This window comes from Vicia villosa, linkage group LG6, assembly GCF_029867415.1.
Source record: "Vicia villosa cultivar HV-30 ecotype Madison, WI linkage group LG6, Vvil1.0, whole genome shotgun sequence".
In the NCBI taxonomy this organism is placed as follows: Eukaryota; Viridiplantae; Streptophyta; class Magnoliopsida; order Fabales; family Fabaceae; genus Vicia; species Vicia villosa.
The window spans coordinates 166,330,602-166,402,690 of NC_081185.1; the positions used below are offsets into that span (position 1 = coordinate 166,330,602).

Below are 72,089 nucleotides of genomic sequence, written 5' to 3' on the forward strand. Positions count from 1 at the left end.
TATTTGTTTATCTCATCTCTCATTTTAAAATGCTCCTACTTAATAAGTTATATATATATATATATATATATATATATATATATATATATATATATATATATATATATATATATATATATATATATATATATATATATATATATATATATATATATATATGGGACGACTCAAGTGAGAACACTTGGTTATTATGAGAAATGAGAACAATGAATCACGACCATTAAATTTTGATTTTGTTGATTTTAATGGACTGGATTGGTTTCTCTTTCTAGGATCCTTAATATTTATTTTAAATCAACATAGAAAGAGAAACCAATCCAGTCCATTAAAATCAACAAAATCAAAATTTAATGATCGTAATTCATTGTTCTCATTTCTCATAACAACCAAGTGTTCTCACTTGAGTCGTCCCTATATATATATATATATATATATATATATATATATATATATATATATATATATATATATGGGGACGACTCAAGTGAGAACACTTGGTTGTTATGAGAAATGAGAACAATAAATCACGACCATTAAATTGTTGATTTTAATGAACTGGATTGATTTTTCTTCCAAAGATCCTTAATATTTATTTTAAATCAATATAGAAAGAGAAACCAATCCAATTCATTAAAATCAACAAATCAAAATTTAATGGCTGTGATTTATTGTTCTCATTTCTCATAATAACCAAGTGTTCCCACTTGAGTCGTCCCATATATATATATATATATATATATATATATATATATATATATATATATATATATATATATATAAGCGGAAAAATATGCACGTGAATATTTTTTTTAAATATATGTAACATATTATTTTTTCTAAAATAAATTATATATGCAAATTATATTAAACATTATTTTTAAATTTAATTTTAAAAAAAATTAATGAAGCATGCATTTAATCTTCTTGTTTTTCAAATCGACCGGTATTCTAAAACATCTAATTCACTGATTTGCATGTTTTGACCAATTTTGGTCGTTTCCAAATTGTTCAATAGCACATCTATTGAAGCAATTAGGGGTGGACAAAGAAACACCACCCGACCGTCTCCGACCGAATCCGAAGATATTTTGACTCAATGGATCGGTTCGGTTCGGTTGAACGGATAGTCGGTTACTTGTTAGGGTCTAGCCGGTTTATTTTGGTCGGTTTCAGTTTTTATTTTTGGGCCCGTTGGAATCCGAAACCGACCGAGTCCATGAACATATGTCTTAAAAGTATGGCTCAATCCATTATGAAACCCTAGTATAAACAGAGTAGTCCTCTTACTCTCTTTGTTAATGCGCCGTTCCCCTCTTTTCTTCTCCCATCTCAAACCTCGCCACCTCCATATTACCTCCATATTACCTCTTTGTGTCTCATCCCCTCTCTTTGTCTTTCACATCACCATCATTTATGTTCATCATCGTCGCTCTCATCATGGTCTCTCACATCACCATGCATCTAAATCATCATCAATCTGTTCATCATTTTTCTATCTTGTCATGATAATTTATGGTTTGTAGTTAGAGTTTGGGATTTTTAAAAAGGATTTAGATTTGCTGAACTTCTAAATGATTTATAACTTTTTTATTTCTGATTAGGGTTAAGGGTCAGTGGAATAGTTTATGGTTTAGCGAAAAAAGTTTGGGATTAGGGTTAAAATAGATTTGTATCTTGTGTTTATATTTTATTTTTTTTGTCTTGTGTATTACTTGATCTTATGTTTTTGAGTTCGATTTTTATCTTCGTTAATATTTGTTTTGATGATTTGCAGGTAGATAGTGAAATCTAATGAAATCAGATTTTCCTCTCCTTAGAACTCTATATTTGAATCTATCTGATCCTTTGATTTTTTGACTTTGCAGGGCTACATCAACCAAGTGTTGGTAGGTGACAAGGTCTGATATGATAAACTACCTAGTTAAGCATTTCTTTCTTAATTTTTCTGATATATTGCTAGCTATTGTTGTTGGCAAATTGCTAAAGTGTCATAATCTGTTTTACTGACTATGAACTTCATGTGTCAATGCTGGCTCTTGATGAATACCTAATGCTTGCTGACTATTAATGTTAATATTTGGTGTTATGTTATTATTTGGTGTAGTACTGTAATTATTATTATTATTTATCTAATACTTTAACTCCATTCTAAAATGCAGTTTTGTGTGGTGTTTTTCTTTAACTCAGTGTTTTGGACTATACTGTTTGTTGCAATTTCCTCCATTATTGATTGTGTTGGATCAAATTATAAAATGTTAAAACTCAGATTTTTCTTAACTAGTTCACCTTTTTTTAGTTTACAGATTCACCTCTCCAACAATGATAAAATTATATATATTTTTCTCTTCTACGTAGGTTGACAAGTCTATTGTTGTATATGCTAAACAACATATACTCAGGTAATTTTCCTTGAGGTTTTGATGGAGGTTTTCATCAAATTATTGTCAAAACTAAGTTTTGAATTTAAAGTGAAATTTATGTTTTTATTATATCATTAGGGATTTATAATTTTTTAAAATTTTTGAAGTATGTTGAACTGTTAGATTTCAGGTGTTGAACTGACTTGAAGATACAAGAAGAGGTGGTTCTACTTGGATCAAAGTAAATCTCACAAAAGGTTAGATTTTGTTGATTTTTAGGTTCATAATGGTTGTTATTTAGGTTTTTTTCTATATAAGTTATTTAGGTTGTTTACTAATTTGCATAATCTTTTTGCAGCTTGAAAGATCACTAAAGTTTCCAGAAATTATATGCTCCTAATGACAAAGATATGGCTTAATACTTAAGGCCAGGTTGTATTTTTTTTTTTGGAAATAAGGAATATATTAATATTACCAAAAAACAGTTACAAAACATGCGACCCATAGGGTCCAGCAAATGGGAACAAACCCACTCAATACATCAGTAGGTATCCAAGCTTTTCTCTAAGCTTTGGACTAGCCCAAGCTCTATTGACAATATTTTCTATAATAGGGGTAACTATATCACTATCTATAGTATCTTTCCTATACACTCTTCTATTTCTCTTCATCCATATGGCATATATACATTCAGCCAAAGCTATCTTATAGAAATCCTTTCTCCAGTTCCTACTCTTGCACAGTTTTATCGACCAATTCTTCACTTGCATCCATCCCTTAGCTTGATTCTCAATGTGAAGCCATCTCATGATCTTATTCCAAATGCTCCTAGTTTCACTGCATTCAAAAAACATATGCTGCAAAGTTTCATTTTCCAGACAGAATTCACATTTAGTATCACTAATCATGCCAAACCTAACCAATCTATCTTTTGTAGCAAGTCTACCATGGCAGGCTAGCCACAAGATAATCTTTGCTCGGGGTCTAGCTTGATTCCCCATAATCAGCCCTTTCCAATCCATATCTTCAGATTGATCCAGCAAACTAGTATACATTTTCTTCATCTGAAACTGCTGGCTCTGTCTCATATGATTCCATGGAATAGAATTCTTTTACTTGGTCCCTTACCTGCAACATCACTTTAAACATCCAAGAGAAAGAATCTTTACTTTGCATCTCCATGATTGAGTCATTCTTCACATAGTAAGTGTGAATCCACCTCACCCACATGCTATCCTCTTTCCTGCAAAGATTCCAAAGAAGTTTTGTCATACAAGCTTTATTCCAAACAACCATGTTGATGATATTTAACCCCCCTTTCTGTTTCATTTGGCAAACCTTATCCCAAGCAATCGGGGACTTCTTAGCATAACTGTCTTTTCCAGTCCAGAAAAAGATTCGACACATAGTATCAATCTTCTTCAGCACTCCTTTTGGGAGAGGGATGCATTGCATCCAGTAGTTTGCAATACCAAAGATTGTACTTTGAATCAACTGCACTCTCCCAGCATAGTTGAGGAGATGTGAGCTCCAATGCCTCATACGATCCCCAATTTTATCACACAATTCAAGACAATGTTGGCTACTAAGTTTCCTACTCATCAAAGGTATACCAAGATACCTAAATGGCAGGATACCAGTGCTAAAGCCAGTGACCTCTCCAATGCATTGCTGCTCTGCAATATCCAGACCTCCATAATAAGCTTTGCACTTTGCTGGATTAACCCTCAGCCCAGTTGACATTGAAAAGCTATTAAAGACATCCATCATCAATTGAACAGATTTGGTCTCCCCCTTAGAGAAGAGCAAAAGATCATCAGCAAAGCTAAGATCAATCAGGTCAATATCTTTACACTTGCTATGATACTTAAAATCAGTATGTTTCAGTTTATCCATCTTCCTGTGCAAGTATTCCATGACTATAACAAACAACAAGGGGGAGATTGGATCCCCTTGTCTCAGCCCTTTAGCAGCATTCAGTTTGCTAGTTCTCTTGCCATTTATGCTAAATTGATATGTCACAGTGGTAACAGCTTTCATTATCCATCCAATAAAACTTCTAGGGAACCCTATCTCAATCAGGATATGTTCAAGAGCCATCCAATTCACAGAATCATATGCCTTCTTTATATCCATCTGCAGCATGCTCCTTGGTGTCCCCCCTTTTCTACTGTACCCTCTAATGAGCTCATATGCAACCAGAACATGATCATGGATTTTCTTCCCTGGGATGAATGCAGCCTGGTTCCTGCTAATGATTGTATGCAGAACACCACTAATCCTTCTAGCCATAATCTTAGAAATCAGTTTGTATATTGTTGAGCAGCAAGATATGGGCCTAAAGTCCTTCAACATACAAGCCTGGTTATGCTTAGGGATTAGAGTGACTAGAGTTGAATTGATCCTAGGATCCATCTTCCCTTCATTAAAAAACAATCTCACAGTCTTCATCACATCATCTTTCACAGTTCTCCAAGAGTGCTTGAAGAATTTTGCTCCAAAACCATCAGTCCCTGGGGCTTTTAAGTCTCCAAGACTCTTTAGGGCTGATTCTACTTCTTGTTCAGTGACTGGCCTGATAAGCTCTCTCCTTTGATCCCTGTTCAGTTGAGTACCATTCCTCATAGCCACAACATCAATCCCTTCCAGATCTTTGTCATCAGTCCCCAGCAGCCTGCCATAAAAATCCAGGATTTCTCTTTCTATATCATCCTGTTCAACCAACTCAGTACCATCTTCTTTACATAACTTTTTATCATTTTCTGCTTATTTTTACTTTTCAGAGCAGCATAGAAAAAGGAATTATTCCCATCTCCAAGCCTTATCCACTCAATCTTTGCCCTTTGTCTAAGAATTTTCTCCTCAGTTTCTATAAGATTTAGAACCTCCTCAGTACAAGCTTTCTCTTTCAAAATCAAAACTGGATTCATTTTATCCTGCCTCAACTCAATTTGGGCCTTAGCAAGATTCTCTCTACCTTCCTCTATCTGCCTCTTTATCCCAATCAATGGCTTGCTCAAGTTTCTAATGACATGTTGCACTCTCATCAATTTATTCCACAACTGATTTTGGGGGGCTCCTTTCACATGCTTCTTCCAGCTCTTATCAACAGCCTCATGGTAGCCATTTCTATCAATAACAGCATTTATGAACTTGAAATGACTCTTCCTCTTTATCCTCTCTTCATCACTTTTAATGCATAATAGAGCATGGTCAGAAACTCCAGGCTCCATCACATACACAGTCTTGTCATTGTTTTGTTGTATCCAGTCCAAGTTACCAAGAACCCTATCAATGCAAGAGTATATAGGATCCTGAGAGTGTTTGTTAAACCAAGTAAATTTCTCCCCTTTCCTATCAATCTCAAACAGGCCAGCATCAGTCATCATATCCCTTAGCTCACAGAATTCTGCCTCTCTCACCTCTTTCCCTCCAATTCTATCATGCACTCCTAATACATTGTTAAAGTCACCAAGTATACTCCAAGATCCAGACAGGCTATCACCAATCCTACCAATATCTCTCCATAGACTTTTCCTCATTACCAGCTTATTCGAGGCATACACAGCAGTAATCCAGTTCACAAAGTCCCCCTTAGTATTATGCACACTACAATGTATCATTTGATCAGTTTGGATACATTCCTTGAGTTGTACTCTACTGTCATCCCAAAGAATCCAAATCCTGCCATTACTGTGGCTCTCATAGTTATCAATATAACTCCAATTATTACCAAACCATCTCCTACATTCCTTAGCTTTGTCTTTTTTCACACGAGTTTCTAGTAATATAGCAATTTCAGGTTGCAAATTAAAGAGACGGGAGCTAATCTCCTTTACTTTTGCAATCTTATTTAACCCCCTAACATTCCAAAATATAATCATTTATCAATAAGAGGATTCACTGGTGGCCCTCTCCACTCTCCTAAAGTATCAAATCCATTCTGACTAAAAATATGTTTTAGACTATCATCCATCAATGTATATCATCATTCAAATAGATTATTTTAATAGAATTTAATATGCAGTAAAAATTTTTATACCATCAATGTATCATCATTCAAATAGAGAAATTAATTAATATGCAGTAAAAATTTTTATACCATCAATGTATCATCATCATTCAAATAGATTATTTTAATAGAATTTAAAATAAAAATTAAATAATTTTAATAAATTAACGGTTGAAATTTATTGAGAATTATATCGTCAATGTATTTCAATTAAATTCTATCTAATGCTTAATGTTTCAGTCTTATGCATACTTAATGGATATTAAAGTGTAAAAGTAAATATTTAATTATAAATTACTCATGTATTGTTTATTTTAATAAATAATTATTTTAATTTATATTTTAATTTATTAATTTATTTTTTGAGTTTTTAATAGTAAATACCCCACTTGACATTGACATGAATTCAATTGCCATCCTTTTAGAAAGTTGCAAAATCCTTTTAAACATCTAAAATAGAGTTTCATTGTGAATGTTTAAAGTTAATAGTTTCATTTTAGTTGAATATGTCAAAATAAATTATATATTATAGAAACAATTTCATTTTCTCCAAAAAAAATCGAACAAAAGATACATTGAAAACTAAACCGATGCATGACGAATCTACCTTTAACCTTAATTGAAGAAATATGTTCAAATAAACAAGTGATTGAATACAAAAGAAGAATCTGCATCACATGGCTTTGGTTAGAGAAGAGAACCATAGCGCATATATATATATATATATATATATATATATATATATATATATATATATATATATATATATATATATATATATATATATATATATATATATATATATATATATATATATATATATATATATATATATATATATATATATATATATATATATATATATATATATATATATATATATATATATGTATTTCAATTAAATTCTATCTAATGCTTAATGTTTCAGTCTTATGCATACTTAATGGATATTAAAGTGTAAAAGTAAATATTTAATTATAAATTACTCATGTATTGTTTATTTTAATAAATAATTATTTTAATTTATATTTTAATTTATTAATTTATTTTTTGAGTTTTTAATAGTAAATACCCCACTTGACATTGACATGAATTCAATTGCCATCCTTTTAGAAAGTTGCAAAATCCTTTTAAACATCTAAAATAGAGTTTCATTGTGAATGTTTAAAGTTAATAGTTTCATTTTAGTTGAATATGTCAAAATAAATTATATATTATAGAAACAATTTCATTTTCTCCAAAAAAAATCGAACAAAAGATACATTGAAAACTAAACCGATGCATGACGAATCTACCTTTAACCTTAATTGAAGAAATATGTTCAAATAAACAAGTGATTGAATACAAAAGAAGAATCTGCATCACATGGCTTTGGTTAGAGAAGAGAACCATAGCGCATATATATATATATATATATATATATATATATATATATATATATATATATATATATATATATATATATATATATATATATATATATATATATATATATATATAAAATAAGAGTAGAGGTTGCTTTCCAGCATATGCGATACTTTTTTCTTTTTATAAGCAACAAAACAACGAGTTAACTTACTAAAGTTTTTTGCCGTGCAATTCGGGTCCTACATACATTTCCTGACCTAATCAAAAGACACAAATTCTTTTCAAAAAGTTACATTCAGAGTTTGTTCTATGATGCATAAGTGAAGTGGATGTACAACGTATAAGGTTATTTTCAACATTGGATTGATAAATTTCACCATCAGATCATGTGATATACTACGAGATTCAATGGTAGAAAAAAAAAGAATTCTTTCTCTCTTTTGGTACTAAAGAGGATCTTCAGCTCATTACGATTATCAAAGGATGACTATCGGTTCGTATTGCTCAAACAAATGTGGTTTAAGTTAGCTAGTTAATCTACACAATGTTCATGTCAAGAAGAGCCGAATCAAATAATTGCAAAATGAATTCAAAACGTATTGTTCAATGTTGCTCATAAGGTCCAAGACGAAAGGCTTAGTAGCAAAGTGAAGGTAGCAAGCGCGAAGAACACATGTTCCCTCGTTCTCACCCAAAGTAGATAACTCTGCCCTCTGATACATCATCCGATGTCTAGATCAATCAGACGGTTGTTCGCACATCGAGTTATATCTCTCGCAGGTGGTTTGAACGGCCTCCAATATATAAAAGGAAAAACATGTCATTTTTAGGTATTTAAATTCATTCACATTCTCATGCTCTTACTAAGTTGGGTATTTGAGTGCTAACCTTGCAGGTCAGTCCCTTCTCCTTCGCACTGGAAGCTCAACTCCATCGTAGTAACACTCAACCTTGAAAATAAATTATGGAATCTTAAAAAGTAGTATACACTCAACCTTGATCAGGGAACCTGTTGACTGCCTACTTCTTAGACAATCATGGTCATGAATTCTTCCACACACGATTATGGACTACATACATGTTACCATCCACATTTTTCTTAAGGGAAAGCCACATAATAAGTGGGGATCATGCCTAAATGACATATTTCAGGGCGGGCGCCTGATGATGGCTGGTCCCATATCTATATTGTTGGTTTTTACAAATAAGATAGAATACAAAAAATAAACAGAACTATATATTTACTTCAATATCAGATGAAACAAAAAAATATAAAGTTGAAAGACAAAGAAATGTAAAATTACGATGAGTGAATGCGAGTTAAACGACCAAAGGAAAGTCACAATTAAACAAAGATGGTAACATTGAGCTAAACGATGGTGAAAAAAATATAAATTGAACGACGGTGACTAATATTTAGGTGAATAGTGACCACCCAAATTGTGTTTAGGTAAAAAAATAAATAAATTGTGTGATTATCTTTGAAAGAAACAATGTGATGATGATGAAGTGTGACTGAAGTAAAATATACCTATGACGCCGTAAGTGATAAAATTTAAAATTTTAATTGACATGATATATTTTAACAAAATTGATTATTTCAAAAACTAGCCCTGGTTTTTTAGTTCAAATAGTTTGAAACTGTTCAATTTAATTTTTCCAATATTATATTGGATTTTTCTGACAATGGTTTAGTAAATATAATCAAATCAAATTCATTTTTGGTTTACAGTCCAACTGGTTCAACTGTATTGTCCAGTTTAATTTTTAAAGGAAAAATATCTATTTTGGTCCCATATATATTAATTTTGGGGTTCATTTTGATTTCTTAATTTTAAAAAGTTTTATATTAGTCCTTTATATCTTTAAAATGTATCATTTTAATTTTTTTCATCATATTAGATATTGATTTAGCGATCGATTTTTGAGTTTTTTCGTCGCTAATTAGACAAAAAGAACCAATATGATATATTTGGAAGAGTTAAGAGATTAATATGGAGCTTTTAAAATTAAAGGAGCAATTATGTTAACATTCGAGACAAAAAAGTTATTTTGCCATTTTTAAAATATTAATAAAAATATTTAATTGATAAATGAAGAACATGACATTTATAAATCATGAAGAGATAAAATCATTTCCTATATGATTCATTCAATCCATTTACAGGGTGGAAAGTATGGAAAAATTTATTAAGTTTGTTTATGTTCTATTCATATATTTTTCTCTTCTTATTTTTACACCCATCGTCAATGGTAAGCCATTTTTGTTCATTTAAGAAAAAGAACCGAGTACCACATGGATATATACTAAGCAAATAACCACATGACCTCTAGTGAAACAGGCAAAATTCTTTACTATTTTACACAACATTTTTTCTTATTTTAGTAACATTCTTTTTTATTTTCTTTTTCTTTAATACAGGGGGAGCAATTAAGTGTGAAACTGTTGCTGATTGTCCAAATAATTTGTGTGCGCGTGGTTTAACACAGAAGTGTTATTTTAAACGTTGTATATGTGTTTGAATAACTACTCGTATGATATGAGTGATAAACCAATAAAGTATAAAAAATTAATATTGTGTTAGAATATTCAATGAGTTGGCCCCTAATAATTTAATTTAATTTAATTTTAGATATCTTGCTTTGAATTTGTACTTTGAGGTTATATTAATAATGTGAATTGGCATAAAAATATAATACAGATTTTTTTTTGTCTCTCATAATTTTTTATCATATTGAAAACTTGAGTTTCAAATCAAGTGATTACAATGGATCCTGTACATACTTCTCCCATTTCTAACTCGATGGTTTATTCAAACTCCAAATGATGATGGACACCTTATTTCCGAGGTGGGTTTTTTTGGGGTTTTGATGGGCCACACTATAGAGTAAGATTGTCCACACTATAGAGTAAGTGATTTATTTTGTTAATTTGATTAATCATTAATTTGATTTTTATAGAATTTCGACCACCGAATAATTTTTAAACTTGGTTTTGTTTTGCTGGTTATATTTTTTTTAGAAATTCAACAAGGATTTACTCTTTTGGATGTGATGTAGAATACATTCTCATGCTCTTACTAAGTTCGGCATTTGAGTGCTAACCTAGCAGGTCAGCCCCTTCTCCGTCGCACTAGAAGCTCAACTCCACCGTAGTAAAACATCACCTCCTCCTTCACAGAAAGATCTTGTTCCTAAATAGAACACGAACGCCGCCTATGGAAAACTATCTCTGATTTACTCGAATTTATATGAAAAACTACATTTTTCGTCGAAGATCTAAATCTTTGATTTTCATCAGCTGAATCATTGATCCATTCTCCCGTTATTTTGATATCAACTTTCTAAGATTATGTCAACATCAAGAAACACTCGATTTGCAAAAGATGATGCAACCATAGCTCAATCACTTCCTCTAGAAGTTGAAGATCCAGTCATAGTGACCTCTTCATCTTATCCAATGCTGGAAGATCTGATTCCCTCAAGAGTCCTCTAGAAAACAATCCAAGGAAAGCCATCAAATCACAGTCCCTTCCAACCCCTAGCACTTGGACATGAGGCATTTCCCGATCTTCAACTATTGTAAGTCAGTCTAGGCGTGTAAGGAGCACCTGATTTATTGAATAACATGTACAACTTGATCGATCAACAAAATTCGCAAGTCTTGGTTGATAGGATCTTGAGAGTTAAAGAGAACTTATGATTTTCTCCTCCAAGAAACAGTAACATACATGGGACGACCTCTTACGCCCAATCGACCACCATTATAGAGTCGAATAAGCTCCATAGTTCCCACACATACACTGGATTGGGAGGTATCCTCTAGTGATTATGATGGAAGAAGTGGAAATCACGTACTAACTAAGGTTCACCATTTTCAAAAAAGAGAAAAAGCTTAATGGAGACACTCTGGCTCCAGAGAGAAAAAGAAACTTGCTATATGCGCAGGTGTTGACAATAAAGTTCCAAGATTTCTATAGAAGCATCTGAAGCTTCCTGCTACAAACCATACCATCCATAATGCTTTCACTCCCACTTGTATAGGGTTTTGAGGATCGACTCTCAATCAACTGGTCATCCATGAAAGATTGATGGCTTAGACTTCAAAAGAGACATCCTTATCATCAAAATGTTATGTCTTTAGCACTTGTTAATTTCATTTGATCAAGTTCATTTTAAGATCATGTGGCTTGATTCATCAAGAAACTTCATAGGTTCATGTGTTTAATTCCATGCTTTGTTCACTAAGTTTCATCAAGTGTGCTTCAAGAAAATATCATTTCAAGGTCTTATATATCTCCTCACGCCTTATAATGCAAGAAAAGTTCAAGAGATTCAAAGTTGATTCAAGAAGTTTGACCTAATTTGGCAAGTATTTGATTCTATGATCACAAGAGCATAACTCTATCAATTTTCATCATCTTAAGTTGATTCTTTTTGGTATGCAATCTTCTAATAATTTTCACCAACTTCTCTTCACATGATTAGATCCAATTGTGTAAAGAAAATCATCAAAAGTTGAGAAACATTACAAGTTACCTTGTGTTTGGGGGTAATAAGGGTTTGGCAACTTTAAAGGATCATAACTTGGTCAATTTTTATCTCCTCAAGCTCATTTTTTCTACAATAATCTTGAGGATGTCTACTACAACTTTGTTTCAAGGTGCAAAATGAGAAAATGATTGGAAGATCATTTAAGATTTGAAAAGATTATAGGTCATCTATGAGATTTTCAAGTAAGTTTCATCAACTTCCAAAGGCCATAACTCTCTCAATTTTTATGATTTTTGAATGGTCTCAATTCCACAATTCTCTTTGAAGAGTCTAATTCAGTTCGTCTTCAAAGACCATGATTGTGGATGGTTGGAGCTAGGAAGGGATACTTTGGTGACTTTCAATGTGGTGGTATAATGGGAGGTGTGGCCCAAGTCAATTTTACCAGGGACCCATGATGGATAACACTATACATGCTTAAAAAAAATTACAAATGTTTGACCTCCCAGGATGGTACGGGTGCCCAATGGATTGATAGTTTGTGGTGGTTAGAGAAAGCTCACGGTGGTGAGAAGCTCTGTTTTGGAGGTATTTTCTGTGGGGTTAGAGCAAGCTCACGAGGGTGAGAAGCTCCGTTAATGGGGTATTTTCAGTGAATAATAGATTGCCTTTCTCAAAGCTTAGGTTGATATATATATATATATATATATATATATATATATATATATATATATATATATATATATATATATATATATATATATATATATATATATATATATATATGCTTATGGGTATGGATTTATGGAATCTTAAAAAGTAGTATACACTCAACCTTGATCAGGGAACCTGTTGACTGCCTACTTCTTAGACAATCATGGTCATGAATTCTTCCACACACGATTATGGACTACATACATGTTACCATCCACGTTTTTCTTAAGGGAAAGCCACATAATAAGTGGGGATCATGCCTAAATGACATATTTCAGGGCGGGAGCCTGATGATGGCTGGTCCCATATCTATATTGTTGGTTTTTACAAATAAGATAGAATACAAAAAATAAACAGAACAATATATTTACTTCAATATCAGATGAAACAAAAAAATAAAAAAATATAAAGTTGAAAGACAAAGAAATGTAAAATTACGATGAGTGAATGCGAGTTAAACAACCAAAGGAAAGTCACAATTAAACAACTATGGTAACATTAAGCTAAACGATGGTGAAAAAAATATAAATTGAACGATGGTGACTAATATTTAGGTGAATAGTGACCACCCAAATTGTGTTTAGGTCAAAAAGAAAATAAATTGTGTGATTATCTTTGAAAGAAACAATGTGATGATGATGAAGTGTGACTGAAGTAAAATATACCTATGGCGCCGTAAGTGATAAAATTTAAAATTTTAATTGACATGATATATTTTAACAAAATTGATTATTTCAAAAAATTGACATGATATATTTTAACAAAATTGATTATTTCAAAAACTAGCCCTGGTTTTTTAGTTCAAATAGTTTGAAACTGTTCAATTTAATTTTTCCAATATTATATTGGATTTTTCTGACAATGGTTTAGTAAATATAATCAAATCAAATTCATTTTTGGTTTACAGTCCAACTGGTTCAACTGTATTGTCCAGTTTAATTTTTAAAGGAAAAATATCTATTTTGGTCCCATATATATTAATTTTGGGGTTCATTTTGATTTCTTAATTTTAAAAAGTTTTATATTAGTCCTTTATATCTTTAAAATGTATCATTTTAATTTTTTTCATCATATTAGATATTGATTTAGCGATCGATTTTTGAGTTTTTTCGTCGCTAATTAGACAAAAAGAACCAATATGATATATTTGGAAGAGTTAAGAGATTAATATGGAGCTTTTAAAATTAAAGGAGCAATTATGTTAACATTCGAGACAAAAAAGTTATTTTGCCATTTTTAAAATATTAATAAAAATATTTAATTGATAAATGAAGAACATGACATTTATAAATCATGAAGAGATAAAATCATTTCCTATATGATTCATTCAATCCATTTACAGGGTGGAAAGTATGGAAAAATTTATTAAGTTTGTTTATGTTCTATTCATATATTTTTCTCTTCTTATTTTTACACCCATCGTCAATGGTAAGCCATTTTTGTTCATTTAAGAAAAAGAACCGAGTACCACATGGATATATACTAAGCAAATAACCACATGACCTCTAGTGAAACAGGCAAAATTCTTTACTATTTTACACAACATTTTTTCTTATTTTAGTAACATTCTTTTTTATTTTCTTTTTCTTTAATACAGGGGGAGCAATTAAGTGTGAAACTGTTGCTGATTGTCCAAATAATTTGTGTGCGCGTGGTTTAACACAGAAGTGTTATTTTAAACGTTGTATATGTGTTTGAATAACTACTCGTATGATATGAGTGATAAACCAATAAAGTATAAAAAATTAATATTGTGTTAGAATATTCAATGAGTTGGCCCCTAATAATTTAATTTAATTTAATTTTAGATATCTTGCTTTGAATTTGTACTTTGAGGTTATATTAATAATGTGAATTGGCATAAAAATATAATACAGATTTTTTTTTGTCTCTCATAATTTTTTATCATATTGAAAACTTGAGTTTCAAATCAAGTGATTACAATGGATCCTGTACATACTTCTCCCATTTCTAACTCGATGGTTTATTCAAACTCCAAATGATGATGGACACCTTATTTCCGAGGTGGGTTTTTTTGGGGTTTTGATGGGCCACACTATAGAGTAAGATTGTCCACACTATAGAGTAAGTGATTTATTTTGTTAATTTGATTAATCATTAATTTGATTTTTATAGAATTTCGACCACCGAATAATTTTTAAACTTGGTTTTGTTTTGCTGGTTATATTTTTTTTAGAAATTCAACAAGGATTTACTCTTTTGGATGTGATGTAGAATACATTCTCATGCTCTTACTAAGTTCGGCATTTGAGTGCTAACCTAGCAGGTCAGCCCCTTCTCCGTCGCACTAGAAGCTCAACTCCACCGTAGTAAAACATCACCTCCTCCTTCACAGAAAGATCTTGTTCCTAAATAGAACACGAACGCCGCCTATGGAAAACTATCTCTGATTTACTCGAATTTATATGAAAAACTACATTTTTCGTCGAAGATCTAAATCTTTGATTTTCATCAGCTGAATCATTGATCCATTCTCCCGTTATTTTGATATCAACTTTCTAAGATTATGTCAACATCAAGAAACACTCGATTTGCAAAAGATGATGCAACCATAGCTCAATCACTTCCTCTAGAAGTTGAAGATCCAGTCATAGTGACCTCTTCATCTTATCCAATGCTGGAAGATCTGATTCCCTCAAGAGTCCTCTAGAAAACAATCCAAGGAAAGCCATCAAATCACAGTCCCTTCCAACCCCTAGCACTTGGACATGAGGCATTTCCCGATCTTCAACTATTGTAAGTTAGTCTAGGTGTGTAAGGAACACCTGATTTATTGAATAACATGCACAACTTGATCCATCAACAAAATTCGCAAGTCTTGGCTGATAGGATCTTGAGGGTTGAAGAGAACTTGCGATTTTCTCCTCCAAGAAATAGTAGCGTACGTGGGGCGGCCTCTTACACCCAGTCGACCACCATTCTAAAGCCGATCCCGACTAGAACGCTTACATTACATGAATAAGCTCCACAGTTCCCACACATACACCGGATTGGGAGGTATCCTTCAGTGATTCTGAGGGAAGAAGTGGAAATCATGTACTAACTAAGGTTCACCATTTTCGAAGAAGAGAAAAGCTTAATGGAGACACCCTGGCTCCAGAGAGAAAAAGAATCTTGCTATATGCGCATGTGTTGACATTAAAGTTCCAAGATTCCTATAGAAGCATCTGAAGCTGCCTATTACAAACCATACCATCCATAATTCTTCCACTCCCACTTGAATAAGGAGTAGTGTCATACCCTAATTTTCGGCCATAAGATCCCCCAATCATTTTGCATTCCTACCACATATCAAGACCACAATCTTGAGCTGGATCTTTAGTTTGATGCTCATCTTGCCTTTAGGGAAATCACCAAGCACCCATGTTTGTTTAGTTTGTGAATATTTCTTTGTTATATTATACTAATCAAAATACAAAAAATATATCTCGTGTCTTTCATTACTTTGTGCATTGTAGGTGTTGAAGCAAGGACATTCATCTCCTCACCTAAACTAAGTTCTTGAGGATCGACTCTCAATCAACTGGTTATCCATGGAAGCTTGATGGATTAGACTTAAAAAGATACATCCTTATCATGAAAATGTTATGTCCATGATTTCTTCAATAAGTTTCATTTTATCAAGTTCATCTCAAGATCATGTGGCTTGATTTTCATCAAGAAACTCCATAGATTCATGTGTTTAATTCCATGCTTCCTTCAATAAGTTTCATCAAGCTACGAGCCTCATCATCAAGTGTGCTTTTAGAAAATATCATTTCAAGGTCTTATATATCTCCTCGTGCCTTATAACTCTCTTAATTTTCATCATCTTAAGTTGATTCTTTTTTATATGGACTCTTCTCATCGTTTCCAACAATTTCTCTTCACATGATAAGATCCAACTGTATAAAGAAAATCATCAAAAGTTGAGAAACATTACAAGTTACCTCGTGTTTGGGCGAATAATGGTTTGTCAACTTTAAAGGATCATAACTTGGTCAATTTTTATCTCCTTGAGCTCATTATTTTTCTACAATAATCTTGAGGATGTCTACTACAACTTTGTTTCAGGGTGCAAAATGTGAAAATGCTTGGAAGTCATTTAAGATTTGAAAAGATTATAGGTCATCTATAAGATTTTCAAGTGAGTTTCATCAACTTCCAAAGGCCATAACTCTCTCATGATTTTTGAATGGTCTCAATGCCAAAATTCTCTTTGAAGAGTCTAATTCATTTCATCTTCAAATACTGGACGGTTAAAGCTAGGAAGGGAGACTAATTCTCTTTGAAGAGTCTAATTCATTTCATCTTCAAAGTGGTGGTATAATGGAAGGTGTGGCCCAAGTCAATTTTACCAGGGCCCCATGATGGATACTACTATACATACTAAAAAATTATAAATGTTTGAATTCCAGGATGGTACGAGTGCCTAAAGGATTTATAGTTTGTTGGCGGTTAGAGAAAGCTCACGGCGGTGAGATGCTCTGTTTTGGAGGTGGTTGCTATGGGGTTAGAGCAAGCTCATGAGGGTGAGAAGCTCTGTTAATGGGGTATTTTCGGTGAATAATAAATTGCCTTTCTCAAAGCTTAGGTTATATATATATATATATATATATATATATATATATATATATATATATATATATATATAGAGAGAGAGAGAGAGAGAGAGAGAGAGAGAGAGAGAGAGAGAGACTTATGGGTATGGATTTATGGAATCCTAAAAAGTATTATATATGCTCAACCTTGACCAGGTTGACTGTCTAATTCTTAGGAAATCATGGTCATGAATTCTTCCATACACGATTATGGACTATGTACATATTACCATCCACGTTTTTCTTAAGGGAAAGCCAGATAATAAGTGGGGATCATGCCTAAATGACATATTTCAGGGCGGAAGCCTGATGAGGGCTGGTCCCATATCCCTATTGTAGGTTTTTACAAATATATCCCACCAGATAGAATACCAAAATAAATAGAACAATATATTTACTTCAATATCTGATGAAACAAAAAACTAAAAAAAAGTATAAAGTTGAAAGACAAGGAAATGTAAAACTATGATGAGTGGATGCGAGTTAAACGATCAAGGGAAAGTCACAATTAAACAAAGATGGTCAATATTAATCTAAACGATGGTGAAAAAATATAAATTGAACGATGGTGGCTAATATTTAAGTGAATAGTGACGACCCAAATTGTTTTTAGGTCAAAAAGAAAATAAACTGTGTGATTATCTTTGAAAGGAACGACGTAATGATGATGATGAAGTGTGGCTGAAGTAAAAAATACCTATGACGCCGTGATAAAATTTAAAATTTTAATTGACATAATATATTTTAACAAAATTGATTATTTCAAAAACTAACTCTGGCTTTTTGAAAATAGTTTGGAATTGTTCAATTTAATGTTTTCAATATTATATTGAGCTTTTCGGGCCAATGGTTTAGTAAATATAATCAAATCAAATTCATTTTTGGTTCACAATTCAACTGGTTCAACCGTATGGTCCAGTTTAATTTTTAAAGGAAAAATATTTTTTTTAGTCCCGTATGTTAACTTTGGGGTTTATTTTGGTCTCTTAACTTCAAAAGATTCTATATTGGTCCCTTACATCTTCAAAATGTACCATTTTAATCCTTTTTATCGTATTAGAGACTGATTTAACGATTGATTTTTGAGTTTTTTTGTCCCTAATTAGACAAAAAGAATCAACATGTTACGTTTTGAAGAGTTAAGAGATCAATATGAAACTTTTTAAAATTGAAGGACCAAAATAAACCTTTAAGTTAACATACGGGAAAAAAAAACTATTTTGTCATTTTTAAAATATCAATAAAAATATTTAATTGATAAATGAAGAACATGACATTTATAAATCATGAAGAGATAAAATCATTTCTTATATGATTCATTCGTTTCATTTAGAGGGTGGAAAGTATGAAAAAATTTATTATGTTTGTTTATGTTATGTCATATATTTTTCTCATTTTCGATGAATAATAGATTCCCATTCTCAAAGCTAAGGTTGAGATATGTATAGAGGCCTATGGGTTTGGGTTTATAGAATTCTAAAAAGTAGTATACGCTTCATCTTGACTAGGGAACATGTTGACTGCTTACTTCTTAGGCAATCATGGTCATGACTTCTTCCAGACACTGTTATGGACTACATACATGTTACCATCCAAGTTTCCCTTCAGGGCAAGCCACATACTAAGTGGGGATCATGCCTAGATGACATATTTCGGGGTGGGCACCTGATGATGGCTGGTACCATATCCCTATTATGAGTTTTTACAAATATATCACGCCAGATAGAATATCGAAAATAAACAGAACAATATATTTAATTCAAAAACAGATGAAACAAAAAACTAAAATAAATTAAAAGATAAAGTTGATAGATAAAGAAATATAAAACTATGATGAGTAGATTCGAGTTAAACGACTAAGGGAAAGTCACAGTTAAAAAAATATGGTCAATATTAAGTTAAACAACGGTGAAAAAATATAAATTAAACGATGGCGACTAATATATAGGTGAATAGTGATGACCCAAATTGTGTTTAGGTCAAAAAAAATAGACTGTGTGATTATCTTTGAAAGGAACAATATGATGATGATGAAGCGTGGCCGAAGTAAAAAATACCTAGGACGACATGATAAAATTTAAAAGTTTATATGACATAATATATTTTAACAAAATTGACTATTTCAAAAACTAGTTAAGGTTCTTTGGTTCACATAGTTTAGAACGGTTCAATTTGATTATTCCAGTTATATATTGGTTTTTTCGGCCAATGATTTAGTAAATATAACCGGATTGAATTAATCCTTAATTCCAAATCTAATTTGTTCAACCGTTCAGTCCGGTTTAATTTTTAAAATATTAATAAAAATATTTAATTAATATATGAAGAAAGAACATGACATTTATAAATCATGAAGAGATAAAATCATTTCCTATATGATTTATTCAATCCATATAGAGGGTGGAAAGTATGGAAAAATTTATTAAGTTTGTTTATGTTATGTTCATATATTTTTCTCTCCTTATTTTTACACCCATCGTCAATGGTAAGCCATTTTTGTCCATTTAAAAAAAATTCTTTACTTTCTATACAACATTTTTTCTTATTTTAGTAACATTTTTTTTTCTTCTTGTGTGCGCGTGGTTTAACACCGAAGTGTTATTTTTCCCGTTGTATATGTGTTTGAATAACTACTCATATGATATGAATGACAAACCCAATAAAGTACAAAAATAAATAAATATTGTGTTAGAATATTCAATGAGTTGGGCCCTAATAATTTAATTTAATTTTAGATATCTTGCTTTGAATTTGTACCTTGAGGTTATATTAATAATGTGAATTGAGGCATAAAAATATAATACAGATTGTTTCCTTCTCTCATAATTTTAAATATATCTATATAACCTTGAACCTTTTCATATTGAAAACTTGAATTTTCAAATCAAGTGATTACAATGGATCCTGTACATACTTCTCCCATTTCAAAATCATATTGTAATTGTAGAGACAACAATCATACTTCTAATTCGATGGTTTATTCAAACTGCAAATGACGATAGACACCTTATTTTCGAGGTGGGGTTTTTTCGGGGTTTGATGGGCCACCACGATTACAAATTTTGGAAAAAAAAATGTCGGATTGTCCATACTATAGTGTAAGCGATTTATTTTGTTAATTTGATTAATCATTAATTTGATTTTTATAAAATTTCAACCACTGAATGATTTTAAAACTTGGTTTGTTATGTAGATTATGTTTTTTCAGAAATTCAACAAGGATTTACTCTTTTGAATGTGATGTAGAATAAATTTTCAAAGGAAGATCATTCATAATCAAAACCTTTCAAAACATTCAAAAGTACATCTATTAAATTGAGTGATCATTTTACAACATCCATTAACAACAATGCTCAAATAACATCCAATATGATTTCCAAACCAACATTCAAAAGCAACAACCTAACAAAATAACAACCTATACAAAATACTAAATTTTCTTCTTTTTGGAATTTCATTTTTTATTAGTGTTTTCTTCTTAGTTGGTATTTTCTTTTGAATAGATGCACTTTGCTAAAATGATTGTGAAATACTAAGTATTGTTTAGGTCTTACACTTAGCCTTAGTTTGTAGCTTTTGTTGATTGGAGATAAATGTCTATATGTGATAATAATGACTAATACCTCCAAAATCATCAATTAAAAGTTTAAGAAACCATAACAAATGTACAATATCGATAAATGAGGTCTCATATCAACCTCCATACCTTGTACTGGTTATACATTATCCTTAATTGTTGAATCGATATTCCATCTTTAAATTTCATTGTATTGTCATCCCAGTCTTCAAACTCTTCATCCATTGCATTATCATAATTATAACTCACATTGTTGCGATCATTATCACTTTATGTTCCAACATCAACCTCTTCATCACTGCATTCATCAAAGTCTTCAAGTGCTACATCCATTGCAATACCATGAATATAAATCACATCATCACTATCATTATCACTTTAAGTATAAACAACAACCTCTTCATCATTCACTTTGCCTTCTAAAGCATTCATGTTTTCCTTTGTCAATGTGTTTTCTTTAACCGCTCGAGTCTCCCTAATATGTTTTCTTAAAACAAATAATGCTTGACAAGTTATGTTTTTTTGGGTTAGATGTCTGGTTGGAATGTATGCGTTTTCCACCTTGGAAAAATAAAATCACATGTAGCCATTTCATATTCCACATCAATGCCACATATATTACCTCATTAACTTTGACTAACAGGTTAGGCTAAAAGAACAAGTGTGATATATTTTGAATATTTAAGAATCTCTCTACTACAACAAACACATAATCTGCACCTCATTAAGTACGAGGCAAGCCCATCACAAAATCCATGGCTTAATCTTTCCAAATATCATCAAGAATAGGTAAAGACATATAAAGACCAATATTTTGAGTTTGGCCTTTAGAAACCTAAAAAGTATAACATCTCCTAACTATAGAACCAACGTCCCACCTCGAGTGTGGCCAATAATATCTCTCTTCTATGCTAGAAATGGTATTGTCTCGACCCAGATGACTCTTAAGATCATCTCCATCTAGATTTTGATTTAACTTCTCTCTCTTAAAGATGAGCAAGGAATGCATAGTCAACCCCTTTAAAAAGTTAACCATCTCGAATATGAAAATTTGCACAAAGATGATTTCCACTACGCTTGGTTTATAAATCCGTGAATTGAATTTCACTTTCATACAACTCTTTCAGGCACTCAAAGCCTATTATTTCCCGCGCTAATGTGATTAGTAAGGAAGCTCTCCTACTCAATGAACCTTAAACCTTGTTAAGAACCTCTGGCTTATGATGAATAATAAAAGGAAATTCCTGTAGAAAACTCACCCATCGAGCATGCATCTTGTTTATCACCTTGTGGTTGTGAAGAAACTTCAAAACTTAATGGTCAGCGAACAAAATGAACTCCTGCTGAACCAGATAATGTTCCCACTGGCACAGAGTTCTAAGGACTACATAGAATTTCAGATCATAAGTACTCCATTTCTGGCGAGCATCACTTAATTTATCGCTGTAAAAGGCCACTAGTTTCTTCTCTTGAGACAACACATCTCTTATTCCCACTCCAATAACATCACATTTAACTTGGTACAATTTGTCAAAATTATGAAGTGTTAATACTAGGGCAATACTAGGGCGGTACATAGTTTCTTTTTAACCAATGCAAAATTCCGCTTCTCCTCAAACCCCCCAATGGAACTTCCCTTTCTTCAAACATTCAGTAATAGGTGCAATGGTAGTATTGACGTTTTTGATAAACCTCCTATAGAAAGTGGCCAGACCATGAAAGTTACAAACCTCAGTCACTAATTTAGGTGCATGTCAATCCTTGATAGTACTCACCTTATCTTCATTAAACTGAATCCCTTCATCACAAACAACTAAGCCTAAGAAGACCAATTTGTTGGTGCTGAATGTGCACTCTTTCATATTAATGTACAAATAGTTCTGCTATAAGACTTGCAACACATGTCTCACATGCTCCAGATGCTCTTTATTGGTTTAACCATAAATCAGAATATCATCATAATAAACCACTACAAATGAATCAACAAATTGACACAGAACATGATTCATCAATCTCATGAAGGTGCTGGGGGCGTTTGACAACCCAAAAGGCATCACCAACCACTCATACAATCAATCTTTGCTCTTGAAAATTGTTTTCTATTCATCCGCAACTATAATTTTTATATGATGATATCGATTACACACATATATCTTCGAGAACACCTTAGAACCTGCGAACTCATGAAGCATGTCTTCCAAACTGGGAATTATACTTAGGGAAAAGCTAACATGTGCCCTAAGGGCACAAGTTAATGAGATATTTCTAGAATTTTTTTCTTGAAACGCGTGCATTCAATGTATCGAAACTTTAAATTTGACTTTATTGCATTTAATTACATTTAACTTTTTCTAATTATAGTATCTTTAACATGTGCCCTTAGGGCACATGTTAGCATGACCCTTATACTTAATAATTATCTTATTAATGGCCTCTGTTATAAACACACAGTCACCATAGATTCCCCTTCTTAGGGACCAAAAGCAGTGGTACTTCACATGGACTCATGCTCTCACAAATTAATCCTCCCTTCAACAAATCCTCAATTTTCTCCAGTAAAATCTAATTCTCCTCAGGGAACATACAAAAGTGAGGAAGGTTTAGTATGCTAGAAACTAGAATGAGATCAATCTGATGCCGAATATCTCGCATATGAGGTAAATTGTTTGGTAGTTCATGTGCAATCAACTCCTTGAAATCCTCAAGGATCTCTAATACTTTTTCTAGAATTGTTGTTTCCTCCTTTACATCACTCATCATCCATTCAATCACCACTAGAAAGGAACATCCAGTTTCTTTAATGGCCACACCAAGCTCCTTTTCAATATGTGTCATTGCCAAGAAAGTAAACTTTTTTCCTCCTAGATTTTTATCAAAGTGCAAAATAGGAGCCATGACAATTTTATATGTTCCCTATGTAAACGTCATCAAGTTATCCCGTCCTCGATAAGTGATATAATTATCAATCTGCCACGGTCTATCTAGTAAAATATGACAAACATCCACATCAAGAACATCACAAAGTTCCTCTTTCTATAATGTTTTTCAATGGAGACAAGAACTCTGCAGACTAGCATTACTCGAACATGGGAGTCCTTGCTTACCCAACCAAAGGTGCATGGCTTCTTGTGGATTTCTGTGGACAACTTAAAATAATTTACCAATTTTTGCAACACCATATTCTCTATAATGCCATTATCCACGATCAAATTACACACTTTGTTCTTGATAATGCAGTGTGTTTTGGACAAATTCTTGCAATGCCCTTCATATTTGGATGCTAGTAAAATTCTTTGCAACAGAAAATTTACCCGTTCATCAAATTCTCTCTATAAACTCAACCTCTAAATATTCACCGTTCTCAACTGGAAATCTTTCTCTTTCCTCTTCCCCCTCTATTTCTTCCATAATAACAATAATCCTTCATGTTGGATAAACATTTGATTTGTGACCTCTTTCATTACAATGATAACACACGTCTCTGGTAGGTTTAGTATATAGATTATTTTATCCCTGGACTGGTGTTTTACCTTGCTTCACACTACTAGAGCTGCTAGCCCCCTTATTTCCAAGGTTGGGATTCTTGGTTGTTGCACTCTTTTTCTTGTCGCCAACTAATTCAAAGTTATTATGGATGGAATAACTTTTAAAAGATGAGAAATTTCGATGGGATTTCCCATCAATTATGCCTTCAAAGCTAGACTGGAGGCCTTAGCCATTGTCCATACAGTTTATAAATCCATCTTCTCCTGCAAGGATCCCTTTAAGCCACTAATATATCGAGCCATTTTTTGGATCTCTAATTCTCCTAATTTATTGCGCTAAGAAAAATAAAAGAACTCAGTTGTGTATTATACCACACTTCTCTTGCCATGAAGACACTTAATATATGTATTATAAAGACGATTAATTCCACCCCGCATAACCTATTATGTTCTCCTCCCCTGCCTCTTTGCTGATTCTCATTGTTGTTGGTGTTGTTCACTTGATTTGATAAAGCCGCCATGTGTTCTATTAAAGCATTTAGGAGCTAGTCGTGGTAAAAGTCGCGTTAATTCTCTAAAGATTTGCTTGGGTCATCGATCGATCTCCCATGGTTGATCAAGCTACTAAAAGAAATAGGACAATACATGCTCTGTTGCCACCTGACACAATCAAAAACACTACGGATTAACAAACACTAAGCCCAGAATGAAAGCACGGGTTTCCAAGCGACAAACATGCCACATAAAATCTTGAATCCATCAAATAGAAAAAGTACTTAATATTAGTATGATAAAAGATAATCTTGAAGACCACTCCTAAGAATGTTTAAATACATAAAAAAGAAACTCTAATATGCTTTTACTCCAAAACAAAATAAAACAGAAAATTGTATAAAATATTGAAATGTTATTTTTGAGCCTGAAAAGCATAATAATAGTCATTCTGACATTAGACGTTAAACTTGTACAAATTCTACTTAATCATTCCGACGCGCGATTTCTTTTTTAATACGCTATATGTTTTCTACCTAAACTTCTTGACCAAGTGTGCTGAGTGAAGCACAACCTATTAATGAAGTTAGATACATTTAAATATTCTTAATAATATTGTCATTGTTTTGTGATTTTCACGTTTTTATTATAAAGGTTATTAAATAATCAAAATTTTATTATTGTTAAGTTTTTTTTTTTTTTATGTAACCTCATTAAATATTCTAAAAGCTTTAACACAATGTATGGATATACTTCAGAGAATTTAATATTACTTCTAATGTTATTATTGTTTTGTGAATTTTTCTTTTATATCATGAAAGGTTATCAAATATTCAAAGATTGGTATAAAAAAAGAGAGTTAATTATTATGATTGATGACTTTTTTATTTGACGTTCATAACAATTATCTTATAAAGAGACAAAGACGACACATCAGTGTAATTAAGAGACATTTCATAATAATTAAAATTTTTAGAAGTTTTTTTTGAAACTCTATAAGTTGTATGGGTAAAAAAATCTATTAATATTAAAAACTACTACAATTAAATAGATGTAAGAAGAATATAAGATTTATAAATCAAAACTTGAGGGTGGAAAGTATGGCAAAATTAATTAATTTTGTTTATATTATGTTCATTTTTCTTTCTGTCACTCTTGTAATCTCAAATGTTAATCGTAAGTCATTTTTATGCTTTTCAAATTTCTTCTTTATTCTATACATAATACTTTTTCCTATTTTAATTAAATTCTCTTCTTCTTGTTTTCATTACAGCGTGGGATAATGAATGTGTTACAGTTGCTGATTGTCGCAAAAATATGTGCAATCGTGGTAAAAAACCAAAGTGTTATTATGGTTTCTGTGTATGCTTTTGAATATGAGTATCAAATTCAATAGAGTACAAAACACACTCTTGAATAATTTTCATGAGTTGTTATTTAATGTGATGTTACTAATTATAGCTTTGTATTCTTAGTGATGTTAATAAAATGCAATAAGGAATAGAAAAATATAATATAAAATGGTTTCCTTCTCTCTTGATAATGGATATATCACAATGGCCCGTCAACTCTATCATATAAAAATTCCTTTTCTAATTTACTCCCTCCGTTTTTTATTATAAGTCGTTTTAGACTAAAATAATAATTGTTGTATGAAAATGAGAAATTATGAAGATTTTTACAAGATTATCCTTCATTAATGACATGTGGAAGATAAATTTATATAATTGAAAGAAGATAGAATAATAAATATTTAAGGATATAATAGGAAAAATAACATTAATTATTCATTGAAATTGTAAAACGACTTATATTTAAATATAATTTTTTTTCCAAAACGACTTATAATAAAAAACGGAGGGAGTACCTTATTAGAATTTATAACAAACTCGTGCATTCACACGGAATCTGGTACGAGACGCGCATTTGTTTTAGATGTATATTTTTTAATAGAAAAATATCTGGTTATCATTGAAAAATTAATAATTAAATGTATAATTAATAAAAAATATTTTGATCAGTAACTTCATATCCCGTTAATAATTAATATTTTAATCAATAACTTCATGTTTTCGTGTACACATATTACTTTGATCAATAACTTCATGTCCCCGTGTAAATAACTTCATGTTCCTATTATAAAAGTAATAATATATTGAAATTATAAATAAAAAAGAAATATGTTATTAATACCATTCAATGCGTTATTAACACAAAGCAAAACATATTGCTTAGTAAATATAAAACGATTTTTTATTTTCTAAATCTTAAAGTTACTTTAATTTTATTTTTGTTTATTAAGTTATTGTGACATTAAATTATTAAATATTTATAATAAAAAATATGAAAACTATTTTAGTTTGTTTTGATAACACTCAAAATTATTTAAAAGTAATAATTATTCTAGTAACCATCAAAATTATTGAACATTTTTTAAATTCTAAATCTTAAGTTAGTTTTATTTTTTGTTTGTTTAGTACTTTTAAAAATTAAAAAATATTAGAACAAAAGCATATCTTTTGAAAAATATGAAAACTCTTATGCATAAAATATTTGTGCAAGATATGAAGACATTAACATGAACAATTGTATCAGTTGTCACATAACAACAATAGAAATACTCATCAATGTAGTGAGGAAGAAGTTACAATGAAATGTGAAATCGTGTTTGTAATTAGTAGAGTTTTTTTATTTATAAAAAGGTTTAATGTAGTAAGAAAGAAGTTACAATGAAATGTGAAATTGTGTTAGTAATTAATAGAGTTTTTTTTTATTTATAAAAATGTTTTATTATTTATTTTAATATAATAATTTTATTATTATTATTATTATCATGAAACCGCGAAACCAACATAATGCTTTTCCCATAAGAGCGAGTAGTGAGTGAGGAGAGGAGAGGAAAGAGGAGAGAAGTTTCTATTTTAGAGTGTGATGAAGTGAAATCAACTTTATCAATAAGACTCTTTCCACGTACTATTCAACTACAATTATCATTATATTATACTGTATCTTTTGGACCATCGAGCAAAATCAACTTGGACTAATTCACTTTCTTGAAAAATTGAAACTTAATTATAATCTAATCACGTAGTGTACTGTATTATTTAATGCTACAATCCTACAAAGTACAAACCTTTCCCTATCTATACTACTCTAGCATATCATCTTAAATTGTGCTTAAATTAATAAAGTTAATAAAAAATAAAAACATTTTGGGAAAAAAAGATTTATTAAATTATATAAATTTTACAATACAAACTTTTTATCTCTAAAATATTATGAGTGTGTTTGATAGAATTTACTTTAATTAAAAGTGAGTTTAATATAGATTAATTTGTGTTTAGATATATTAAAGAATAACAATGATCATTTACTTAATTTAGTTGGATTGTTTGGATTAAAATCATTTTTTAATTTGTAACTATCAAAATAAAATTTAATTGTATTAAAAATATGTATTTCATTTATGTTATTAATAGTTATCTTTGACTAGATCTCACACTTTTGTGTGTTTATCTTTTAAGCACACTTAACAAACCCTTTAGCACACTTGACAATCCTTACTACGAAGGTAATGATACAACAACCCACATCTCATATATGAGCATCAAAGTTTTATAATAAAATTGAAGAAGATGAAAAGAAAAGAGAGTGAGGTATATTATAGAACATATTCACTCATATTTTGAGAGAAAATAGTTTAAACATTTCAACAGATTTGTTAAGGATAAGATAAAAGAATAGGTTGAGATAGTAAAAAAATGGTAAGACCCATACAAAGAATTTGAAACATAGAAAAATGAGTTTAGTAACATATGATGATTTGATCTCTAGTCTCGTGAAAAGAAAGAAAAAGCTTCTACTCTATTTTTCAAAGTACGGCTTGTACGAAAGAAGAAGAAGAAGAATCAAGAAGTTTAGAAAGAGAGAAGACAGAGGAAAAAGTAGAAGAGATGGATAGTGAAGAGAGAGAGAGAGAGAGAGAGAAACAAGTGCATTAAAACTGAGTTTAATGATATGCAAATGGAACAAAGCAGTAGTATTTTCTAAACCAAAAACAAATAGAAGCATATGAAGACATATACATGGCGCTATGTATGAGCAGCAGTGCAAAATGGGAATTTCCAACGTACTTAATTTTCTTAGATGATAGATATCTTTAATATTTATGTTTGAAATAGGGCTCAGGCTACGGTGTGCCACATGTATAGGTCTTTCTAGTAAAAGACTTTTTTTCTTCCAATTTAATAAGAGTCTTTGAATTTAAGATCAAGAGCAGCTGATATATATAAAAAGAAATCAAGAGCAGTATTATAATCCCTCCATTTTTATTTATAAACAAATTTTAACTTTTTGAATTTATTTACGCCATTTATTTATATATATATATATATATATATATATATATATATATATATATATATATATATATATATAGTTATGAATAATAGTAAATAGATGTGGATGTTCATTTTCCCCAATCTTTCTATATTCCTTAACTCCTATAATTTAAGTTCTTAACCTTTGTGTATTCCTTGAGTTAATGGTTGTTATTGGTCATGTACTATAAATATGGATCATATTGTAATGTAAACGGTACTTTTGGAAGAAGATAATACAATATTGCTTTCTCTCTTCTCTTTCTCTCCTTCATGTATCATTCATCTCTATATTGATTTGGTGAATTTTATAACACGTTATCAGCACGATACTCTACAACGCGAGTAATGATATAGCCAGGTTCTATGTTATTTTTCTAATCTTAATATATTTGAACCAATATAATATAATTCATGATTTTGTTACTATTTTTTTTTCATATAAATATGTTTATTTTTTATATATTTTGTAGAGAAATTTATTTACCTTGTACAATAATATTAGATTTCTATGATCATTCTTGTTAAATTCCGGAAGAATTTAACATTAAAGCATTTCTATATGTTAGTCCGGAATTGAATTTTAACACATAAAAGTGTTAATTTAATATTCAAGCATCCCTGAAGGATTGCACAAAGAATAATTTTTCTTGACCGTTGTTTATGGAAATAGTTTGTGATGTGATATTTGTAGAACAAAAGATTATTAAAGATTGAGTTTAATCGAGTATTGTGTTTATCAATAATTGATGAATTCCAGAAGAATTCAACGTTCAATCACCTTTAAAAGGTCTCATCTATAATATTATTGAATCCCAGAAGGATTTCATAAAAAAAAATTGTTGTATCGATCTAAAAATTCATAATTTGTAATATGTTCATTAAAAGATTGTCATTCCAGAAAAATGACACAAATAATTTTAACGCATCCCAGAAGGATGGTTATATATTTTATTTATTTTTTAGATTATTGTTTATAACAAATTATTTATATAGTTCCTGAAGAACTTATCAAGCATCGCTGAAGGATAGTAAATCAAATTAATTATATGACGATATAATTTTAGTGATATAATATTGTATGATTAAATATGTTTAATTTTATAAGGGGTAATTGTTTGATAACTATATGATAATATGTTCATATGAATGTGTTTGATTAAAGTGTTTAATAATGAGATACTATTATATTGGTTTTGAATTATATTGGAGGTATCGAATATCTTTGTATTACACAACACAATTTGGACATAAAATGTGTAGTAGAAAAGCTACCTTCTTTTTTCTCGGGTTTGTACTACACTTATATTAGTACAATTGACGCACATGTCATTGTAAACCAGTAGTTTACAAATTACACTTAAATGTGTCGTTGGTAAAACCGGTTGGGTCATCACGGATATAATATGATGCGAATAATTTGTATTGAAGAACCAGAAGTTTCTTCAATCCAGTCAATTTTTGTGTGTTTCTAAAGGAAAATAAAAATTTGAGAAATTGAGTTTTTATGACATTAATTGTTGCATCGACTAAAAGATCATGCATATGTCTCTACTCACAACCAGAAGTATGTGAAATCATTTTCTCAACTAATTAGACTAAGATCTTGTTTTCTGATTTTTTTTAGAAATTCCTTTATAAGTATCACATATATTATTAAAATTGATATTGAATATCATGTAATATATGTTCATAAAAAGAAAATGGACCCGAAGATCCATTCTTTAGACGTCTAAAGTTAATTATATGGTTGATACTTATGAGATCATCAATTATAAATTATATATTTGAAACACCCAAAGTATGATATTAAGATATTTATTCGCATTATGCCAATAAGATACTATATCTTAGTCCTCCCTAAGTTATTCTAATATTTCTCATCTAAGTGAACATTTGGATGTGTTGTGTATATTCCAATTGCTCCAATATAATACATTAAGATGAGTCATGAAAGAATATTGGAAAATATAATTAATATAAATCTCAATTTTAAGGATATAATTTGAGAAAATAATCAAATACTTGATTGCAGTCCAGTAGGCTGATTATCACTTGATAAATTAATTTTCCCAATATTAGGGGGAGGGAATAAACAGATGAAATCATGAACAAGAAGTTCAAATGAACAATTTAAAATACATTGTTGTCTTGATCCTCGTACAAATCAATATGAACCAAAAGTTCAAAATATTATTCATTTGCAAAGTTTATGAAATAAATTATCAGCTGATAATACTCCACTCAAAGTGGATTCTCTTATTGGATAATATAATAATGCAAATGAGTTGTTGTTGCGCCTGAAGCGTGGTATGAAAGTTGGTTCCAATGTTAAAAGTCCTCTACTAAGAAAAGAAACTAAAGATGACCCAAGTGAGGATATGAAAATGCTTAGAGCACTTTGACATAATTTAATTTTCAGTTCCAGAAGAATAAATCAAGTACTTGAAATATGAAATAAAGAGATCTCGATAAATTATGTCATGGATGAAATGGAATGGAACCGAAATTGAGATAACTGAAAAGTCAATATTGACAATGTCTTTGTATACAATATAGCGCTAAAAGTGATCAACGATAACGAGGATCATGAGTCAAAGTCTATTAAAAATTGTAGACTAAGTGAGAATTGGCCAAAATAAATATACTCAATTGAAGAAGAATTAAACTCACTTTACAAGTGACTCACTTTTGGACCTGTAGTCCGACCACCTCAAGGTGTGAAACTAATTGGATATAAATGAGTTTTTGTGCAAAAGAAAAATAAGAATGATATAAAGTTTTATTTATTGCTCAATAATTTTCACAAAGACCTAAGATTGATTTTGATAAAACATATTCACTTGTAGTGGATTCAATCGACTTTTGATAATTAATTAGCCTTGTAACACATGAAGGGCTTAATTTGAACATGATGGATGTAATGACATCTTATTTATATGGTTCACTTAATAGTGACATTTACCTGAAACTCCCTGAAGGGTTCAATATACCAAAGGCACGTAATTGTGGATCTCGAGAAAACTACTACATCAAATTGAACAAGTCTCTTTATGGGCTGAAAAAATCTGGATGCATGTGATATAATCGCCTCAGTGAATATTTACTAAATGATGAATATACTAATAACTCAATTTGTCCTTGTATTTTCATAAAATGATGTGGAAAAATATTTGCAATAATAGTTGTCTATGTGGATGACATAAGTATTATTGGAACTCCTGAAGAGATTCCAAAAGCTATAAATTGCTTAAATAAAGAGTTTGAGATGAAGGACCTAGAAAAGACAAAATATGTCTAGGTTTGCAAATTGAGCATGTGGACAAAAGAATATTTGTACATCAAGAAGGCTATATAGAAAAATGTTGAAATGATTATATATGGACAAATGTCACATATTGCCTACTCAAATATGCTTGTTAGATCATTAGATGTGGAGAAAGATCTTTTAAGGCCTCGAGAAAAGGATAAAAAATTGCTTGGTCCTGAAGTACCATATCTTAGTGCAATTGGAGTACTAATGCACGTTGCTAAATATACACATCATGATATATCATTTGCGGTCAATCTATTAGCAAGATAGAATTATTCACCTACACGAAGAAATTGGAAAGCGGTCAAACATATACTTTGTTATCTTAGAGATGTTGGTTACTTGTCAGATTCTCACAAGGGTAGATCTGAAAGAGGTTATTTGTTTAGATGTGATGGTACAACCATTTCATGGCGATCTATGGAACAACTCATGGCAACAACTTCATCAAATCCTGCATAACTATTAGCACTCCATGAAGTCACTTCCAAGAAGAAATTTTAAGCAAGTACTACAAATAATATCGTCTCACATGTAAATGTTTGCATGAGGGGGAGAAATACATATGTTTTGCACTCTTTTTCCCTTCACCATGGTTTTGTCCCACTGGGTTTTTCTGGTAAGGTTTTTAACGAGGCAATTCACATTTAAAGGATATTGTACTCTTTTTCCTTCACTAGAATTTTTCCCACTAGGTTTTCTCTAGTAAGTTTTTAACGAGGCATATCCTCAATGAACATCCAAGGGGGAGTGTTATGAATAATAGTAAATAGATGTGGATGTTCATTTTCCCCAATCTTTCTATATTCCTTAACTCCTATAATTTAAGTTCTTAACCTTTGTGTATTCCTTGAGTTAATGGTTGTTATTGGTCATGTACTATAAATATGGATCATATTGTAATGTAAACGGTACTTTTGGAAGAAGATAATACAATATTGCTTTCTCTCTTCTCTTTCTCTCCTTCATGTATCATTCATCTCTATATTGATTTGGTGAATTTTATATACATATATATATATATATATATATATATATATATATATATATATATATATATATATATGGTTAAATAAGTTTTTGGTCCCTGTAAATATTTCAATTTAGGTTTTTAGTCCCTATAAAAAAAATTGACTTTTAGTCCCTATAAAATTATTTTTGCACTCACTTTTAGTCCTTGTAGAGGGACTAAAAGTGAGTGCAAAAGTAATTTTATAGGGACTAAAAATCAACTTTTTTTAAATAACTTTTAATTAATTCATTGGTAGATATTTGTTTATCTCATCTCTCATTTTAAAATGCTCATACTTAATAAGTTATATATATATATATATATATATATATATATATATATATATATATATATATATATATATATATATATATATTTATATATATATATATATATATATATATATATATATATATATATTTATATATATATATGGGACGACTCAAGTGAGAACACTTGGTTATTATGAGAAATGAGAACAATGAATCACGACCATTAAATTTTGATTTTGTTGATTTTAATGGACTGGATTGGTTTCTCTTTCTAGGATCCTTAATATTTATTTTAAATCAACATAGAAAGAGAAACCAATCCAGTCCATTAAAATCAACAAAATCAAAATTTAATGATCGTAATTCATTGTTCTCATTTCTCATAACAACCAAGTGTTCTCACTTGAGTCGTCTCCATATATATATATATATATATATATATATATATATATATATATATATGGGGACGACTCAAGTGAGAACACTTGGTTGTTATGAGAAATGAGAACAATAAATCACGACCATTAAATTGTTGATTTTAATGAACTGGATTGATTTTTCTTCCAAAGATCCTTAATATTTATTTTAAATCAATATAGAAAGAGAAACCAATCCAGTTCATTAAAATCAACAAATCAAAATTTAATGGCTGTGATTTATTGTTCTCATTTCTCATAATAACCAAGTGTTACCACTTGAGTCGTCCCATATATATATATATATATATATATATATATATATATATATATATATATATATATATATATATATATATATATATATATATATATATATATATATATATATATATATATATATATATATATATATATATATATATATATATATATATATATATATAAGCGGAAAAATATGCACGTGAATATTTTTTTTAAATATATGTAACATAATATTTTCTCTAAAATAAATTATATATGCAAATTATATTAAACATTATTTTTAAATTTAATTTTAAAAAAAATTAATGAAGCATGCATTTAATCTTCTTGTTTTTCAAATCGACCGGTATTCTAAAACATCTAATTCACTGATTTGCATGTTTTGACCAATTTTGGTCGTTTCCAAATTGTTCAATAGCACATCTATTGAAGCAATTAGGGGTGGACAAAGAAACACCACCCGACCGTCTCCGACCGAATTCGAAGATATTTTGACTCAATGGATCGGTTCGGTTCGGTTGAACGGATAGTCGTTTCACTTGTTAGGGTCTAGCCGGTTTATTTTGGTCGGTTTCGGTTTTTATTTTTGGGCCCGTTGGAATCCGAAACCGACCGAGTCCATGAACATATGTCTTAAAAGTATGGCTCAATCCATTATGAAACCCTAGTATAAACAGAGTAGTCCTCTTACTCTCTTTGTTAATGCGCCGTTCCCCTCTTTTCTTCTCCCATCTCAAACCTCGCCACCTCCATATTACCTCCATATTACCTCTTTGTGTCGCATCCCCTCTCTTTGTCTTTCACATCACCATCATTTATGTTCATCATCGTCGCTCTCATCATGGTCTCTCACATCACCATGCATCTAAATCATCATCAATCTGTTCATCATTTTTCTATCTTGTCATGATAATTTATGGTTTGTAATTAGAGTTTGGGATTTTAAAAAGGATTTAGATTTGCTGAACTTCTAAATGATTTATAACTTTTTATTTCTGATTAGGGTTAAGGGTCAGTGGAATAGTTTATGGTTTAGCGAAAAAAGTTTGGGATTAGGGTTAAAATAGATTTGTATCTTGTGTTTATATTTTGTGTTTTTGTCTTGTGTATTACTTGATCTTATGTTTTTGAGTTCGATTTTTATCTTCGTTAATATTTGTTTTGATGATTTGCAGGTAGATAGTGAAATCTAATGAAATTAGATTTTCCTCTCCTTAGAACTCTATATTTAAATCTATCTGATCCTTTGATTTTTTGACTTTCCAGGGCTACATCAACCAAGTGTTGGTAGGTGACAAGGTCTGATATGATAAACTACCTAGTTAAGCATTTCTTTCTTAATTTTTCTGATATATTGCTAGCTATTGTTGTCAAATTGCTAAAGTGTCAAAATCTATTTTACTGACTATGAACTTCATGTGTCAATGCTGGCTCTTGATGAATACCTAATGCTTGCTGTCTATTAATGTTAATATTTGGTGTTATGTTATTATTTGGTGTATTACTGTAATTATTAAGATTATTTATCTAATACTTTAACTCCATTCTAAAATGCAGTTTTGTGTGGTGTTTTTCTTTAGCTCAGTATTTTGGACTATACTGTTTGTTGCAATTTCCTCCATTATTGATTGTGTTGGATCAAATTATAAAATGTTAAAACTCAAATTTTTCTTAACTAGTTCACCTTTTTTTAGTTTACAGATTCACCTCTCCAACAATGATAAAATTATATATATTTTTCTCTTCTACGTAGGTTGACAAGTCTATTGTTGTATATGCTAAACAACATATACTCAGGTAATTTTCCTTGAGGTTTTGATGGAGGTTTTCATCAAATTATTGTCAAAACTAAGTTTTGAATTTAAAGTGAAATTTATGTTTTTATTATATCATTAGGGATTTGTAATTTTTTAAAATTTTTGAAGTATGTTGAACTGTTAGATTTCAGGTGTTGAACTGACTTGAAGATACAAGAAGAGGTGGTTCTACTTGGATCAAAGTAAATCTCACAAAAGGTTAGATTTTGTTGATTTTTAGGTTCATAATGGTTGTTATTTAGGTTTTTTCTATATAAGTTATTTAGGTTGTTTACTAATTTGCATAATCTTTTTGCAGCTTGAAAGATCACTAAAGTTTCCAGAAATTATATGCTCCTAATGACAAAGATATGGCTTAATACTTAAGGCCAGGTTGTATTATAACTACATAGTTGCTGAAGTTTTTTTCTTTTTTTTTTCTAACTAGTTTAGAACTTGTTCATTTTCCTATGCTTGTTTGAAAAGCTGGTTTACTATCATGATAATATAGTTTGACTATTGCCTTGTTGTTTATGCAGGCAAATCTTGTTTTCATTTTCAATATGAAAATTTTCCTATATGGACCAAGTTAGCTAACTTTTATAAAACATTAACAGTTTAATGTGATTTGATTTTCATCGGTTTATGTGTATTGATGGCAGAGTATCTATGACTGAGTATTATGAATGAGTTGTGTTTCCAGCAACAGGGCTGAATACTATTCTGGCAGAAAATAAAACTAATACTAGAAGTGTTTTAGTTTCTTTGTTTATTGTCATGTTCATATATTGTTCTCATAAACTATACAACTCATTTTGCAGGAGATTATAACAACTTTCTCATAAACTACTTCAAAGAATCATGTCCTCAAACTGAAGAAATCATCATAAATAGTTTTCATGTGTTCTTTCAGTAAATATATGGTCTCCACTCCTTAAGTACTATTTTTTTTAAAATATTTTTTGATATAGAGTTGATTGATGATACTACTTGGCAAAATTTATATTATTGGTTATATTGTGTACCGATAAATGTGGTTTCTTTGTTCTGATAAATCAATACTCTTGTTTATACGTGTTTAGTGGATGATTTAATATAATTTATGAGTTTTAATGTTCAAGGTCAAATCAAATGCTGATCATTTATTCAAATATTAATTTATCCTTAATTGAATTTTTTTTTGTTTACAAAATCATTAAAAGAATTGAGATTATTGTTACTATTTATGGTTTTTGTTTAACTTTTGAATTTTATCATTAATACTAATAATGATCTTTTATTCTATTAATTTATCAATAATTGAATTGTTTTTTTTTGTCCAAATCATTAAAAGAATTGTTATTATTTTTAGCATTCACCGTTTTTGCTTAACTTTTGAATTTTATTACTTCATTTATCATTTTTTGTTAAAAATTTGATTCCAGGTATTGCATGAATAAATTGGAAGAAGTATGGACAATTGCATGAATGAGTTGGAGAAAATATGGACAAAACACTGTCACAATAATTTCAATTTTGAATAAGTTGTAATAATATTATAGATTTATCACTAAATATTAAAATAATTTTAGTAAAAATTTAAGCTTTACTTTTAGATAATTTTATTTTTAATAAACAAATGAGATATAGTAGTTTAATTGTTTTTAATATGAATGTTGATTGAAGATAATAAACTACAAATTTTAAAATTTTGAATGATTTAAATGTGGGCCTTTAAAAGAATAAAAAATTAATAGGGATTTTTTGGCTTAAAATTAAATTGAACCAGTAACAAGATAACCGGAAAAAACCGACACTGTTAACCAAACCGTTCATAATCGAACCCGAAAAAACCGAAAGGAAAACCGGTCGGAAGTGAGCCCAAAGAGCTCACCCGTGGAATGGTTCGGTTCAGGAGTCTGGGCCCGAACCCGGACCGAACCGAACCGTTGTCAACCCCTAGAAGCAACCATATCAAACAATTTATGAAATTTTGGTTCCCGTTTCGATGTTCGAACTCCTGGTTCGATATGATTTTTAAAACATTGATCCATTATATATGTAAATTAAATTGTAGAGTATACACTACTACAAATAGCGCTTTAAATTGTTCGATAGCACATCTGTTGGAGCAATATCATATCAAACAGGTGAAGATTGTATCGATTGTTTGATTAAATTGTATCGATTGGAACCTTAAGTCCTAAAATAAAATTATTATTCTCAAAATAAACTTTCTAATATTTTTTAAACATTTTCATTTGCTTGATTTTGACTCTGTTTGATATTTTAAATAATTATTTGAATCTGAGGTAAGATTAGCAGAAAACATGATTTTGGAGCTGTTTTCATAAGATGCTATGTGAATTAAGTTGTTAACATTTTAGAACGTAAGTTCAGTGGTTGATAATACATATCCGAGTTAAGTTGTTAGAAGTTAGTATGAGTTATATTGGTTATTTAATTGCTAAATGTTTGATGAATATGCCTTGTTGAATATTGATGGTTGATTAATGTTGTTTTGATGTTGTTGATGAGTATTGTTGAGAAAATAATTATTTTAATTATTATACTGAGTTATGATGAAAAGTGTCGAGTTATGTTGAGATGTTTAGTTTAGAGAGGAAGAATTGTTGTGGACTTGTATTGACGATGTTCATGTTGAGTTTTAGGTTTAAAGAGAAACTAGTTACATGTATTGCAATTAGAGACTTGAGACGAGTATTGCATTTGTTAGTTGTAACACCCGTATTTAATTAAATAATTTTAAATTAAATATATTGAGTATTTTGCGATGATATGTGGAATTAGTTAATAATCGGGTAGAAAGTTGGGTAAAGTCGGAAGATAAATAATATTAGAGTTATTATTTATTTTAGGAGTTATTAAATAAATTTGGTTGGATTTAATTATAGGTGTGAATTAACAATGGAGGGGTATTAGTTAGTAAAACCCAAACATGAGTTTTAGAAGCCCATTATTTTTCTATTAGGTTTTGTTAGAGTAGTAGTAGTTATCAAACAAAACCAAAAGAACACAAAAACTGTCACGTAGCTGAGAAAGAGGAAAAATAAGAAATAAGGGTTTATTGCTAGCAGTATGGATTTTGAGGGTTGCATTCTTAGAAGTTGCAGTTTAACGATCAAATTTTCGAGCTCCGTTCAATCCAAAGGTAAGGGATGGGGTTTGGCTAATATAATCGATTGCATGATAGTTGTTATGTGGGATTTAGGGTTGTATAATTTTACTTCTAATTTTGTGTTCATGTGCTGAATTGTGGCTTCTGTGATTTTGTTGGTGTATCAGTTGATCTAGACTTACAAACTAAGTTGTTCTGTGGCTAATATTACTGGTATATGTTGCATTGATTCAAGTCTGTGATATATGTTGATGGAATGCTGAATTGTGTTGGAAATTATAACTCGTATGTGTTATGGGTTTACAAAATGGAAAGAACAGGAATGAGGGTGTATAGATGAACATAACTATAGTGGAGAGGGGGGTCTCAAAAATTTGGTGATCCCTCCCCCCCACATAAGGAGACAAACGTCTCCATGGTGTGTAGCAAGTGGAGGCGGGCGCCTCAAGGGTGAGGAAGAGGTGGAGGTGGGCGCCTCCCTCCCCTGAGGGCCCCACTTTTGTTTTCTTTGCTTATGGATACGCGACCTTGGTTTCTGGGTAGTCACTGGTGGTTCTTAGTAAATCTTAGCATAATTAGGTGAATTTTGGCATAAAAATGACACAGATTAGTATTAGATATTAGATGAATAATTTGTGATAAATTGGTAGTGGATTCTTTAGGAGTTGAAACCAATAATTGACAGAATATATGTAACAGGAAACAATTGTTAGTAGCAGAAGTTGTAAAATTCGACAGGAAGCTAATAATGTAGGGATGACTTATATCAGTAGGAGTAATTTATAGGAATGTATAGTTGAATAAATTGATGTTGCAGAAAAATAAAAATAGTATAAAAATATCGCGTAGATAAAAATAACGGTATAATTAGTTGCCATGAATCGAACGAAATTCGTCGTAGTGGTTCGTATATATATATATATATATATATATATATATATATATATATATATATATATATATATATATATATATATATATATATATATATATATATATATATATATATATATATATATATATATATATATATATATATATATAAGGTAATTATGGTTGGTTGCATTTATGGAATATTAAGTCGATTTCGTGAATTGCAGGTATTGTCGAAATAAGTTGGTTTTGGTCCCGACTTTGGACAAGTTTTGGTTGTAGGCTTAAATGGCCAAAGTTGAAAGTTATTGAAGTTGCGATTAAGTTGTTGTTTTTGTTGTTATTGTTCTGATTATGTTGTGAGGTTATTGATTCAGATGTCGTGCATAACGTTGCATAACATTGCATTGATTAAGTTGGCCCTGAGGGCACCTGATTAAGTTGGCCTTGATGGCATCCTGTTAAAGTTGTTGAAATGCCTCGATAACCTGACATATGATTAAGTTGGGAGTTGTAATCCGATTGATCCACATGCATTTTCATAGTCGAGTTTCATGTTGAGTTGCATTTTGACGTCGTTGTTATTGCTATGTTGCTTGGTTGATTATTGTATTGTGGTTGTTTCTGAATGTGGTGAATGTTGTATGATTCTATGTCTAATATATCAATTATCATACTTTTACCTATACTTTTCGATATCTCACCCTTTCTTTGTTTTTGCTGTTGCCTTTATATTGGTAATGTGCAGGTAACGAGGAGTAAAGATTTAGTAGCTTTTGGGTGTCGTTGCTCTGATAGGAGCACTCGGGGGAAACGAACGTTTGTTTTGATTTATGTTGTTATTTCCTTTAAAGTTGAATTTGGTTGTTATTTTGAGAATTTTGTTGTTGATTTAAGTTGTTGAAAGATGCTATGATTACTCGCTGTTTTAAGTTGATTTGTTTTCCGCTGCAGTTACTTAATTAAAGTTGAATCATTGAGACTAAATACTTGTTGAAGTCCTTTACTTTATTTTGGTGCTATGTATGTGTTCAAAAATTAAGTTGTCCCGTTGTTGGTTTGAAAGTTGAATGTAATACCTCAAGTTAAGTCGAAATTTTGGCACTCTGATTTTAATATAAACGTTGGGTAGATTTGAGGTGTTATATTTGTCGCATTCATGCATCATGTATATCAGAGATAGACAGGACTTTGGTCTAGTGACAAGTGGGACTTCAATCCCGTTAGAAGTTTCATATTCAAATAGGAAACAATGACGAGTGGATTAATTAGTAACATACCTCTAACATCAAAACTTTGGTACCACATGCTTTGGAGTAGAGGAGATAAATACATTGCATACGTAATTTCATTTATGAATGATTATTGTTGGGGATGGATTGTGCGATTTATTATCTATGCTAATTGTTCTATCCTTGTTGTTTGATGCACCATTAATATATGTGAATGTATTCTCACCCCCTGTTTGTTATGTGTTGTCTTCACGCTTGTGGTGGAAATACTCATGTAGAGGAGCTTTAGTTGTTGCTTGTGTTGGAGGATGAAATAGTTGACCTTCTTCATCATTTATCTTCTATGTTATTTAGTTCCCGTGTGTCGCTCAAAATAGTGTAACATTTAGGTTGAGACCATTCCATGTTTTTTACGAGTTGTATACGTTATTTGGTTCATGATTTGAATAAAGTTGATTTTATTTTATAAGACAAAAGAAGATACGTTTTAATTGTTTAATTCCACTGCTAACTTATTTTATATCTAAAAAGATGTTTATGCTGAGAAAATATGGCACCCTTTTGAGTAATTATTTCCGCATGTTTTATAAATTAACTCCGTAGGATTTAGTTGTTACAAATACCACCACTATATATCTTGGACGCTATCTTGTGAAACTCAAACATTGATAATGAAAATATTTGTCATAGGAATAGTGAAAACATTGATAATGAAAACTTGGAACAAATCTCTGGGATGGATTGAAAGTACAAAAAAAATTGTTCGATGGTTGATGTTTTTTCGTAATATCTTATCTTTTAACTAAAATTTTATGTTTTATATCTAACTTTTTTTTCATGTTATATCAGAAATTGGATGCGTGCAAAACCTTTGAACTTGAAAGTAATTGGTATGTATGAAAGTTTGGATTTAATGTTTTCCGAGAATAATAGCGACGATGATAAATCATATTTGTCAAAATCCGAGTTTGTTGTTCTTTAAGAATAAAAAACTTCGTATTTTAATTAAAAAAATGGACATTTGTAATTTGCATTAAAAAAAACCTTTTTCCTCGGTTTTTGACAGAAACCAAGAGATATTTGACGTTAGTTTTGAAATAAAATTTTTGTTGTTGTAGAGGATTGACTCAATGACCATTTCAATTATCTCTTCGATTAATCAGAAATCGAGGATGAAATGACAAATTTTCATAACACCCTTTATTGTTTCGCTTGTGTCACCGAAATAAATCTCCTAAATACCCAAAGTAAAATGTAGTTTTTATAATAATATTGAGCCAATAATGATGGACTATTTACTCGAACAACTTTGACGAGTATTAGAAGAATACTTGTACTAATATGCCATAGAAATTTATTACAATTTTATAGTGACGTTCTAGTTTTTCATATATTAAACATAAAACAATTGATGTTTTTTAAAAGTTAAAAAGTGGAAGTAATATAAATTGTAAGTACGAGAATCATCAAAAGTCTAAGAATATTATGACAGAAAAGAGTTGAAGGTAACATAAAAACAATTTCAACTTTATTTTACTAAAGATATTTTAAAAGGAAATATGAATGAAAATTTCACATGCTATTGAAAGAAAAGGAGACAAATTTATATTTTGTATAAAATAATCTAGTAGAAGGCCATAACAACAAGATACTTGGAATTATTAAAACTAAAAGAAAACTAAATTATTAGATGCCAATATCAATGACTAAATCACAACACATGAATATTCATTTGCAAATACAATAACCAAAATAACACATTGGTGACAAAGTACGTGCGCACAATTCCTTTGGACAATCAGCAATATCAACACATTTTTTACCACCAGCTGTAATTAATAAAATTAATAAATGAGTTAAAAAAATTATGTATAATGTAAAGAAGGAAATTTGAAAATAAAGAAATTGTCTTACCATTAACCATCGTTGCTACAAAAAAGAAAGAGAGAACAAAAAACATAACATAAATAAAGTGAATATATTTTGCCATATTTTCTATTATATGAATTAATCAACTAGGATATGATTCTATCACTTAATTTATGATGTATATATATATCGTGCTCACCTTAGATCAATTAAATAGTTTGTAGAAATAATAAGTTTATTTATGCAAAGAGGTTGTAGAGTTGCTAAAGAAATCCTAAAATTATATTATTTATGAATTTTATGAATTGTCTTTTATATACACTAATGTGTCGTGTTTGTCCCTTTAACACACTTGTTAAATGGTTCTATAAAAATTTCCAATCATAATAATTAATTAGCTATTTTTATATCAAATTTTTAGTATTTAATAACTTTTCATGGAAGAAAAGAGAAAATCACAAAATAAGAATAACATTGTAAATAATCATAAAATATCTCAAAAGTGTATCAATGTAATATGTTTGTTCCTTTAGAAACACGTTAAGGTGGTCAGATAAAAAAACTTACTAGCAATGAGAATTCATTTTGGTTTTACTTTTTAATGATCTCTCGACACGAACTCTGAATTATTAGAGTTCCATTCTGTAACCAAAGTGCATAAAGAAAAAAGAAAAATAAAAAAGAAAGAGGATTAATATCCGTAATAACTATTAAATATTTCTAAGTAAATAGTGTCTTGTGTTTGTCCTTTATCATCCTTAATCACGAACTCATATGAAGATCTTACCAATCATAAAAGTTACTTTAATGTATTACCAATATTTTATTATTTGACAACCTTTCAAGATAGAAAAAAAATTATATTATTATAGTGTAATGTTTTAAAACCGGTCAATCGGTGAAGGTATTAGGTCACTTGTTTAAGCGCATGACTAAATCAGATTAAATTGGATAATTTGATTGAATAAACCGGTCAATATATCAAAACTATATATTTATTAAATCGGTCAAACTGAATTTCTTAATTTATCAAAACTTGATTGTTTTGTTTGAGAAAAAACATGCATTTAATTCAAGGATTTTTCAAAATCGTCGATTTATCAGTTTTTACTGGGTTTGTTTGATTCTAACCTGTTTTCACTTGGTCAATATTCGATCCACCAATCAAATCAAATTGATAATTCTTTTGATTCTCGATTCAACTGATCCAACCGACCGATTTGATCCGTCTTTTAAAACACTACTATAGTGAAACTTCGCAACCGCCCAATTTGTGTAGAGTCTTATTTATCAATGTTGTTAAGATGTATTGTTTAGAAACCTCTACAAACCTCTTTAGAATGAAAATGCCTTTTTGTCAAAACTTTCTAGTCTCAAATCAAGTGTGAGGGTACCAATTGCATTGTACTCCCCCCATCCCACAATGAGTGACCCATCACACCATTTCACACATATTAAGAGAAGCGTATAAAAGTAAGAAAGAGAATGTTTTTTTATATACTACCCCTACATGTATTAGAAATGGTGAAATTTTTATTAATTAGAGGGTAGAATTGGAAAATAAAATGGGTTATTCATTTTGGGACATCATTTTATTCTAAATGGGTCACTCATTATGGAATTGAGGGAGTATAAAACAAATTACTCATCTCTCTGACGTTTCAAAATCTAGATTGGTGATTAACTAAATCAAGACATTTGATCATTGAATTGCTAATAAGATCGGTGGATTATTGACCGGACCACATGATCGTTGGTCTAATTTCTAAAAATAAATAAATAACATACATTGTTATATATTTCATAATATACATATTTTAATTGCAAAATGTAAAAGAAAAATTTAGGGTTAAATATATAAATCCCCCGTAATGTTAGCGAGTTTTGTTTTTAGCCCCTGGTAAAGTTTTTTTTGCAATCCCCCCCTTGTAATTTCTAGATTCCCTCAAGGGATCCCCTGACTGCCACATTGCAGCTAAGATTCTCTCTTGCTGCCTACGTGGCAGTCCACGTGGATTTTTTTTAATAATTATTTTATAATTTCACGTGGAATAAATATTTTTTTTAAATTTTTTTATAATTTTTTTTTTAAAAATTAATTTTTTAAAATAATTTTGTTACTGCTTTTATTACGAGGGGGTAAATAAAAATTCGCTAATATTATAGGGGGTGTTCATAATAAAAACAGTAATAAAATTAGTAAAAAAAACTTAAAAAAAAGTAAAATATAATTTTTTTTTAAAATAAATATTTATTTCACGTGGAATTTAAAAATAATTTAAAATGAATAATCCACGTGGACTGCCACGTAGGCAGCAAGAGAGATTCTTTTCTGCTATGTGGCAGTCAGGGGGGTCCCTTGAGGGAATCTAGAAATTACAAGGGGCTGATTGAAAAAAAAACTTTTTCAGGAACTAAGAACAAAACTCGCTAATATTACAGGGGAGTTTTATATATTTAACCCAAAAATTTATAAATATAATGAAAATTTCAATACACACAATAATCAAATCTAAGAGTTCAAAGAACCATTACAAAAATTTAATTTATAGTGACAGACAAAATCTATCATTATATGTCGATTTTAGTAGATAAAAGCGAGATTTCCAATCATGGACACGCATGTTGGTCATGCACTATAATGTGGAAATAGCAACGGACTTTTGTGTGCCAATTTATTTATTGTCAATGGACAAATATCAACCTACAAAGCATAATGAACAAATATCGACCTACAACGTATAATGTCTGTCACAATTTTTCAAAATAAAGTAATTTTCCAACTATAACATCTGAAGGTAGGTAAAAATTGTATCTTGGAAAAAAAATTAAATATTAAGAGAGATTATGAGATGGGGATTAAAATGACAACAAGATTGTTGAGGTATACCATCAATAAGAATATAAAGATAGATTGGATGAGATAGTAAGGGATCTCTTCCCGCTTGATGTATGAAATGGTAAGGATTCTTTGTTAGCAAAATTTTATGTTTTGGATCTTGATATCATGATTTTTACGGTGTTCTAATTTCTATAATGAACAGTAAGCATGTACCTGGATCCATATTGGTAATTCTTGTTCCGTTCTTGATTATGGAATGAAATTATTCTCTTTTCTCTTCCTTCTTCCTTTAATTTGTATCTTTGATGATAAATATACCTTTGTGTATTTGTGAGAAATGAAAAGAAAATGAGAAAAGTTAGTGTTGCTTTACTAAATGTGCCCTTTTATAGTCATGAAGAGAGAGAAGAGAGATTTAAATTTTATTTTGAATTTCAAAATAAACACCCCATTGGCTTAATTATCCACAACCTAAATAATCATCACATTAAGATATCTTTTATTTAAAGCCAAACTTTTAATTACATGAGTCATATTTAATGGATTAATAAAATAATTCAACAGTCTCCCACTTGACTCATGTCACAACTTGATGTTTCAACCTTATACCATAATTGTGCACTGTTCATTGAAATCACGAAGTTATTATCTTTAATGAACTAAAATGATCAGATCATGGCAGTCTCAAGTTATTCATCAACTTGATTCCTTCCATGTATCACAAATCAATCCAATTCAAATAACTTTAAGGGATACAATAATGTGTCTTTCACATCCTTTTAATAAAAACACATTTGTCATCACATATTAACAATAATGTATACAATATGATATGAATAACAAAACTAATCAGAAATATAACTTTAATTGAATTCACAAGTGTCATACAATACGAACATTAAGCTTTTCACGTATATATATATATATATATATATATATATATATATATATATATACCGATCATTATTATAATGTTATCAAGGACTTTTACATAATGTCCATTCTTTTAACACAGCTAACAAATGTCTTGGGCGGTAAACCTTTAGTTAACGGATCCACCATCATTAAAATCTTTACCAATATGTTCAAATGACACTTCTGTTTCTGCATTTCTTCTTTCAATAATAAGTACTTCAGTTTTATGTGTTTATCACCATTTTAATACTTATCATTCTTAGAGAAGAATACATATGCAGAATTATCATAATCCTTAGTGTCCTGACTATACCATCGACAATATCAAACCCTAAGGTAGAATTCTGCAACCACAATGATTGAATTGTGGCCTCAAAATATTCCACAAAGTTCTTCCTCTATAGTAAAAGAAGAAATTATAGATTATTTTCCATTCTTCCATGATATTAATCCTCCAGTCAGAAGGAACATACTCAAATGTGGATTTTCTTGACTCCACACATTCCACAAAGTTTAAATCCAAATAGTCAACCACTTCAAGGTGATCTGACCTTCTATATGTGAGCGTTTCATTTCTGGTGCCTTGTAAGTACCTAAGAACTTTCTTTGCAGTTTTCCTTGGCTTATACGAATGAATATCCATTTTATGCGATTTCTCACACCCACTGAACTCGCCATTTTCAATAAAACAAGCATAACCAAACTCGATTATTCTCATACTATTATTAGGGCAATAAAATGTATACTTTTTCATGTGGATTATTATACACCTTTACTTTTGCTTGATATCTGGTTTTCATCTTGTCCACAGTTCATAAGAAGTTTTAGAAACTGTCTTGCTAGGAATCATATTAAAGAAAATACGCAGCGGTCCTTAATGTGTACGTCCACAATGATAATACATTACTATAATTTAACATTGACATGATCATGTCCATGAGAGTACATTATGCTTTTCAACACCATTTTGTTGTGGTGCATCAGGCATAGTATATTGTTCATATTTATCATAACTTTTGAGAAACTTTATAAATGTACCTAGACATTATCCTTTTAATCAAGGTCAAAGACAACCTATTGGACCTTTCATCTTTTGTAATGTCCTCTGTAATGGTTGCATATTTTTTTCATCAGTTATTAATGTTATAACTAAATTCATAACACCATACATTAAGACTTTGATTAAATTTCATGGATTCAAACTAATCATCTTTAAACATGTATCAAAGTTCACCTTTGCGTAAAACTTAAATACATCATTTCAATAAAAGTTAATCATACTTAAAACGACATGCATGTCTATATTTGAATATATAAGCATCAAGTATGACAACAAATACGTTAATTTCATTAATTATAAGTCATGATCCATCTTTGGAAGATCTTTATGTCTTATAATAAATTTTATTGAACAAAATATGTTATTCTCGTAACATCGGAATCAAGTTCAGCTGCATAATTTGGAATCATAAACTTTAATTAATTTGACCACTTTGGTGATTAACAAATTTCTAACCCAAATAATTCCAAATTAAACGGTACACCTTTCACTTCAAAACCAAATAACAAATTGAAGTTCATAATCAATATTTAATTGTAAACTTGTATGAATTTGACCACTTTGGTGATTAACAAATTCCATATACATTAAGCAATATAACTATAATAGGATGTTGCACAATTGAATTAGTATAATTTAAAATTACAAACTTTAATGTATTTGACTACTTTGGTAATCAATAAATCCATACTTAAAATTTTAAATTTCAAATTTTCAATTTCAATTTATCTTTTACTGATTTACTTAACACAATACAATTGTTATACTTTATGCAAATTAATTTTGCAAAATAATCATAAAAGGAACAAAACTTTAAATGGGACATTATTATCAATTGATGCAAGCAAAATTAATTCAACATTTACGCTATGTATCTATTATAATTTATAAAAACTTTCTACTTTCCACATAATAATTATAATAGAATTTGTTTGAGTATATTAAAATTATATATTCGAACAATACATATATTGCCAAATAGTAGTAACATTTATGTTAGAGCAGTGTCTTTTTTTTTTAGAAGTATATATGTACTGTTTCGTTTCAATTGCATATATATTTTGAAAGTTTCAGTATAACCGAATAACACCGCAAATATCATTATATAGGTGTATTCTATGTAACATGCATATATGTACGCATCTTTTCGTTACAGAGTACATAAGAATACGTAGTAATTTATCTACGAAATGATAGGGTTAATACCATTTTACCCCCTGTCAAAGTAGCGAGTTTCGGTTTTCCTCCTTATTAAAAAAAATTTTAGCCTTTGCCCCTTAACAAAAAAAGATTCCACAACGCTTAACCTTATGGAAGAAGATTCCTTGGCATTTGTCTATGTGGACAGAATCTTGGCATGAGTGACACGCTGGCTTGGCTGACTTAGAAAAACTTGAAAAATAAATTGCCAAAACCTGGTTTCGAACCCCTTCATTATGGGTTAATGAGCACACATGCAACCACTCCATCCATTATGTTTGTTTATTTAAATTACAAAGGATGCTTAATATATATTACATACTGGGTGATGCTTATGATTGAATATTAGTTTATATGTTATATATGTTTATTTATTTATTTTACTTTTACTATTACATTATTTATTACATTATTTATTAATTAATTTATTTAATATACTTTGATAATTTGTTTATTTATTTTAAAATGAATTATTTACATTATTTTATTAAATTTATTAAATTATGAAATTTAATTTATTTATTTTATTTTAATTTACATTATTAATTAATTTATTTATTTCAAAATACATTATTTACACTATTTAATTTAATTTAATTTATTTATTTATTTTATTTTAATTTACATTATTAATTTATTTATTTATTTTAAAATACATTATTTACACTATTTAATTTAATTTATTTATTTATTTTATTTTAATTTACATTATTAATTTATTTATTTATTTCAAAATACATTATTTACACTATTTAATTTAATTTAATTAATTATTTTATTTTATTTTAATTTACATTATTAATTTATTTATTTATTTTAAAATACACTATTTACACTATTTAATTTAATTTATTTATTTATTTTATTTTAATTTACATTATTAATTTATTTATTTATTTCAAAATACATTATTTACATTATTTAATTTAATTTATTTATTTATTTTATTTTAATTTACATTATTAATTAATTTATTTATTTCAAAATACATTATTTACACTATTTAATTTAATTTATTTATTTATTTTATTTTAATTTACATTATTTAATTTATTTAATTTATTTAATTTTTATTTACATTATTTAATTTTATTTTATTTAATTTATTAATATGTATGTATTTAATTTAATTAATTTATTTACATTATAAATAACTGATATTAATAATAAATAATAAATAAATAAATAAATAACTAATATTAATAATAAATAAATAAATAAATAAATAAATAAATAAAATAATATTAATAATAAATAAATAAATAAATAAATAAACATATATATAAACGTTAATAATGAATAAATAAATAAACATATATATAATTACGTATTTTAAATAAATAATATTAATAATAAATAAATAAATAAATAAAAATATAAATTAAATAATATATAAATATTAATAAACATATTAATAATATTAATAACAAATAAATAAAGTAAATAAAAAAAATAATATATCAACATTAATAATAAATAAATAAATAAAAATATAAATTAAATAATATATAAATATTAATAAACATATTAATAATATTAATAATACATAAATAAATAAATAAATAAATAAATAAATAATATTAATAATAAATATATAAAGTAAATAAATAAATACATTATAAACATTAATGATAAATAAATAAATAAATAAATAAATAAGTAAAGTAATACATTATAAATATTAATATATACTATTATTGAAAAAAAAAGGTATAAAATGTGCTACATATTGATGTCGTTCCATTTATAAGACAAGCAATGATATGTAGCTCAGTGGTAAGAAGGATGCTTACTCACCCTTAGGTGAATGGTTCGATTCCTGGCCTTGACGGTTTCCTTTTCTTGTATTGTGGAATCTTTTTTTGTTAAGGGGCAACCTTGCTTTGATACCAACTGTTAGCAAAATTTTATGTTTTGGTCTTGATATCATAATTTTTACGGTGTTCTAATTTTTATAATAAACAGTAAGCACGTACCCAGATTCATATTGGTGATTCTTGTTCCATTCTTGATTATGGAATGAAATTGTTCTCTTGTCTCTTCCTTCTTCCTTTAATTTGTATCTTTGATGATGAAGATACCTTTGTGTATTTGTGAGAAATGAAAAGGAAATGAGAAAAGTTAGTGTTGCTTTACTAAAGGTGTCATTTTATAGGCACTTTATTCCAACAATTGCAACTCATTTTCAAGAGTCATGTCCTTATAATCATGAAGAGAGAGAAGAAGAATTTAAATTTTATTTTGAATTTCAAAATAAACACCCCATTGCCTTAATTATCCATCAACCTAATTAATCATGACATTAAGGTATCTTTTATTTAAAGCCAAACTTTTAATTACATGAGTCTTATTTAATGGAATCTCTTCAAACTTAACCAGAGATCTTGGGTTCCATCTCGGTCCTTGACATGCAGCTGACGTTAGATCTCGGCCCTTAGCATACAACAGTGTTAAGTTCTCTTGCGGGAGAGCTTTGCCACCTATTGCGGTATTACCTGAATCAAGCGATTAGTCTATGTAGTTGCCGCAGAGGATACCCAGTTTCTACCAATAAAAAAATATATGCGCATATTTGTAATAACTACAATATTTTGACTCTACAACAACGTCTAATTTTTTAGAGTGAAAATACCGTTCTCGTAGAATGTAATGAACAACGAATTTTATATTCCATTGCAATAACTTGTATATTTGTTGCAAATATTATGCAATCGCTGGAAACCGCTTTTGTAAATGACAAAAATAATAGTTTTTATCATATTCTTTAGCAACTGTTAAAATGCATTCTCATATAATTTTAAATTATTTTGATAAAATATTTATATGCGTAATACATTCTCTTATAGGTTCTACTTCGGGAAGATGATGAATTCGACGCCTTACGTTAAAAAAACGTTCGATTTCGCTAATTCATTGTATTAATTCCCCTCCTTGTAAACGAATATTTGGCATACAATCGTTCAAAGAAAAGGAAAAGAATTGCCCTAGTCTCAACGGTGTAACAGTGAGTTACGATATTGACTTAAATAGTCTCCGGCAACGACGCCAAAAACTTGATCGCGACTTTACGTGTCTATTAATCTGATGACTGCAAGTGCACAGTCGTGTCGTGTAGTTTTAAAAGATATCGAATCCACAGGGACTATGAATCGACCTACCATTATCTAAGGTTACTATGTAAAGCTAAGGCTAAGAATACTTGGGTTGTTTCTAAAGGGAAATTTAAAATCTTAACTCTAAGAATATAATAACAAGCGGATATCAGTATGTATTTCGTCTAACTTAGGCGATCCAAAGTTCCATTGGCTATGGTTCTCATTTAATCAAAAATCTCTATTAACTATGTCATTTAAAAGTCCTCCTTTCAAACTCTCGCTCTGTTGATTTACACCACTATCCTAACTCTTAACGTACGCTCTCGCTGTCCCATTAGATTTAGAAAAGCCTTTTGAAAACATCACAGTTGATAAAATGCTCATTTCATGAAGAGGTTATTTACTTAAATCTCCTAGTCTCAAACTCTCACTCTGTTGACTCGGATCATGCTAGTATTCCCTAACGTACGCTCTCGCTGTCCCGTGTCGAGTTTAAAAACACTTTTTGAAAATAAATATATTCTAATTAGTTTTAATACGCTCTCGTTGTCCTTAAAACTAAAGTTCTATGTCTACTATCTAGTTAAAGATCTCAAACTTTCGCTCTGTTGATTTTAACCTTTATCAGTTCTAAAATCTCAAACTCTCGCTTTGTTGATTTTATAACTTTAGCAAATTAAATTAGACACAAAACCAGAAACGAGTGATTTTCAATAAAACATATTTAAGCCAATTTATTTTGGATCCCTACGGTTAAATTACTTTACATACCGATATCTTAATTAAATTAGCCAGACATATTGATACGGTTAAACATGCATAAATAAATTCGGTTCATAATTTTAGGCATATTAATTTGCATACAATATATCATGCAACAAAATAATAATTAAAGAGGTAAATTGAAACCTGAATAATATAAATCTGAATTAAGTAAAAATTGAATCTTCGATTACTTGAACTTCCACCACAGGTCGGTTTGATCGTTCTTTAGAAATTATTCGGTGTAAATTAAACAATGAAGCAAAACTAATTCTAACGTAAGGTTAGATCTGTTGAAGGTTCACAACAATTTCCGGTGTAGAAATTGTTGTGAGAAAAGAACAAAGGAAATAAAAATGCTGGAAAGGAAAATACGGGCGTCTCCCTTTAGTGACGTGGCAACAAGCCCTTGGAGACGGGCGTCTTCCTTTGATTTATGGGAGTTTCAGCTCCCACGTGGGCTGGGCTTCCACTATGTCTTTTGGGTCTTGTATGTTTTGCACCTCCAGATCTCTTTTGCACCTCTTTTCACTTCTCCTTAATAAAAACCGATCAATTTTGCTTTGTTTCTTCTTCTTTTCACAAATACGCTCGTGCAGACTCATTACCCGAAACAAAGGAAATTACCCGCATAATAACATAATAAAATAACATAATTAAATGAAAATGCTAATAATATTTATGGAAATTAAGTTAAATATATCATATAAATTCGTGTTATCAGTAAGCTCTACCGCTAGTACCAAATACTCGGGGAAGAAAGAGGTCTACGCCCAATTAAGCCCTTTTCATGCGAATTTATTTCAAAATATGTGAGGCAAATTAAGTCATGATTCCTTAATAGAAGTCAAGTGTTCAAATGGAAAGCTCTACAGTTTGTATCCAAATAATCGAGGAAAAAAGAGGCCTACGCCAAATTAATCATTTTTCATCTGCGAAAGAATGAACTAAACTCAGTTATTATTGTGTTGTGGTTTAGGAGACGAGCATCCAAACGACAAGCTCTACAACTTGTAAACAAATACTCGGGGAATAGTGGCACTTATCGATACTTTTTGTTAATACCGTTTGAATAATTCCCCGTTTTGTGTATATTTGTATCGTTTGTGTTTTATTACGTTTTCGTGTAAATATGTACCGTTTGATAGTTTTGTTGTCTTTTTGTAGGTATTTTTGCATTTTCGGAGTCTCGAGGAATAAAGTGTCGAAGACACGGCTGCAGACGTGTTTTGAAGAAATAAAATTGTTGTTCAGGTGTAGCTCGCATCGCGCGCTGTAAGAGCAAAAGAAATGCATTTTGTTGGAGCAGTAAAGCGGAAAGCAAAAAGTAATAGGTATTATTTATTACCGGGTGATATAGGTTATATCGTATCGTAGTCCACAGAGATTGGTTGAGAAACACTGCCGTTTGACTACCTCGCGTTCTAAGTTTCATGATTGGGTGCAGAAGGTAAATGCGGGAAAAATAAATAAAAGCAAATAAACAATCTATTGTAGCTTTATTTCTTTTTCTCCTAATAGCGCGCGACACGCCCAAGCTTTTGCCTGAATTATTTCTTTTTCTCCTACAGCGCCCTCCAGCACGCGACGCGAGCTACACTAGAACAACAGCTTTATTTCTTCAAAACGCGTCCGCAGCCGTGTCTTCGACCCTTTATTCCTCGAGGCTCCGAAAACGCAAAAATACCTACAAAAAGACAACAAAACTATCAAACGGTACATATTTACACGAAAACGTAATAAAACACAGACGATACAAATATACACAAAACGGGGAATTATTCAAACGGTATTAACAAAAAGTATCGATAAGTGCCACTATTTACATACACAAAATAACTACATTTTGACACTTATCAAACTCTCCCCAACTTGAATTTGTTTGTCCTCAAACAAGGCCAAACACTCAAATCGCAAAAGTAAAAATCCAAAGAATCAAGAATCAACAAGATTTGGAAAAATGAAACAATTGTACGGTTCAAACAAAAACGTACGGACAAAGTAAATACTTACCACAATCCTATAATGACAACTAGAAAACGAAACGAATCCTAAGTACAAAAATCATACAAAACATTCTAAAACAACACAAGGTCAATCACGAATCACGCATAGCAAAAATTCATTGGTAGATGAAAAACACCGAAAGGCGAGGACTTTGACACACACCCGACAAACTTTCAAACAAAAGACAAAATTATGCATTCATCCACAAACAGTATCGAAAATGCAACGACACGAATCACAAGGGATTTAAAGGTTGTAATGTGGCTCGGTTAACAAACAAGTGATAAGTCATAAAGCTAATTGAAACAAAAACTTGCCTAAACCTAAGGGAGTAATTACTTCCACAAAGTTTCAAACAAAGGAATTCAATCCAACTTTTCTTTTCATCACAAGTTTCACACCAAACACAATACTTATTAGCACAAATCTTATTCAACTCTTTTTGTTATTTTCTTTTTTAAACTTTTTCTCTTTTTTTTCTTTCTTTTTCTATTCTTTCTTTCTCACATTCTTTTTTTTGTTTTTCTTTCTACAACCTCATACCAATCACACTATAAATAAGCAAACATCATCTTCCCAACTTGAATTCAATCACAACATCAAGTGAATACTCCATACTTTCTAAGGCAAGGTAAAAATCCAACCAAACACCATAGGTGAAGTTCAAGAAAACAAAGAATCAAACATCCATACACAAATGAAAACCAAACACTCATAGACAAGCATTAAGCAAAAACAATATGGATATTGACAAAAAGGCTCAAAAGGGGGTACTAATGGTCACACACTCACAAGGTGAATTGATATTTGGCTATGGTAGTTATGCTCAAAATCAAACAAGTGCCTTGATCACTTTCGTGCATTCACAAAATCAATACAAACGAAAGATTAAACATAATAATATCCAGGTAAAACAAGAATTGTCGGTCTCTCGCATATATATATAAAATGGAAAGCCACCTCACATTTATGGTAAAAAGGGAAAACTAATTGTGATTCAAGTCATGAGCAAGTTATGCAAAAAGAATGAGTATTATGAAATTTGTACTAATGAAAAGTCTCCTAAACATGCTATGCTATAGAAAGCGATAAACGAGTACCTTTCTACGTACAAATTTGAACAATCATTACCGCACAACCGGCATGTTGAATCAATCAAAATTGGAGAATTAACAAATGCGACTCCAAGTAATCGAGCCATAATTTGAGTCTAAACAACAACAAAAGAATTAAAATTAAAATTATAAAATACAATACTATAAAGCCTTGGTGTAAGTGGGAAAAAGGCGAGCCGAGTGAACCATTAAAAAGAATTCACTGGCCAAAAGCAACAGGGCACGCGACGCACCCTCAAGACCGCGTGACGCGCGCAAAATTTTGCCATACCAAGCTCTTCAGCTCCCAGGCTGCGCGACGCGCGCTACACTAGAAAAATCAAACCAGTTCAGAAAAACATAATTTCCAATGCACCACCACTTAACATCTACACTACTCATTTACATAAAATTAAAATAGAAAAATATGCAACCGTTGGGGTGCCTCCCAACAAGCGCTCGTTTTACGTTGTTAGCTCGACACCTTATTGTCTCGCGAATGGTAAGTAACTTCTTCGCGGTACGCCAATGCTTTCGCCTCAAACGCCACCTAAAGAAAACGTCCTTCCCAAACACTTAACAAATGAATATAAATCAAAAGTATATACAAGTATGTGTAAAAACACTCATTTACAACGGAATGGTGAAATTAACTAAACAAGTTGAAAAGTGAAGATATGTAATTTAAGAGCTAATCGGAGTTCAACTTGTTTAGTAAGTTCACCAAACAAAACGAAACAAGTATAACTATACAAGTATGCGTCTATGCACAAAATATAAGATATGGACATATTTACGAAACTTAAAACGCGAAACCATCGTAATGCGATTAATCTCAAAACCAATCCCGGGCAACGTCGCCATTTTGTTGGAGCAGTAAAGCGGTAAGCAAAAAGTAATAGGTAGTATTTATTACCGGGTGATATAGGTTATATCGTATCGTAGTCCACAGAGATTGGTAGAGAAAAACTGCCGTTCGACTATCTCGCGTTCTAAGTTTCATGATTGGGTGCGAAAGATAAATGCGGGAAAAGTAAATTAAAGCAAATAAACAATCTATTGTAGCTTAAGAGAATTCAGTCTGGAATTGTATTTCTACTTAACCCGTCGAATACTTAAACCTAAAGTTCTTATCGAAAACACACTCACAATAAGCATCAAAATCACCAGGCATCATTCAAGACGCAACATCAGTGTCCATTTCTGCGACACCGACGAAAGCTCAACCGTACTATTCACATCAACAATTTCTCCACCAGCACAAACAACACAGAGGCATTAAAATCGATACCCATTACAGATATTAGCTCTAAATTCATGTCTGAAACCTAGAATCTAACCGATATCATTCCTAATCAAGATCTATGATGTCCATTTCTGCAACAACACAAATCCGAAGCATTTAAGCAAAAAGATCAAGAACAATAACAATGATGATTTGTAAACCGAATATATAAACGATCCTAAGATCAACAAATATACATACAAGAGAGGAAAAATATACATACAAACCCCACCATTGGAATGGGTCACAGGAAAGAAGAAGAAGAACAAGCGGAAATTTCTCATGTTTGTTGGTACAATCGGAGACCACCCGAGTTAAATCGACATGATGAGACACCCAATAGTGTTGCTTGAACCTCTAAACTACAAAGAATGGATCAGAGCTCAACTTTGTCCAAGAAGAGTTGATAAAAAAATCTAAAAAATCTGATCTGAACTATTTATACAAAACTGACATCGCAGAGCGCGCGACACGCCCTCTCACTTATGTACAAAACGACCTTGAGAGCGCGACGCGCCCTAATAGCTCGCGAAGCACCCAAGCTTCTGCCTAAATTATTTCTTTTTCTCCTACAGTGCCCGACGCGCCCTCCAGCGCGCGACGCGAGTTACACCAGAACAACAACTTTATTTCTTCAAAACGCGTCCGCAGCCGTGTCTTCGACAGTTTATTCCTCGAGGCTCCGAAAACGCAAAAATACCTACAAAAAGACAACAAAACTATCAACCGGTATATATTTACACAAAAACGTAATAAAACACAAACGATACAAATATACACAAAACGGGGAATTATTCAAACGGTATTAACAAAAAGTATCGATAAGTGCCACTATTTACATACACAAAATAATTACATTTTGGCACTTAACATTAACATACGCGATTTAAGTTAACATGCGCAAATTGTAATGTGAAGGAGCGAATTAATGTTCTCAGAACAAGAACGAAACATTGCAAAGTAACAAGAAAGAGGCTTTCTTGTGACTTGACAATGTTTTGTTCTTTAAATTCTTATGCAGATTGATAGAAGATCAAGTTGAGTTTATTATATTGTATGTAGATTGTTTGTTTCACTAGTCCTTCACTGAAAATACATTTATTTAAACTGACATATAAACTTATAATCTGAAAATTAAGTTGCATTTGAAAACCAATTTTTATCAATCAATATTTTCCGAATTGCATCCGTCTCATAATTCATATCACGCTCTTTAACCTTTAGAATGTGATTCAATGACCCGATTCCTCCATTGCATCGATATCTTCTCTTATAGTTTAATTTGAATAGCATAAATTTATTTGCCAAGTCTACCTCATCATCGTCACTTATCATCATGATTTTATTTATATTCAATATCTTATGAGAATGGGTAAGTCATATGAGAATGTGAGAATGAATCTGAACCATTAGATTTTAAAATAAATGATGGAGATTATGTGTCATTGTTTTTTTCTCTCTTCTCCATCATTTATTTTAATAATGGAAGAGAGAGAAATAAAAATTGACACATAATCTCTACCATTTATTTTAAAATCTAATGGTTCAGATTCATTCTCATGTTCTTATATAAAAATGTCATTCTCATATGGTCGTGATTCATTGTTCTCATATTTCATAATAACCAAATGTTCTCACTTGAGTCGTCTCCTATATATATATATATATATATATATATATATATATATATATATATATATATATATATATATATATATATATATATATATATATATATATATATATATATATATATATATATATATATATATATATATATATATATATATATGAGAATGACATATTTATATGAGAATGTGAGAATGAATCTGAACCACTGAATTTTAAAATAAATGGTGGAGATTATGGATGAATCTTTTTTTCTCCCTCCTACGTGTTGAAATAAATGATGTAGGAGAGAGAAAAAAATATTCACCCACAATCTCCACCATTTATTTTAAAATTTAATGGTTCAGATTCATTCTGACACACACACACACACACACACACACACACACACACACACACACACACACACACACACACACACACACACACACACACACACACACACACACACACACACACACACACACACACACACACACACACACACACACACACACACACACACACACACATATATATATATATATATATATATATATATATATATATATATATAACATATAAAGTGAGAATATTTTATAATGAGAGATGAGAGGAACAAATATCAATCATTGGATTCATCAAGAGAGAGAAATTAATAGCCACATTAATGTATTAACATTCTCTCTCTTGATGAATCCAATGATTGATATTTATTCCTCTCATCTCTCATTATAAAATGCTCTCACTTGATATGCTCCCTATATATGTATATATATAACGGATAGCGCACTTCCTGACTTATTATCACGGTCTCGCGACCGTAGTGAAAAGCATCAAACATATAATCACCCTTGACCTCTTAATGGTTGGTCAGGCATTGTAGTATTCATTTTCCAACCGTTGTGGTGTGATTTTTTCGAAATAATGAATACTTCTTATATTTTGCTATTAAAATAAGATTCTGACCGTAAAAAGAGATTCAGATTTCATTCAAAACTTAATAATAATAATAATAATAATAATAATAATAATAATAATAATAAACTAATTGAGTCTTGTTTTGTTATATTCCTTTTTCTATCACGAAAGGTTATGCAATAATCAAAATGAGTATATAAAAAAAGAATGTATTTTTATGATTGGTAAATTATTTATTTTACCTTTTTAATAAGTGTGTAAAATGGCAAACACAACAGATTAATATTTTGAAGAGACATTTAATACTAATTTAAAATTTCAGACGAGTTTTTTTAAAACTCTATAATTACTATAAGTCAAATTACGACTCTATTAGTGATATAAAATTAAAAATTAATGTAAGAGCGAGAATTTTATAAATAATAAGGTGGTAAAATCATATTACAATATAAGGAAAAACGAAATATGACCAAAATTATTAAAGTTGTGATTATTTTTCTTTCTCTATTTGTTATTGCAACGAACGGGGATTACAGTAAGCCATTTTTTTTCTTTCAAATTTCTTCATTTACTTCATACACCATAAATTATCCAATGTTAGTAATATTAATTTATTTTTTTGTCTCTTTTTTCATTACAGGTTCAATTATTCCATGCAAAAAAAAAAAAGATTGCCCGGAAGATTTGTGCATGTTTGGTTTTATACAAATGTGTAAATCAGGTTTTTGTAATTGTGTTAGTGGGATGCCTGCAAGATATTTCAATTATGCAAATTAGGTTAGGATTCCTAAACGCTTGTTAGAATATTCCACGAGCTTTCAATAAGATACTGTGTTAAGTGTTAACATCTAATAATTAAAAAAAAAATTATAGTTTTTAAAATTTCATGGAACTTTTAGTTCAGAGTTTTTACTTTAAACTGATGTTATAATTTTTTTGGCTTATCACCACCGATTTAATCCGGTTTAAAGGTCAATTCTGACATCAAATAAATACAAATATACTTTTAACCATTGTCTTCTTCTTTCTTAAATTCGTAGATATTTTTACGACTTTCAATTTAGAGATGTCAAATTGTCTATGCTTGTTACAAAATCTTTAATACTTCTATGCCTATATTTTATATTGCTATCATAATATTATTATACTTTTGGTTTTTCTCACACACAACTAATTTATATTTTTCTTGGTTTTTTAGCAAACTCATATGCTTTTTTTTTTTTTTCTTTTAAATGATAACAAAAATTAGAATGTTAATGATAATTATTAACTAAAACATAGTTGAAAGTTAGTTATAGTAGAAGTTAGTTATGTTGGAGGTTAGTTAGTTAGATAGCTTGTGCTACAAGTAAAAATTTAATGTAACATGCCATATCTAATAACTCTTTACTACATGTTAGTATAACAAAATTACCGTTAGATAAAAAAGCTATTATCATATAAATTGCAAGTCTGTAAAATTTAACGTCAATCGAAAATCATTTGATATACTTAAGAGAATGATTAAAATTAACCGTTTTGACGAATTATTGTAAGACGTTACACTAGTATAAAAATATTAATTTACACCCGTTTTTTATTAAATTTACACCCGTTATTTTTAATAAAAATCGGGTGTATATCCACAGGGTGAGAAATGTCTAACGAATTTACACCTGTTATTTTAAATAAAAATCGGGTGTAATTGGACGTAATTACGTTTTTAATTACACCCTGTTTTAATAAAAATCGGGTGTAATTGGACGTAATTATGTTTTTAATTACACCCTGTTTTAATAAAAATCGGGTGTAATTGGACGTAATTACGTTTTTAATTACACCCTGTTTTAATAAAAAAAGGGTGTAATTGGGCGTAATTACATTTTTAATTACACTCTGTTTTAATAAAAATCAGGTGTAATTGAACGTAATTACGTTTTAATTACACCCTGTTTTAATAAAAATCGGGTGTAATTGGGCATAATTACGTTTTTAATTACACCTTATTTTAATAAAAATTGGGTGTAAATACGCCATTTATAAATGAACAATTATATTATATTTAAATCTAGTTACACCCTATTTCATATACACCATTTAGTTATATTTCATTTTCAGTTATATTATTTCAAATACTATAAAATCATACACATAAAAATCATATTTTAACTAAGTCATAATATTTTTAATATTAACCAAAAAATATACAAAATCATGTACTGTCATTTCAAGTACTATAAAATCATACACATAAATATCATATTTTAACTAAGTCATAACACTTTCTTCATATATAAGTTTTTTTCTTCTTCTTTGGCTTTTGTTTTGGCAACATTTCTATGTCTTTATCCTCTTCAACCATTTGCATTTGATCTTGTAGAATAAGATACTTTCACGAAGTCCTTTAATTTTGTTTCTAATTGTAAAAGTTCATCGGCAACAACATTGTTAGCTTATTGAAGCACACAACAACAGACAATCACAAGCATACAGAAAGGGCACAGAAAATTATGAACCTTTGCTCTCTGCCTTAACCTTCAAAGCCAAATTCACAACTGCATCAAAATACTCTGCTACCTTAACGAAATCCTCCTTAACAAATACCCTTGAAGTAAGAGCAGGAGTTCCTGAAATCCACGAGTTATCAAAATCATGTAGTTGAACAAAGTTATATCGATAATTAGTAAAAATGCTCTAAGCTGCATTGCGACATTACATTCAATTGTCACACATGTATTCAATTTTAGGATTTTCCATAATTCCAAAGTCAACCCAAGAATGAAACACTGCATTGAAAAATATTGAATCGTATCACTGAAGCCCAGTTTCTGTGTGAGTAGTAAAGTCCCAGCAACAGTCAGCAAGCAAAGCTCTACAAGGACCTTGAGTAACATTATTAGCCACATCCAAAATCCAAAACCCTAATAAAAAAGGGGAATTAGTAACAATAGAAATTAGTAGATCCGACAAAAGGTAAATGGAGAAGAATAAAAAAATATGAAATTGAAAAGAAGAGAGAGAGAATGGGATTAGTAAGTGGAATTTAGCGAGAATGTAGCCTTTGTCCACCCCAATTACTTATTAACCAAAGGAAGCTATCAAGGGGATGGAACAATATTGTCTTTATGTGTGGTTTATGCAATTCATAAAGTGAGAGTAATGAAATTGTGAAAGATTGATTTTATTGGTTTAACAGAATTAAATTAATCATAAAAATTGTACTTGGTAAGTGCACTAAAACAAAATGGTGCAATCAATTTCTACCCTCATGTGAACCGCAACATATCGATCATTGTTTCCAACTTCTCTAATCATAGACACAACCCTATCGGCTTCTTGAGAAATCTTTGATTGGATGATTCATTGCAAGAAATTGGAGCAAAGATTGAACACAAATCAAATATGTAGATGGCTATCAAGGGGATTAGCCACGCTGATTAGTAGTTCCGCATGTGTGAAAAATATGGATCTTACCGGTTGCAACCCTCGAAAGGAAGCTACTTGGACCCCCCTTTTATTAAAGATGAGAAACCGTTTGGATGGTTGGACAAATCGGTTTTTGAATTTGGGTGGACGTATTACTCTTCTTAAGTCCGTTCTTAGTTCTTTGAGCATTTTTACAATGTCCTTCTACAAGATGCCCAAAAAGGTGGTTAGAAAATTCACTTCTATTCAAGGTAGATTTTTATGGGGAGGCGTGGAAGATAGAAGGTGCATTCATTGGAAAAAATGGACCGACGTTACTTTACCCTTTTCTAAAGGAGGGCTTGGAATCAAGAATGTCGCTTCCTTTAATTTGGCTCTTCTCAATAAATGGAGGTGGCGGATTCTTCAAGATCATAATTCATTGTGGTGCAAAGTGTTAAAGGCGCGGTATGGAGACTTATCTTCCAAAACACTCGGCATAAATTTTAAGGTTAATGTTTCTAACTCTAGCTCCATGTGGTGGAAAGATATTCTTAGGATTCATTCTTCTTCTTCTACTCCTTCTTCTCTATGTGATCCTATTGTTGAGTACGGGAGATTTACTATCCGCAATGGTTTTAATACGCCTTTTTGGCACGCTTCTTGGTTGGGAGATAAACCTTTATTAGAGGAGTATCCGGATTTGTTCTTTGTTTCCCGTTTAAAGTATGTGTCGGTGGCGGCTATGGGGGGTTGGGTCGAAGAGGTGTGGAGGTGGGGAGATCTCGGTTTACATAGTGGTGTGGTGGAAGATCCGGTGTTATCCACCCATTTTTTGTCCTTGAAGGAGCGTTTGGATGATTTCAAAGGGTGGGAACAAGGTAGAGATACGGTGGTTTGGTCGGGGAATATGGAGAGGGAGTTTTCGGTAGCTTCTTGTTACGACTTGTACGAGAACTACAATACGCCTTATGGTCCTCCAATTAATCATTTGGAAGCATTTGGTTTTTTGTGGAAGACGGAGGTTCCGTTCAAAATAAAGGCTTTTGGTTGGAGACTTTTGCACAATAGGCTTCCTTTGAAGGATCTCTTGGTTTTTCGAGGAATGTCTTTTCCTTTGGAAGAGTTAAAGTGTATATTTTGTGGTCATGATGAGGAATCAAGGGATCACTCCTTTTTTGGTTGTTTGGTGGTTGGAAATATTTGGAGAGAAATTGCTTTTTGGGTGGGTAAAGGGGATTTTTTAGATGAAGGATGTTTATCAAATTTTTTGGATTGACATCATTTCTTTGATAGTCAAAAGGTTTCGGATAGGAAATTGGATTTAGTTTGGCTAGCTTCAACTTGGTGTCTTTGGTTGGTTAGAAACGGTGTGTGTTTTCGTAAGGAGGCGTGGAGTGTGAACAACACCGTTTGGAATATCAAGACTTTAGTTTGGAGATGGTCGTTTTGCGGAAAAATTACCCATCCCAATTACTCCTTTTACGAGTTTTGTAAGGATCCGGTTTATTATCTCTCGTAATGTAATTGGTTGGTAATTTTTCTTTTTTGGGGCGTGTCTTTTCCGCTCTTGTATATGGGTTGGGGAACCCTTTGTTCTCCTTTTTTGAATGAAATATTGCTTTCTAAAAAATAAAAAGAATAATATTTTGAGTTATAAAAATAAATATTTTTTTAAATCTATTTAAATTTACGCCCGATTTTTAATTTAACGGGAGTAATTGAGATTTAAATATAATATTATTTTTAATTTACGCCCGTTTTTAAAAAATAGGGTGTAATTTTCACATGATCAATCATAAACTTATACTTTATTTACAAAAATGCCATCATGTTTCTTATTTACACCCGTTTTTTGTATATCGGGTGTAAATTTTAAAATTATATTGTTCATTTTCCACTAGTGTTAGTTTTTATGCATCTCGTTGACATGTCAAATGTATTTCGATTGATGTTAATTTTTATAGACATGATATATATGATAATACCTTTCAATTCAACGGTAATTTTTGTTATACACATATGCATTAATTAAAGAGTTATCAGATGTGTCATGTTACTAAGTCTAACACTTTAATGTCATTTGATCATATATATATATATATATATATATATATATATATATATATATATATATATATATATAATGTAACACTAAGCTTATCATTGATAAGAGTAACTTCTCCTCCTCCATTATTTTGTGTTTATCAAGGTTGTTAAAATCATGGTTTAAGTCTTAAACTCTATATATTTTACGTTATAGTTCAATATTTCGTGTTGAATTGAAAGTAGATTTTTTTATGTAAAATCGTATTTTGGAACAATTTTAAATAATTTAAATCACGTTAAAATCTTTGAAATTGTGTAAAATTGTTGAATTTTACTCGACATAATTTTACATCTTTTGTCAAATTTTAAAGATCACATTTTATGTTTTGCTCCATGAAAACTTCTCTATGATTTTTTAATTTTTTTCACATTCATATCTTGGTTATAATATTGAAGAATCTTTATCATCTAGAGACTGATTTAATCATGTCGAATATGAATACCCTAATGAAGATCTATGATGTCCATTTCTGCAACAACACAAATTCGAAGCATTTAAGCAAAAAGATTAAGAACAATAACAATGATGATTTGTAAAACGAATATATAAATTGTAACACCCGGAAATTCGATTATTCGCTTAATCTAGACGTTCGGAGTGTTTAGTGAAGTTTTCGTATTTTGAGACGATTTAGTCTGTATTAGTTCGGGATAGAGGATCGATATTTAATCAAGAGTTTTGATATTTTCAGTATTAGAAATATTATTGGAATAATAGTTGAAGTTTTGGGAATTTTCTGAGTAATTAAGATTAGATCAAAAATATGATATATTCACTAGTGCAGAAAGTACTTTTTACATCGGGCAAAAAATACTTTTTACATCGGGTCTGGGCCCGATGTAAAGCCAGACGATGTAATAAGTCAGAGACATTTTACATCGGGCCAAGGCACGATGTGAAAAATTAACATACCACATCGGTTGAATTCAGACGTCTGATGTGAAAAATAATGCAATTTTTTAATTAAAAAAAATATATGCCATATTTTACATCGGTTTTCCTGTCCGCCTGATGTAATAGACAGTTTCTACATCGGTTTTCCACTTTGCCCGATGTAATAGATAAGTTTTTACATCGGTTTTCCATTTTACCCAATGTAATATGTTTCCTGCTTTTAAGCGTATAGTAGTTGTTTTTTCCTATTTTAACCTGTAATTTTTTTTGTATCTAATTTTCCAAATAACTTTCAAATACCACACAGACAAAAGTTAGGTCGCTATTTTGCACATTTTTCCCACAACACACAGACCACATTTAGGTCACTATTTTCATATTTTTTTTAACCAATGAAGGATATAATTTTATTGCACCAAATAGTTAATATATATATATATATATATATATATATATATATATATATATATATATATATATATATATATATATATATATATTCTTCAAAATTTACAAAAGTATTAATCTAGGATACACAAGTGTACAAAATTATAAGAAAGTTTACACATAGTGGACTACTACAAAATAACAAAACAACCAATATCCAACCATTTAAGTCCTTTCGCGCACTTGAAATACCAACATGCATCCACGAGAAGATGAGTTGTAGCTTCTGAAGACAACACCATTTGCTGAGAATAAACAATAACACTAATTAACATCAGCAGACAACACCAAAGTCAAAGTAAAGAAACTAGTTCGAATCAGAAATATAGACAATTCCATATAACTTACCAGATAAAGCTTAATCTTTATATAACTCAAAGAAACATTTTGGCCAACAGAGTCGCAAATTTTAAATCATTTCAAATTTAGAAATATTAATAGACAATACAAATTAAAAGCTTAATCAATAATACAAAACATAAATATTAATAATGGACTAAATTAATCATGTTAAATTTAAACATATTAATATAATACAAATTGAAAATTAAATTAGCTAATTGTTAATGAAAATTGACAATACATTTAATTCTTGAACAATTTTAGATCAATGGCTTCAGCAAGCATCAATATCAATTCTTGAATATATTGAAGATAATAGCAGTTGTTATATTGGCTAAACATTTAAAATGGATCTTAACTCAAATTATCAATGAATTTGACCATATTCATCTCACATGGTTAACTGCATCTCACATTATTCGCTGCTTGCTATTGTATCACCACCACACCTGCGGCTATAAACAAGAATTTGTTCAGTTTTTCATAATTCAACAACTAAAAATTTCATAATAACCAATATTTACCATCAATAAAATGCCAATATGTTCTTTTAGTTGTTCTATAGGCAGCCTGTGTTTTCTGTGCTTAACAAAAAACGCCAATCCTGAAAAAGTCTTTATTAGTTATACCAGAGACTGATATTACTTGTGTCGACATCTTACTTGGAGTTTCTTGCACTAAGCTAGCACACAATTCAACTTGAAATTCAACATTAGTCTCTGACTCGGATTTCCGGGTTTTGTCCACCCTTACGTATGCCTACTGCTACATGAACAGATGCATAACCTGACATGTAAAAGTTTATCCATCGGTTCCTAACATCATGAGACTATCATCAATACACACACAACATTGCATTCATCGGCATAAGTCAAAGGTAAAAAGAATAAGTGAGGTCAATCACCATCAAACATGTCCAAGAGCTTGTTGAAAACGTAATTTTCTGTCACAAAAATCTAGCATCACCATTTGTATGACAGGCTTTAAAAGGACCAATAGAAAAATATACTATTTTAAAAATAGATCATTCATCTATAAGACAGGCTTTATGAGTTGAGATTGCCTACATCATGTGCGAATAACTTAGCCCTTAGTGGTCAACTACACATGTAAGTCTTCTATTTAATCACTAATGTTTTAACAATATATGGTTAGGAATTCAACCTAGGTAAATATTGAGTCATGGCATCATTCTTCAACCAGCATTCTATAGTAGACATAAATTCGATTTTATGAACATACAACTGTAAAAATACATTACCTATCATAGAGAATTATAAGACATGAACATCATTATGACTTGAGAGAAAAATTGATAGACTCAAGTTATTGTCGAGCCAATATAAGCTTGGATAGATCTGAATTTTCAGAGGCATATATACAAAATGATGGACCTAAGGTAAACTTAATACATGCACAAGTCTAATCCATGTTTTTTATCACCAAAAGAAAAGTTACCTCTGGAACCGATTGAAGGGAATTCTGTCCCAAGTCAAGGATCCGTGGTTGATGCAATCCCAATATATCTGATGGGACTTCAGTGAGACCCGTTTTTCTGTGGAGTTGTGATATGAAAGTTAATTACAGGCCCTAAGAAATAAACTAAAGTATATGAATTAAGCATGAATGTGTGAGATGGAGTCTTATTGCATATCCTGCAGTTTTCAACTAACTAACCTCAGGTAAAGCTCTTGCAGATTTGGCAAACTAGAAAATGCAGGCCTGTCTAGTAATGAACTTGTGTTACCACTTAGATCTAGGATCTGAAGCTTAGGCACCACTTCAAAACCATTTGAAGGTATCTATACATTTCCAGTAGCAACAGAGTAGAGCATAAAAACTAGAAGACTAATACATCAATAAAGGAATTAAGCATGCACTGCCTATTTTGTTTGAATTATCTAAATATAGCTCTTTAAGCTAAACAAAAAGCAATAGTTTACATTGACAAAGAAGGAGAATTATTTATATAAATTTACAATTGGAAAAACCTTATTAGCTTTTATTTGTAAAGTATTATGTCCTACAATGATTCTTTATACATGCTGTTACCATAATTCACTTTACAAGCAAAATAACAGAGAGAAACTCCAAAATCATTAGTCATTACCTGTCTGAAGGGGTTGTACAATTGTTCCAAATTTCATCCCTTAAAATCATATAGTCAAACTTTTAAGATAAAAATTCAATGATATTCTCACAAAGTTCATTTTTTTTTGGTAAGTACTTATCCTCTTTAATTAGTCTATTTCTTATTAAGATATATAGTTTTCAGCTTTACGACAAAGTTAGCTTGTATTGTTTGCTATACATCAAACCAAAGCAACATATAATTATATATTATATAGCCTTTCTTGAAGGTAACAGATCAAACTACTCTCTTCTGATATATATTGACTTGCAAAGGATTTGTTGCAAAATTTATTTTGGGTTACAAAGAGAGGGTCTTTATATAGAGACCAGGGAAACATAAATAGACATAACATTTAATGGTTAACTATTTCCTATGAAAGTTTGTCTGCCCTAGAGAATCTGTCTTTTGGCTTTCCAAGACTGCATTTAAATTTATCCAACAAAACTCCCCCATAAATTAAATGCTCCTTCGGTCAATTAATCCCAGCATTATCTTGCCTCTGTCGAATATCTCCTTCGACAATGGTTTTGTGAAAATATCTGCAGCTTGATCCTTGCTTGCCACATGCTTCAGTTCGACGCTTCCATTTTTCACATGTTCTCGAATGAAATGAAAACGTACGTCGATGTCTTTACTTCTTTCATGATTCACTGGATTCTTCGCCAGTTCGATTGCTGATTTGTTGTCGACTTGCACTATGGTTGCATTTTCCTGCTTCTGCTCTAACTCGCATAACAATCTTCTAAGCCATATAGCATGGCATACACACCATGATGCAGCCACGTATTCTGCTTCACATGTCGACAGTGTTACAATTGGTTGCTTCCTTGAGAGCCATGTGAAAGCAGTGTTTCCCATAAAGAATACATATCCAGATGTACTTTTTCGATCGTCTATATCTCCACACCAATCGCTGTCGGAGTAACCTGTTAGCTTGTAATCTTCTGCTTTTGAGTAAAACATTCCAAGTGACACAGTTCCTTGGATATAACGAAGAATTCTCTTCAAAGCTTTCCAGTGTGCGTGAACTGGTTCTTCCATAAATCGACTCAAGATTCCAACACTTAGAGAAAGATCTGGTCTAGTACATGTGAGATATCGAAGACTTCCGACCAAGCTTCGAAATTTGTTTGCTTCGACACGTTCCCCCCCATCAAATTTTGAAAGCTTGGCTCCTGGCTCCATTGGTGTCGAGATTGGATTGCAACCTTCCATTTTGAACCTCTTCAGAATGTCCTTTGCATATTTTTCTTGGGAGACAAAAATTCCAGTTTCTTCTTGTCGAACTTCCAGACCAAGAAAGAAGCTCATTCGACCTAAGTCCGTCATTTCAAATTCTCGTGTCATGCGACCTTTAAATTCTTCGATCATTTGATCACTGTTGCCCAGGAAAATCAAGTCGTCGACATAGAGTGCAACGAGCAGTATATCTCCTTTATACTTCTTTACATATAGGGCATGTTCATAAGGACATTGTTGGAAACCATTCTTTTTGAAGTAAGTATCAATACGTGTATTCCATGCACGAGGTGCCTGCTTTAATCCATAAAGTGCTTTCTTGAGTCTTAGCACTTTTCCTTCGCTTCCGTCTTTCATGTATCCTGGTGGTTGTTCGACATAGACTTCTTCTTTGAGCACACCATTCAAAAATGTTGATTTGACATCCATTTGAAATATTGGCCATTTGAGCTGAGCAGCTTGAGAAATCAGCAGTCGAATTGTCTCCATTCTTGCAACTGGTGCGAATACTTCGTCATAATCTATTCCTTCCTTCTGCCTGTATCCTTTTGCCACAAGTCGCGCCTTGTACCTTTCGACTTTTCCTTGAGCATTCATCTTTTTCTTAAACACCCACTTCACACTAATGGTTCGACTTCCTTTTGGTAACTCTGCTAGTTCCCAAGTTTTGTTGTGTTCGATAGTTTTAATTTCTTCGTCCATGGCATTCTTCCACTTCTCATCTCTCCATGCTTCTTCGAAACTAATGTTTTCAGAATCTGCCAGTAGACACACAAGATGTACTTCTTCTGTATTATCATACAACTCTTGCAAGCTTCTCATTCTGGGCTGTGAGGATTCGTCTTCACTGTCAGAGTATTTAAACCTTGGCAATTGATTTTGGGTTGTTGGTATACCGACTGAGGGTTCTTCAGTTTCGACTATGTCTTCTGTCGAATTGTTCCAGTCCCACCTACTTGCTTCATTCACTCGAACATCTCTACTTACTACCACCTTTTTGTTTATGGGGTCGAATAACCTGTATCCTTTTGTTTTCTCATCATACCCAATTAATATATATTTCTGACTCTTGTCTTCAAGCTTCATTCTTTGTTGATCTGGTA

The 72,089-nt window shown here is 30.5% G+C and overlaps 3 long non-coding RNA genes across 3 annotated transcripts; 2 read left to right on the forward strand and 1 right to left on the reverse strand.

Annotated features, from left to right (window-relative positions):
- The first annotated feature begins 9,869 nt into the window (after positions 1-9,869).
- LOC131613137 (uncharacterized) lies at positions 9,870-11,355 on the forward strand. The gene is made up of 3 exons (XR_009287583.1): positions 9,870-9,993; positions 10,163-10,650; positions 10,763-11,355. It is a non-coding gene; the product is annotated as an uncharacterized LOC131613137 (long non-coding RNA).
- Positions 11,356-14,252: 2,897 nt separating this feature from the next.
- Positions 14,253-16,752, forward strand: LOC131613138 (uncharacterized). The gene is made up of 3 exons (XR_009287584.1): positions 14,253-14,376; positions 14,546-15,033; positions 15,146-16,752. It is a non-coding gene; the product is annotated as an uncharacterized LOC131613138 (long non-coding RNA).
- A 26,608-nt stretch (positions 16,753-43,360) lies between these two features.
- On the reverse strand, positions 43,361-44,428 carry LOC131613139 (uncharacterized). The gene is made up of 2 exons (XR_009287585.1): positions 43,693-44,428; positions 43,361-43,607 (listed from the first exon to the last, which is right to left on the reverse strand). It is a non-coding gene; the product is annotated as an uncharacterized LOC131613139 (long non-coding RNA).
- Positions 44,429-72,089: the final 27,661 nt, after the last annotated feature.